The 59150-nt window shown below is 42.1% G+C and overlaps 3 protein-coding genes across 5 annotated transcripts in view; 1 reads left to right on the top strand and 2 right to left on the bottom strand.

The window, feature by feature from the left end:
- Positions 1-20901, bottom strand: part of TMCO4 (transmembrane and coiled-coil domains 4) — a 67658-nt gene extending 46757 nt beyond the window's left edge. The window contains exons 1-5 of one of the 2 annotated variants that reach the window (XM_019541501.1): positions 20816-20901; positions 14800-14984; positions 12650-12824; positions 6846-6873; positions 4493-4625 (exon numbers count right to left, since the gene is read on the bottom strand). In XM_019541501.1, the coding sequence (XP_019397046.1) occupies positions 4493-4625; positions 6846-6873; positions 12650-12824; positions 14800-14978 (515 nt within the window). In that variant the 5' untranslated portion in view covers positions 14979-14984; positions 20816-20901. Of the gene's footprint in view, positions 1-4492; positions 4626-6845; positions 6874-12649; positions 12825-14799; positions 14985-15982; positions 16097-20815 lie in introns of those variants that run through there. The other variant, XM_019541500.1, reaches the window with a different exon arrangement.
- Positions 20902-27365: 6464 nt separating this feature from the next.
- On the bottom strand, positions 27366-28235 carry RNF186 (ring finger protein 186). The gene has a single exon (XM_019541727.1). The coding sequence runs from the start codon at positions 28233-28235 to the stop codon at positions 27366-27368; it is 870 nt and encodes a 289-aa protein (XP_019397272.1).
- Positions 28236-35264: 7029 nt separating this feature from the next.
- On the top strand, positions 35265-51314 carry OTUD3 (OTU deubiquitinase 3). Of its 2 annotated transcripts, none has more exons than XM_019541503.1 (8): positions 35265-35520; positions 39310-39458; positions 40182-40294; positions 43863-43985; positions 44701-44826; positions 45555-45651; positions 46417-46604; positions 47036-51314. In XM_019541503.1, the coding sequence occupies exons 1-8, from the start codon at positions 35303-35305 to the stop codon at positions 47210-47212; spliced, it is 1191 nt and encodes a 396-aa protein (XP_019397048.1). In that variant the 5' UTR covers positions 35265-35302; the 3' UTR covers positions 47213-51314. The 2 variants fall into 2 exon arrangements, with proteins under 2 accessions (XP_019397048.1, XP_019397049.1); XM_019541504.1 differs by lacking the exon at positions 35265-35520 and adding an exon at positions 38182-38482.
- The last annotated feature ends 7836 nt before the right edge of the window (positions 51315-59150 follow it).

A 59150-nucleotide genomic window follows, 5' to 3' on the forward strand; every position in this document is an offset into this window, starting at 1 on the left:
TCAGTAACACTGGGTGAAATCCAGAGTAAAACCACTGAAGTTAGGAGAATTACTCTCAAATTTATGTTGGTGTAATGGGGACCAGAAGTTTATCTTAGATCCCCCCAAAATGGTTAGAAAATCTCATAAAGGGATTATTCCATTAAAATCTGGTGCACATATAGGCAAAAATATTGGACTAGATTCTCAATCGATGGAAACTGGTGTGGTTACTCTGACTTCAGAGTTATACCAATGTACACTAACTGAAGATCTGGCCATATGTCGCTTTTATGCGATAACTGCCCTGACTTTGTAAGAAAATGAAATAAATTAAGATTTTGTAAAATTTGACAGAAGAACAAAAGCATACCCTTTCCTCGGAGGAACAAGGAAATTAAGTTAAAACAGGGGAAGACAGAAGAAAGTCAAGTCAACTTAAGAAGTTGTTTGGAACAACATAGTATAGGGTTACCAGTCATACAATCATCTCTAACCAAGAAAAAGGAAGCTTCTAACTATAAATGTGGTTATCTTCTAATTATACATCATGAGATAAGAATGTTACAAGGAAAAACAAAATCATTCCTACACTATTCTGTGTACATTTAAGCTGATCTATAACATCATGCTCATAAACGGGCAAATAAACCTATAAAGAGAAAATGTCAGTTGGCAGACAACATTCATTAGTTCTCAACCCAGCCTTTGTTTATTAGCTTAACAGGAAATACTGAATGGTAATTACGAACACGAGCCGTCATACTGGATTCCATCTTATCCAGTTTCCTGTGGTCAACACTGGCAGCTTCAGAAGAAAGTCCAAGAACCACAACAGGAAAATTACAGAATAACCTGCTGACAGAGGACATTTCTTTTTAACTTGCTTAGCAGTAGCTGGCCAAAGCCCTGAAATTTTAGTGAATATCCCTTCCAACCTGGGAACACTTTCACCAATCCTAAAATAAGTGTAGATTTTCATTATCCAGTGAAATGTTAAAGGTATTTTGGAATCCTGTTAGGTTCTCTGTATTTTTGACATGGACAACTTTGGGGGTAGCTGCAAACTCACACATTACACAGTTTTGCAAAACAAGGTAAGTGGAGAATGGAACGGGAGAGGAGGGGGGGCAGCACTGTGCCACTTAAGTAAATGGTGCCAAGATCACACCCAATTTATCCATTCTCATTTTGCACACCCTGCAATAGAGACTATAACTGGAAATTGAGAACAAGAGTTGCCCTTGGTGTCCGTGTGAAAAACTCAATTACCCTGATTCCATGGGTCAGCAGACAGTTAACACACCTTACCTTCTTCTAGGAGTTTATGACCTTTGCTCCTGGTTTTCCCCTGGGGGGCTTTGGCTGGCCTAGCCTCTGATGCTTTCCCCTTACTAGTCTTCTGTATTCAATTTATGCACCCAACTGCTAGTATTCTTTTGCACACAGATCTATTCATCTATCTTCTGAAGATATTGCTCCAGGAATCCCTTAAACAAATGCTGATGAAGTCTCATTGCTCCTGCATGGCTTGCCAGTATTTAGTATCCTGCTATTCTGCATCACAGCTCCTGTCCCTCAGCTTTCTGTCACCTCAGCCTTAGAATACCACAAAGGTGACAAACACTTGGGTTTCCCAGTGATCACTGATGCTTCATTACAAATCGATAAGCAAAACCCAGCTGTTCAAATGTGTTATTTGTATTGTGGTAACACCTAGGAGCCCCAAACATAGACTAAAGTCATGTGCTGTAAAAAAAGATTTAAAAGGAGATACCTATCCCAAAGAGCTTGTAAGCATTCTAATGTATCAGAATTTGCACTGCAGTAACACTTATACTTTGCACTAATGAACTGTGGGATCTCAATGCTTTACAAGGGTGAGTAGCCTCAAGGATCAAGGGTCAGGATTGATAGAATATTTTTGTACTATGTCCAGTAGAAAGAGACAGTCCAAGACGGTGATGTGTGTGAATGCACGTAATGAGGGTGAAGAGTAGGTTGCCTCTTGTTTTAGAGATGGGGACACTAACGTACAGCAGTTCCCACAGTAAGTCAGCCACTAAGTCGGGAGAACAGCACAGCTCCTCACAACCACATGTCCATGAATATCAGACAATGCTGCTCTACCTCACTTAGCGGATTTGACAGTCATCCAATGAACCTCCTACCAAACTGCTGCCTTTTGGGTGCAGTTGACCAAACCAAAAAATTGAAAATAAAGTTCTGCTGCAGAGAAGATGGAAGCCCCAAATACAATTTTGTTTGGGGTTTCCATCTTCTCCCTAGCTGAACTTTTATGCTTTATTGCAGTCTGGTTTAAACTGGCATCAACTGCCTTTGAAACTCTATAGTTCTGGTGTCAGACCCTGCCTTTCAAGTAGTGTAGACTCTTACGTTTATGGCTTTATGAGGTGGTTTTGTTTTCACTAGGGTAATTAACTGACTATTTTCCTTCTATATCCTTAGCAACTATACTTTGTATTTATTTTCTTTGAACCGTAAACTGTGTTCAGGCAGATTTTATAGGCAAAATTATAGTTTGTTCTCCAACGAGGAAAAGAAAGACCAGTTGATTTTCGCAGGCAGTTGATGTAGCCTGTTGTATTTTCTCAAGAGGGAGTGCATACAGCTCACAGTAACTACACAGACGTTTGCCATTCAGATCCATATCACTGATAACATTATTTTACACACTGGGAATGCTGCTGCTGAAAATCTGTCCCCCTAGTAAACCAAAAGCATCTGCATCAGTACAGACAGAAGTAAATTATTTCTTCCTAATCAAACTCTACCTAAAACATGGGCAGAAATTGCCAAAATCCTACCTTGCTGGGAATGTCCCAAGATTCACTTTCTTTAAGATGCATTTTCTAGCTTTTGGGAGATGGGGAAGTTGGAAGCAAAGCTTCTAGTGCATACAGTGCATTTCTGCAGTCAATATTTTAGCACTTTTGGTGCTGAACAGCTGCAACACCCATTGGATTGGTTTATGGTTCCTCTCATAACCAAGCCCTAGTCCAAACAAGATACAAGAAGCTATTATTGTATCACCCTACTCTTCACCCTCATTACATGCATTCACACACATTGCCATCTTGGACTGAGTCCCTTTCTACCAAATACGGTACAAAAAAATTCTATCAACACTGACCCTTGCTCCCTGTTACAGTTAAAACCACGTCCTGCTTTGCCATCCACAACCTTTGATATTAGCGTGACCTTTTGTTTTTACAATAAAGTCATTAATGAGAAATAACTGCCAGGAGCAAATCAGAGAACACATGACAACATCTGAAACATGCTGTGTCAGACGGAATGATTAATGTGTTTATTAGCACTCAGTTAGATTAAACTAATCAACCATTTGTTGAGTTCACAGATAGAAGTACAATGGGGACATCCTGCAAGTCTTTGAAGAACATACTTCCTACTTCCCATACTGCTGAGCCTTCATATACTCATGGGCATGATAACAAAGTACAGTGCACTCTATTCCCAGTATTTCATGGCCCACAGCTGCTAATGGTTTGGTGGCTTCACATGGGAAGATTGTTGTTCTTAGGAAAAAAATTAAATAAGAATGAATTACATTTTCAAGGATACATGGGTGCCTCTCTGCGTCTTGAAATGCCTAAATACCCCTGAAAGTCTGGCTGTACATTTTTTGCTAAAGCAAGTTATGTTTATTCTGTGAAAGTTACCAGCTGAGGATCTGAATTTATAGTAATATAAATACTGCACAGGCATGGGGACGGGGATTAGAAGACTGAACAATCATCATTGATATGCATTTTACAGCTTGGTTCTCCCACATTTCCTTGCGCTGTTTATACCTTACTAGTGAGAAAAGTCCATCAGAAATAATCAAAGTTATTAGCAGAAGTGCTACAAAGGAGAGCAGAATCTAACTCTTTATGGTTTTCTTGAACACCGTGCTTTATCAGCATAACGCCAAATTATCTGCTTTGTGTAAATCCGGTTCAAGCCCCAACTGCTGCAAAATATCTGGACCGTAGTTAATCCTTGTAAAATTACCATCTCATTGTTTACATCCTACAGATGGGGAAACCAAAGTAGAGAAGTAAATGGATTAATCTTGTGAAGTAATGAAGAGCCTTCACCATCATGCAAGTTAAGGTCTCTAAAGATGAGACCTTCAGGGCACCTATATATGTGCCCAATGTCAAACAAGCTTTAGTTAAAGTGTCCCCGCCACCATTTTGAAGCATGGGACGCTAAACACACGTGACACTGCAGGCGCTTTAATCAGAGTGGCTCTTGGAGCACAGAGTATTCACAGTCCCTGTTTAAGTCAGCAAGAGCTATAAGGGCTTGGCACATCTGATAATCAAGTCACAAATGCCTAACAAAGGGAGGGAAATAGGGAGGGAACAAGAGTGGGAAATAGTACGAAAGTCTGGATTAGAATGAAGATGATGAATACTAAAGTTCCTATTGGTGATTTTGAACGGACAGCTCTATTACAAAGCTCTGTTACAAATGCTCTTACTCTGATTCTTCTTCTTTTTGTTCTTTTATGCTTTCAAGTAAGGACTCCTCCAAGACTTCCAGTTCCTCCAGGGGGATCCTCAGCAGCCAATTTATGTGACTGATCAACACCCGTGTTCGAGCGTCATAGTAACCTTAAACAGAAATATAAGGAATCATTATAGTCATCATACCAGATCAAATGGGGAATGCTGCTTTCTGCTCTGCCTGGTGACTGAGGTACATACTGAGAGAGCACAGTTTGTTCCTTCAGGTCATGATCAGGTATCTGTGGATTTGGGCAACCAGCTAATAAACGGAGGAATACAGTCTTATAATTATAATACTTAGTTAATTGAAGGCAATGGATCTAGATTGACTTATATTTGCTGAGGATCAGGCCCTGTGTGTACTCAATTGACCTCATAATGAAATAATCCTTTTGCACAGACACCCTCAGAAGTGACACTCCGTCTTGGACTGAGTGCCTACATAGCCAAGAAAAGATCTCCACGTCTCCTACTGCAGGAGTGCTGACAGGTCCCTACAATAGGGAAGGGGCACTGATAACTGTAGGAGGAAGGGAATCAGATCTTCACTCAGCAGGGAGCTGCAGCAGCAAGCCCAGTGCTCAAAGCAAAGTAGAACATAGAGAAAATACTGCAGCTCCAGTCAACTCAGTGACTATGTAATATGTAATACCTTGTCTAAACATATCTCCAAATACATACATAAATTTAATCCCTCTCACTGGTTACAACAAAGACACTTGAGATTAAAAATAATAAAAAAAAGTTACAGGGTAAGTTTGGTCTACATATGCTGCCGAGAGCTGTTTGTATTTATTTTTCACTGTTTGAACTGAAGGAATGGACAACATGCTCTGACAACATGCAATAAGAAAAATAATTACTCTGGGATTAGAAAGCAAAAATGCAAAAGGAAAAAAGAGACATCTGAAACGTATTAGATTGCAAACACTTTCTGGCAGGTCTGCTGCTTTTCCAGTACATCTTTCTCCAGCATCTGCCTTGTGTTGATGGAAGTCTCCTGACAGTATTCAGCATGCTCTCCAGAGTGAAAGATGGAGTTATATTTTAAGGGCTGGCATAGTATGCCAGCCTGAAATGTCTGGAAAGTGTGCTCTGAGAACTATGCTCCAGAGGGCTGATCAAGATAGACTGGTTGCCAGCTGCTTGTGAAGTGCTATCCAGATTAGGTACTTCTGGTCCTCATTACGTTAGTATCCAAGTGCTTCATGATCTTTAAAGTGTTTACCCTAACAACAACCATCCAAGATAGGGATATATTACACTGATTTCAGAGCTGAAGAAGTGAAGCACAGAGAAACCCACAGTCACACAGCAAGTTGGTTGGCAGGACAATGAAACTGAACACAGGTCTTTCATTCTCTGCTCTAGAACTAACCACTAGATCATCCACCCTCTCAGTTAACCTACATTTTGGTTTCTTCTCTCCCAATATGGATATAAATGAATATGAGAGACAATGACATAAGGATGCTCTTTTTTATTCCTGGGTAATGTGGTAAATTCCAGTGTCAGAGCTGCTGGTTTTTGAGCTTTCCATGCATATAAAACAACAGAGCCAAAGAAGGAAATCACTCTATCCTGGTGTGAAATAGGCTTAATGGTAGCCAGCTAACTGCTGTCCTGTGCAAACGTGTTGAAGACCAACCTTTGCAAAGTACAACCAACAGCTTGAAAATGGTTGCCTTCTGTAATAAAGAGTTCATGAGTTATTTCACTAATAATCTAAGACTATTTTAATCTACATCCTGGGATTTTTAAGCAAAAATGTTCACTTTAAACAAAAATAAAATCTGTATCTTATTAAGTACTGGTTTTACAGGAAACTTGAGAACTCATTTGCTGCATGTAACTCCAATTTAGCCAGGACTTAAAATAATTTGCAGAATTTGAGTATGTTATACTGAGATTTTCAAAAGACTTAAATGACTTTCAGTAGGGACTGGGTACCTAATTCCCATAAACCTCACTTAAAAAAAACCTCCAATTTAATTATTTAGTTACAGAACATTTTCACTGTCTGATGCACTGTATGTCAAGCAATGGCAAACAGATGGTTAAAGGTGAAAGAGAACTCATGCGATTACAAGGCAGGACATTCACTAAGACGTTAACTGGAGGTTATTATTACTCATTTATATTACAGAACAGAAGTTGGTCCTCTGGAACTATAAGTAGGAAAATAGCATGATGCTGATGTTAAAAGATGTAAATGTTTAATTTAATATACACAGCCTTCACAATCTTAGATATTTTTAAAGTCTGTTCTGTGAAGTAGACTACATAAAACTCATTTAAAAAGAAGAAAAATGATAAGAAACTTACCATCCTTTAGAGAGAAGGACAAAAGATCCTGAAAGCAAAAATGAAATAGAAAAGGTTTACACTATGACATTTTACTTAAGTATCTCAAATAGAATTGTGAAGCAGAAAATCTATGGATGCACAACTCACTAATCACTGGACATCATTATGGATCATTCCAGTACAGTATAGATCAGAGCCAGAAACTTCAAACACCAAATTATCCTTACCCAGCTATACCAACGGGAGCAGAAACAGTCAAGTGGGATGTGGTAGAACAGTGTACTACTGTACTGCACGTACTTGTATCATACACAATTGTACAGCTAGCAGGCTGCATCCAACAGTTATACAGGACTTCCAAGTTTAGAGATGCGAGTCCTGTCCCTACTTCTACCACAGATATGCTATGCAACGCTGGTGAACTTATTCATGTCCAGATTTTGAAGTGATTTCCGTGGCTTTGCTGCACAGCTTGAGGCACCTTGCCCTCTGTTTTCAAATGTCCTAAGCAGACAGGAATGTTAGCTGAAAGCAACAGAAAATGGCCCTGGGGTGTTTCAGACTAACACATGAAAGAAAAAATATGGGAACCTGTCTCTTTAAAGATTTTTGGACTTAAACTTCTCTGTACCTCACTTTCTCCATCTGAAAGATGGGAATGATAATATTGACCCATATAATGCATGACTTGTGAGGATTAATTCTATTAATACAGAGCTCATCCGTTATTCAGAGAGAGAGTACTAACAAAGGACAAAATACTCATATTCCTATGTTCTTCTCTTGTACAATCACTTAACAAGTAAGCACTGCATGCAGTCACCGCATACAGCATTGATTCTATCTTTATGTATTTTTCCCACATCCAAGAAAAGAATTATAAAAGTAATGCCAGACACCTGCATATTATGGAGAAATCCTGATCTTTTCTGAAAATGAAGAGAACAGCCAAAGAACCAGGATGCTGCCAGGGAGCTTATGATTATTAGTCCCCTAATTCCTAAACATAATTTTATCCTAGAAAATCATCCAGTGTTTTTTTTTGTGATGGAATCTGGGAAATCCGGAGTGAGGAATGAGCTGCTTTTAGCCGACTGGTAATGCAGGAGGAGAAAAATATAGATGCTTTCCGTAATTCCCTGGACTCTGCAGCATCATTTGAAGACTAGCTGGCGTTGTTCTGTTATACAGATGTGTGAATTAGTTACACAGAGCTGTGTCCAAGAAGGGACCCCAGTGCTTTACATCAGGAATCTCTACAACATTCAGATCCTTAAAACTTCCATCCTGCTGTTGCATAACACAGGAGGCAGCTACGGTTCATTGGCACCTATGTTTTAACCTGTAAAGTTCTTCAGGCATCTTAAAATCTGCTTCTGGGCATGTCTATAGCTACCTAAATCCTGACAGCACTGAGTGGCTAGATGCCCAGCTCTTGTTTAAACTGTCTTGATTGAGAAACTAGTCATTTCTCCACCTCACCCATGGGACCATAGCTAATAGGCATTTACAGAGCATGCTGACCGACTGGACTTAGGACTTTTTTGTGGATCTAACCCAGTAGGGGCCATTCTTTTTGGCAGGCATGCCATAAATTAAGCCCTGTTCCCCTAAGTGCCACCCCAAACTGCTTTCTCTACCCTGCTTTGCTTTCTGCTCCCCTTCCTGATCTGCTATGTCCCACACACAATTGCTGTCTATGTCACCTGTGGCACACGTGCTGTAGGTTGGCCACCCATGATCTAGCCCATAATCTCTACACAGGAAGAAACGGATCTGGAAAAAAAGGTTTTTTTCAGGAAGAACAAGCCAGCACCTTTAGACCTACTTTTATGTCTTTACAGGTAATTTAAGTGAATGACCATCATTGTTATCCATCACCATTTCTAAGCAGAAGTAACTGCCCCAGAAAAGAGAAGCACTTGGGCAGCACCTGTGGCTAGCCATTGCTTGGGACATAACAATCTCTAACATGTTTGCCTTGGATAGGAAGATGATTAAGTTGGCAAAAGTGCTTTTAATGGGACAGGTGGGGGACTCAACTTTGTTTGAGTCAATCCATTTCTATATGTTGACTTGGAGCCTTACTTCAGGCACTCCTTATTCTTTAGATGAGTTAAGTGTATTTCAACAGTGAGAAAAGTAGGTGAAAAATCTTCTGAATGACAGAGTGACAAACTACAGCTAATGTCTGTTTATACCAGATATTATAAGGGTGCGCAAATGTGCCTAACCTGTAATCTAGGCTTTGAACTACATTCTTCTGTGTTGTCACCTAGAACAAAACCAATTTTGATTAGTTGAGATCACAAATAACAGTCTATTCTCTCTCCCTCCCTCTCGTCTCAGCAGCAGTTTGGTTAAGGTGACCTACAAAAGACAATTGTTTTCGTGCCATTCTTTGCTTCTTTATGATGTATGAAGTGGGCACAAAACATAGTTAAAAAAAAGAATGCTTCTTTTTTACAACCATTTGTTTTTCACTTTAGAAAGTCAGGTCCTCTTTTTTCTGAAAACTTTATGGACAAAATACTAGCTCTTTAGTTCTGATAGCATCACATATACAATACTGTAAAACCCGACTCTGAAGGAGAAATGATTTTTTTTCAGGCTCTTTGTATTCTGCTTATTTTCTGTTGAGATGTATAACCCACAACTCCAAAAGCAATTGCGAGAGAAGCTGTTTTGATATAAATTCATCAACCCACTTTCAACTTGCATGTCAAGGTCCTCCAAGGAAGCCTCTTGCAAAACAGGGAAAACAGACTTTCTAGATACTTCTAAACCAAAAAAGCTCCAAAAAACCAATTACCTTTCAGCCTTTCTTTATACACTAATAAGAAAAAATGGAGGGCATAAGCCCAATTTTTCCCTTTTCCAGGGTGCCTTTAATAATTTGCTCCCTGAAACAAATACAACCCTTAAGCCTACAAAATCCTCTCCAAGTGAAAGGTTATTAATTTTCACTGAACATCTATTTAAACTGAGCTTTGGTACAGATGGAAATCAATGCCATTTCATACCATCTCTGTTGCCTTTTTGCTGTACCTAACTGCAAGTAAAGGATTTAGTTTACCAAAATGCACTGGCATCAGTTGTCTGAAAATGTAAAACACCCATAATCCTTGTGTCTAGGATCAATCAACACATTCTTAAGACACACCAGGAACATGGGGAGAATGACCAACTGGTAACAATCAGCCTCTTTCCTTTCAGATTCATGGAATGGAGGGAAGATATGAGAGGACTGGGAATCTCAACTCAGAAATATATGATAATTAGACTGAGTAGAGGAACCCAGTGTTCAGAAGCAGTAACAGAGGATGGTCTTTAATATATACTATGCCTAAGAACCTGAAGTTGCAAAGATACAAAATATGACTGTCTTCTGCTGTTGCGAAGTGCACTCCATAACATGGGAAAGGGAATGGCAGCTTCAGGCCAATAGTAGACAGCACCTCATGTGCAGTAAAAAGGTAATAAAAGCACTCTGTGTCCCCCACTAGACTCCCTTCAGCTACCCGACTCCATCAGGCAATTTCCCTTCGGCGTCTTTGCAAAGGGACAGGCAAAGCACTTTTTAAATAACATTCAAACATGCCGGAGTACTACTGACATGGGCTTGTCATTACAGGCAGCGAAAAATAAAAGTGTGTGGATACAAGAGCTCAATCAAACAAACTATAAAGCTGGAGTGAGTACTGGCACAATACCTAGAGGTAAGCAAATCACCAACGGACTGGATAAGCAGTCAAAGCTGTCTCCCAGGCTGTTTACCTACAGATGACAAAGACTAGCTTATCCAATGAAGTTCTCCACCCACCAATAAAATTTGCATATAACATTTTGCAAGCCTCACGTAGTTACTTTGCAATGACCTTTTCCTACACAACGCCTTTGTGCAACTCAATACACCGGCTTGTGACTCTGAAGACGTCGTAGTCACAAAGTAAGAAACAATTCCTTTGACCTTTACTTTGAAATAGCCAAATAATCAGCCATTCAAGTTCCTGTATTCCACGAACCTTGACAGACCACCTCACCTGAGAACTAAGGGCAGTAAGACTAGGCTTTTATGAATATTCTCGGGTTTCAATTGCTAGCTAGTTAAGAAAACTTAGAAAGAATGGGTCTATCTTAATCGAAGTCTGCTGTACATTCCCACCTTTCTCTCCCTACAGAAAACTCCTCCTTGAGCATCCTGGAAACCTAAAATACTGAAGGCTCCCGCTGATAGAGAAATGTCATTCTAAAAAGCTCACATATCCTTTGAGCGGCACAAACCCAGAGCAAGCTAATGTTAATGTTTCAGCAAGAAATCCAGCAGCAAAACAGGCCCATTTAAATGGGAGTCTTTCATGGATAAGACTGTAGTTAAGCAAGAGCATTTACACTTATTTGGAGCATTAAGGGGCTTCAGTACTTTACAAGAAACCCCAAAAAACTTTCAGGCACATTCCTTCTCAGAGAAGCTAGAGCAAGTACACCACAACTAATCAGGAAAGTGTCTCTTGCTCCCAAAAAGGCCTTTTGTCCAAATTGACTATCTTTAATGGTACCATCTATACATGTATCATGCCAAAACTATGATGAAAGTTTTATAACTACTGCTCAATATGGAAGTTTCCCTTCCCTTCTGCCTAGCAGAGATTTCTTGCCACTTTTTCTCAGTTGGATTTACAGCAAGTGTGTGATAATCAGTGGTCATGTTAGCTACTCTACCATTGAGGACTTTCAGGGGCTAGGTACAAACATTCAAAAAGTCCGAGGTAGAATCAATCTAAGTTACGTGGTTTTCTGTGAGCAGTGTAGTTTAGATCGGTAGTGAACAGAACACACGTTTGCCCTTGGACGGGGGGGCGGGGAATGGGGGGAATCTTAGACTCCATGGTCTCTGCTGTTTTTAAATGAGTCCAATTGTGCTGAACTTCTGTTGTGTTCTGGGTACAGACCGGTTTTGTGTGCTGAGCTTCCATTTTGTTCCAGGTATAAACTGGTAAAAGTGTAATGTCTTTCTTTACCTGGCCTCGAGGAATGCTACCTGATATGACGCAAAAACAGATTAAGAGATTTATCTTTGATTGCTGAGGCTTGGCAACACAGGTGACTCTTACCTCAAACCCTGCTGTTTCTTTTACCTTTGCTTCTGGCCTACAACACAGAACATTCTAGACTAGGTTAGTCTTACTACTATTTTGTTCCAACTTTTATAACAAATGAAATTAAATTCAGGAACACTCAAGCTCACAGACTATTTGCTTCTGGCCAAGACCAGCTGATGGAGAGGATCATAACTGGATTCTTTTGCTTTAAAAGACAGTTCCGCTTTCTGTACTAATACATTCACTGGGCCTGATTTCCATTTATATTAAAATTCTTTACACTGCTAGAGTGGTGCAAGAGGGCCTTAGTGAAAATCAGACTCGCCCGTAATACGTTGCTGTTTCTTGGAATCTATTGTAATATGGATGAGGGGTAATAGCACAACAGTGGTGTGGTACGAGTGAAAAAAAGGTAACTAGTTCTCACTGCTCGTGGGTTGTACAGACAGTATTCTGCAGCACAGAAGATAAAGGGGTCCGTGCATTACCTGTTCAATGGAGTCTACCTGGGTAGGACTCTCTCACTCACGTATGTTGGGGAAAGATGGAAGGATGGATCAGTAGTCACCTGCATTTCTGTACAGAATGTAACCTGATATTTTCACTGCATATTATAAATCCCACTTCTATTCCCCATTCCACAGAAACAGAAATTAAACAACATGTCTGACAAGTCCTTTAGGGAGAAACCAGCTAGAAGAGAGGAAGGGATTAACTTACTTGGGTAATGATGACTGGATTGTTTTTCAGGACAGGATCCTTCAGTAAAATCTCAGCAAATGTTTCTGTCCCCTCGCCTCCCAAACCACTGGCAAATGCTGTCATGGCAGGCAGTACAGTTTCTGACAACTCAAGCCATTTCACCAAGCCCTCCACAAGCTGCTTTCTAAAGGAGCTGCAGGAGAACACAAGCAAAACGATACACACACCTGTAATCTCCTTTTCCTTAAGTCGCCTTCACTTAAGAAGGCAGGAGCTGAAACACTAATTAAAAGGTATTCAAGGAATGCTCTCAACTTCGGCTTCTTGCTTCAGTTACTATAAGAATGCAGAAAGAAATATATCTAGCAGTGTAAAAAGTGTCTTGGGTATGTTAAGTGATATAGATTCAAATCACTGTTTACAGGTGATCAGAGTTCTGGAAGTCAGCACTCTTGCTCTTTTATTGCCTGACCATGTCGCTTATGATGCTACTTAAGATGCAGTTTCTGTGCCTCAGTTTCCCCAGTCAAACTAGGGAATCAATGCTTAGATGCTTCACAAGGGAATGATGAGGTTTAAGGTTTAGTTTAAGGTATGTAATCTCTTCATTGTTTTTCTTTCTTGGCCTTCCCTTTGATGATCAACTGTTATTCACACAAGAGTGAAATGACAGAAACTCAGCAAAATGTGGGATTTCTTCCAGCCTCACATGTAGGCAACACAACAGTTTGGAAGGGCCGGCATGTAGTCTGACATCTGGAGTGCTAAGGGACTTGATTTCAACTGAAGCAGAAGGAAATTTTAGATCTAAAATAAAGTCAGTGCAGTTAAGAAAACCCCCACAAGGAAAATACCAAACACTAGTCTCTTAGTCTGTGCATCCCTCTGATGCTCCAAAGGACTACAGAAGCACAAGGCTGATAAGAATAATACCACTGCATTTCAAAACAGATTCTAACTGTGAAAAATCACACAGGAAATCACAGAGGCTTAAAAAAGCTGAAAATATAGGTCAACAGCCTTATTTTCTCTCCTGATAGAACTGGATGTTGTCTACGCATTTAATTTAGAGAAATGCCTCAGTCTTGCAGGCTCTACATTAATGTTTTAGGATGCATTCTCGCCTCGTGTCTACATTTTCCATTAATACTAATGGGAGTTAGTTGGCATATTCAGAGGGTAAATATCCACTCTCTTCTTTCTTTATCAGCAGAATGCAATCTCCACTCTTCTGATCCAGGATCTAAGGGAGCCACTGAAGAACCCTGACAGTTGAGAGACAAAAGAAAGATCTGTTTCCATGTTTATTCAGTGTTATATAAGTTATATTTGAGGCAGTAAAAAGGAAGGGTAAAATTTTACAAAGTGCCTGGGCGACTGAGAGACTTAAGTCCCTTTTCAAAGGGGATTTCTGTACTTGGGCATTTAAGCGTAATTAAGTACAGCAAGGATTACTATACCGGTATAATCATACCACAAAAGTTTTAGAGCTACAAGCATACAAGAATCACTCCCTAGGTGGATTCCAAAATAAAAGTGTCCAGGATTGCAGTTATTTTGTTATAACCGGAGTGGTATCATTGTGAATAGCTGAGCTTTAAATTTCCTCATATAAACAAGCTCGGAGTTACTTCTGAAAAAATGGGATCTAAGTCACTTAGGCACTTTTAAAAATCGTGCCTACAGTATCATCCAGATAAAATATATTTTCTTTGTTTCCAAAATGTCCACGGGCATTTTGCAGGACCAAGGTAAAGTACAGGCCCAAATCATCTTAGGCAGTGCAAATTCTCCTAAGATTTCACTGAGGAAAGCTCACAAGAAAATTTTTCGAAGGGATCAGAGGGGCTGAAGGTTGGGACCTTTCCATATTCAGGTATACATTTAAAAAAGAACCCGATCCTGTTAAGGCTCTCAGCTACCATTAACTTGAGTACATGGAAGGATGAGACCCCAAACCTATGATTATGTCATAATCTATGGACTATGTCATAAACTATGGACTTTCTACGTGGCTGTTAGGAACAGAGCCTCTGGCAGCCGGTAGTACCTACTTAGCACTCTTTTTCTATCTAATCTAATCTACCCTGTGCACAGCTTTCATCTGACGACAGAATCTCTGAGCTACTGCCTCCATCATCTTTCTTTCTGTTACAAAATAGATTTACCTTTGCTCTTTTTCAGGAAACAAGTAAGCCAGGGATACCCCGCAGAGGGCTGCATATGCAAACCTTCCTGGTTCCCCCAACTGTTTGCCCACAAGATCACATGGCTCTTTGTCAGCTCCCTGTTCTGCTGCACCATTTTCTTTCCAAGCCCATCTGCTCCGCTTCTGTTCTGCAGCCATTCTCACCTGTGATTTCAAATAAAGAAAAGCCATTGGAAATGCGTGAGAAAAGTGACATGTGGATTTTCTTTCTTGGTGATCACACTTCCTAGCTGTAGACTTGATTGAGTGTGTGGAGGTCAGCCTTGTGTGCTTGAGGTTGTGATTAAAACATATACTAAGAGCCGGTATCAAGCTTACCTTGTCTTCACTGTCAACAGTTCTCAAGCATTCCCATAATATGATAATTATTGACACTTTACACAGCAAATGAGAAATGCACTTCAAGCTGCAAAGATTTGGGGCTCATTTTAAGCTAAAGCAGCATATGTTTCACACATATTTACCATGAAATTAAGATGCTGCACAGAAGCCCTGCCACCTGTCACAGTGGCTAGTTTACTGCATTCTGCAAAATGTCCCCTTCAACTTCAAAATCAAATCACCCCTTTGCTTGTGCTGCTAACAGCATTTGAAGACAAATTCAGCTCAGAAGCAGCCTCTGATTAAAAGTATTTCTTATATCCTGCTTCCTCTGCTCTGCTCACAGCTCCTGTCATCGCTACCATTGCATTCCCTGTCCACTCCCTGAAGCACTTTCTTTTATATCACTGGGCACATCTACACAAGACGCTAACACTGCAGTAGAGTAATTCTATTGCGCATTAGTGCAACTGGCAAAAGCCGTGCTAATGCGCAGTAGAATTCATCTGCGCTTATGTACATTACGGTGCATTAAGTACTAAACAATGCACCATAATTATGGTAGGCAAGGTTCTTTGGGTAGACTGCAACTGAATAGGGTCCAGAGACAAAACCCTAGTGGAAATCCCATCACTTTGCCCACTGCAGCAGCTGAGGGGAGAGGATGGTTGTTGCTCATCTTTGCTTGTGCTTTTCTTCACATTCCTACCTGGTGATATATAGAAGCCCGGCTAACTGAATGTATAAAGCAGGGACGCACATGCATTCACTGGGAGCAAACGAATGATCCTCCCAGAAGAGATTCAATGCATCATACATACTATTTCACCCACTTCTGGGAGAGAGATGGAGACTTTTTTTTCTGGATGTTTCTTCTGGTTTTGTTTGTTTTCTCTTTTTTTACAACCGGTGATACTCATGTGTCAATGATGCAGTCTAATCTTTATTTGTTGCTATTGGAAACAATATAAGCAAGGGTAGGAATGAAACCACAACAAATGTCTTTTATGTAACTTTATTCAATAAAATTCAACAAACACATCATGAAAGGTGCCGTTCTGATTCTTGTACCACGTACCTAGCCTTAGGTTAGAAGATTTTAAGGTTCTAAGAAGCCCTGAGCTCCCTTCTGAAAACCTGAGCTTTGCAGTATTATAGCCCATACTCTCTAACATGGGTCCCTAAATTTGGGTGCCTAAGTCTATACAGAGAGCTAGAAAAACGGGTTGGATTTTCATTGATACCGTACCACAAATATTAAAATCTGGTTTAGTCAAATTCCATATATCAGCTTAGCAGACAGAGGGGCCTACCCTGCTGCTTACTGAGGGGGAATTAAGCACAGTACCTCTAAAAATCATCTGCCAAGTCTGAAACTTCTCAACCAGAGCACCTTCCCACCGACTCCAATGAGAATAAATCAGTCCTACAGATAGGGTGTTATTTTTGTCTGGCTACACAAGAATTCATGTTCCTGTCTCCAGCAATGGGACCTAGCAGTCTAATAATGTATTTCCATAATCTGAACTGACACTTGAAAGAATTTTTTATCACCTCTAGTTCTTATTTTTTCATACAAAGCCCTTTGTAGTGCTGGAAGGTGATATATTTTATACAGCAATTTCAGCAAGCCTATTTAAAAGGCCTGTCTTTCATTATAGCTCCACAGCTGTATAATACAAGAATGCTTTCTTCAGGTGGCAGAACAACTGTAAGCATAATGACATTATATTTGCCCTGATGTAGGATATAAATGCTCAGAACCATGAAGCAGCCAAGTTGGTTAAATCTTTGCAAACCTCAACTGCACCTGAGCCATCTTGCTGACTTCGGCTGGATTGCTGCGCTGATGTAAATAAAGGCATTGTGTAGCCTTTATTTTGAGAAAAGAGACTCAAAAACTAAGAGAAGCAACTGACTGAGAAAATGGACAGTCTTGTATCTTTCCAAAGGGCTCAGTACTATCTCTCAATCAGTATTGTTGCAAGCTGAGAACCTTCTTATACCTGTACAAATCATGGAAGACATGGGGTTTGTTCCCTAAAGCATATTTTTAAAGTGGATTGTATGTTGCCACAACTAATTTCAAAGCAACACAGAATCCTGTTAGAGTGCTGTGCATTCAATGTGAAGCAAGGGTTGAGAATCCTTCTGTCTGTGTCATTTGGAAATACAGAGCGGTTAAAAAAACAAAAAAGTCATCTAATTTTTGCAAGAGTTACTAGATGTATTCAGTTTAATCCTAAAGTTTTATTATGCAGAAATCAAAGTTTTGGGGAGAAGCATCATAAGTAGAAAGGAGATGCATAATTAAACTATGGAGGAGGGAATGTGTCCATTCATCATCATCATAAGGGATTGGCCAGGTTTGCTTGTAGTCCATTAGAAGGATGAGTGCTGCTAACACCAATTGATTGTTTCATGATATTATGAGTTCTTCTTAAAGACCCAGCAGCAGAAACTTAGAAACTGCATAAGAACCCCACCTTTCATTTAAAAGGGGGAAAAAAAGTTTCTAGGCTTTAAGGCTGTGGAGATAAGGCCTTTTATTCTTTCACAGTAAGAAAGGGCCAGCGTAGGACTAATGTGCTGCTCAAAATAAGGATCAAGTGGGATTTCGGATCAAGGGGGATTTCAGTGCCATTTTAAGCAAGATTTTATCGTTGTGACAGGGACCCTAATCATCTCCTCTGCTATATGAAAGGCCAGATAACCCTACCTGTAAATCCTGCATCAAGCCTCTAATGCCGTGTTTGAGCTAGAGCTAATATTTTAGAAAGGCACCCTTGATTTAAATACTTCTGGTGATACAGAAGTCATCACATCCCTTGGTAAACTGCTTCCGAGATTAAAAGCCCATTTCAATGTCTCTAGCTTCATCTCTGAGCACACCCTTCTCTGCTCATGAGCGAATGTCACTTTTGAAGCCACATTCAAGAAAACCGGCTTCTATATCTAAGTGCAACACAATTTAATTTACTCATGGGCTATGCTGTTTATAACAGCATTTTCCAGGTAGCTCTGACTAAGCTTTGTGAATCACCCAAATGTAAATGTTGATTTAGATATCCTGTTTGTTAATACTAACTATTTTAAAGAGAAGCAAACCTAGGACAGAGCTTCTTTGGCTTGGAAACAGGTGACATACATAACCCAGCTCAGAAAAGCTGCAAACCCAGTGCCTTCCATGATGGGTAGAGCAGTAAGGAAGGCTCTGGACTTGCAACCAATAATAACTGTCCGAGAGAAGTTAATCTGAGGAGGGACTTACAAAGGAGAGGGGATGCCCAGTGGTTTATGATAGCTTATCTATCAACTTTGGTTCATTTGAAGCTCTTGCTACACATCACGTATATTAAGCACTTGACTAGTTAGTCATGCAATACATTATACACCAGCCACACGTGCCAAGTGAGAATGGCCACACATGCAAGGTAAGTGTCACACAATTATCTGGCTAAGCATGCTGTAAGTTTAGACAGGCCACACATTCAAAAGTAAGACCAGCCACACATGCAAATTAACAAGTAACTGGTTAAGTGTGTTGTAAATGTAGACTGGCCACACATGCAAGCATCATGCAACATAAACTGGTTAATCATCAATACATTTAGATGGGCCACACGTGCAAAAAAAGACCAGTCACATGCACAAACTAGGACACAAGTAACTGGTTAAGCATGCAATACATTTAGGTGGCCCATGTATGCAAAGACTGGCTGTACATGTAAAGTAAGCCTCACACAATTAACCAGTCAAACACACAATAAATGTAGAGAGGCTACATGTGCAAAGTAAGACCTGCCAGACTGGCAAAATAAGTATCTTACAATTAACTGTTCAATACATTTTGAAAGGCCACACGTTCCAGGTCTCAAGCCACTAACTAGTCAAGGCCACAAGAAATTTAGACCAGCACAGGGGCAAAGTAAGTCTCTCTCCATTAACCGACTAAGTATACAAAACATTTGCACATGCCACACATGCAAAGGACAGGACAAGGAGCAATGGTCTCAAGTTGCAGCAAGGGAAGTTGAGGTTAGATATTAGGAAGAATTTTCTGACTGGGAGGGTAGTAAAACACTGGAACAGGCTGCCCAGGGAGGTGGTGCAGTCTCCATCCTTGGAGGTTTTCAAGACCCAGCTAGACAAAGCCTTGTCTAGGATGACCTAGTTGGGGATGATCCTGCTTTGAGCAGGGGGTTGGACTAGATACAGTGATACCAACCCTCATGACTTTTGGCATTATTCTTAAAGTCTGTGCTTCAGGAATGTGAAAAACAGCTTTTTTTATATATATATATAATTTTTCTTTTATATGTTTTCCAAGGCAATGAAAAACTTAGCTCTTTCTTTCATATATCTATCTATACACAGCAGTCCTTGACTTACGTTTCACCCTTCGTAAATTGACAACCTGCTGTAACTTTCTGACATCAGTTTCGACTTTACAACGCTTTATCTGACACCATGTCACGCCAGCAAACAAGTTCACTGCATCGCCCATCTCCCTGGAGAACATCTGTCCAAACTTCCTCGGACACTTTTTATTTAAGAAACCAGACAAGACTCCAGAAGAACCTGCCACTGAGACTCCTGAGAAGACTCCAGCTGAGAGCCCTTCAAAAGGTCCAAAGTCACCTCAAAGAGGTCCTTCTAAATCAATAAGATTGCTATTTACAATATGAATACATCAATGTAGCTATATTGCTCATCTATAATTGACTGAGTACAAAATTCCAGGTTATTTTTGGTGAAAATAGGGCACCAGGCTTGGCTCAGGAACCAACCCTCCATTTATAACATTGTTTCCTATGGGAAAATTGGTTCCAAGTGATGATGTTTCGACTGAAGATGCAGCTGTCAGGAACCAGTTGTGTTGTACACCCGAGGACATGGCTGTCTGGAGCCAATTGCATCGTACATCTGACATTAAATTTAATTAAAATTAAATCTCTTACTCCAGAAATTAAACCTTTTATTCCAGAGGCCTACGTGCACTTCGTAGCAATATAAAGATGAAGGGCTGTTCAGCAAATGCTTCGCTCGAGTCAATGTGGCAACAACACATAAACCATGAAGTAAAGGTGACGATGACAAAAGATTATAACCGTTTAAAAAAAAAAAATCAAATTGATCTTCCACAGCGAAACCCAGGTTCGCTAGTCTATCTATCGATCTATGTCTATAGATATGTTGAGATAGATCGATAGATAGACAGACTAGTGAACCTGTGTTTCGCTGCAGAAGATATCTATAGATACAGATCTATATAGTTACATAGACTGATATAAAATAAAGAGCTACGTTTTTCAAGTCCCGAAAGCAGTGCAGCGTTCAAGAACACCCCAAAACCGTGGCGCCGTAGATGCGACCTCCAACTCCCGTTTTCCATGATGTCCACGGCAGTAAACGCCAGCCCCAGCCCGAAAGGAGCCGACCAGCTCCACAGTGAGTGCTAGGACAGGCCCGGGGAGCTGTTCCCTGCCCCGCGCGGGGGTGCAGGCCGCAGGCGGCGGCAGTGCCTGGAGCGGGGAGGAGGGACCCGACACCCGGCGCTTCCCCCGCGGGGCTCCCCACCCGGAGGCGGAAACCTCGTGGCTGTTGGAACCCGCGCCTCAGCCCTCCCCCCGGCCCAAGCCTCCCCGTCCTACCGTGCCCGCCGCCCGCTCGACGCAGTGCGAGACTCCGAGGCGCCGACCAGGCCCGAGTTGCGCAAAGCCCGTACCGAGCGCTATGCCCGAACGGGAGATGCGGCGCGGAGAGTGCAGGGGCTGCGCCAAGAGCGTAGGGGCCGCCGGGCAGCACCCTCACTTACTGCGGATGCTTCGGAAGGAGCCAGGGGCGAGCCCTGGCTCCCTTCAGAGATTTTAAGGAGCCTAAATCCCGTGCAGTAATTGAGCTGTCATGCCTGCATGGTGCCCAGACACATGCCCCCGAGCCAGAGCCGAGCTTTGGTCCCGCTACACCTCATGTCTACAGTGCAATGAACAGGTGCATGGCACGATACATTTAGACCGGGCGCCCAGACAATCCCACTGCAAAAAGGACTCTCCAGCTATAAAATAAAAGAGTTATAGAGTTAGTGCTTGAGAATGTGGAATTATAACTATAGCGAACTATAGTTAGTGCTTGAGAACTATAACTATATAACTATAAGCTATAAAGTTAATGCTTGAGAACTATAACTATATAACAAACTAAAAAGTTAGTGCTTGAGAACAATAACTAACTATAACTATATAACTAACTATAAAGTTAGTGCTTGAGAACACGGAACGACTCCAGAGCTGGTTTCTATCCAGCTTTTGTTCGTTTTCGTTCAAATTCATTCTTTTTGGTTTTTTATGTAATTGGTATCCAAGGCCAAATTGAATTCCAAATCCAAGAGTGCAGAACCATAAGAGGCCCTACTACTCACAAAGATCCTCCACCTGCACCTGGGACTGCAGATGTTTCCAAAACCTTTGGCGGGCATCTTACTTACAGGCCCAAGCCCAGAGACTTGGGGTTCAGATGCCCCTGGGGTTCGCTTGCCCCCAGCCATAAAGCCCTCAGAGCAAGCAAGGGAAGAGACTCCCATTTCCATAAACTGGGCTTAAAGCTGCTGTGCCTTGGTGCGTACTGAACCACACCAGAAGAGCAGTTCCCCTGCCTTCTTGGACACAGATACTTGGTATTTCCCCTGCCAGGTTAAGAAGCCACTACGGTTGTCCTGAGCCTTCAAGAGGCTGCATTCATTCATTTTCTATCCAGATTTCCTGCCTAGTGCAGGGGGCTGCACCCAGTGATCTTGCAAGGTCCCTTCCAGCCCCTATTTATCTGTGAATGTGTAGCAAGACCCTTTGAGAGGGACACCCAAAGAGAATCCACCATGCCACTAGATAAGTTGGTCCAATGATTTGCTCAGAAATAAGCCTCTTGGATGTAGTCAGAATTTATTTCTGCTTTCAGCTTTTACCAGTCGGGTTTCATTAGATCTTTTTTCTGTCACTATCTGCAGAATCACTTGCACTACGTATTAGTTCCATTTCAGAATCAGATTGAGGCAAATCTGATTCACAGCTACTTGAACCATGTTCTCTTTCACTAAAGGGTGGTTTTACCAAGGAGTCTATCTGCAAGGGCAACTTATCACACTGCATCTTCTTTACTAATTGTGCTACTGACTGATTCTCCAGAAGCAAGAAATTTTGAGAAATAAAAATGAACTTAGTGGTGCATTCATTTGGTTTTGATTTGACCTGCAAGCCCATTAGGTGAATTCCTAACTTGATTTTCGGTTTGGATTATTATGCGAGTGTATTTACCCTCCTGTTTACAAATCAGTCAAACATACATGTACTCTCTCACACACTTTTTAGGGATAATCACCTGAGAAGCATTAATTGCAGCTTTGAAACTGCCAAGCTTGCCTAATATTGTATGGGCATCCATTCATTGTTACTAATTAATTTTATTAAACAATGGATATTTAGAAATGGACAATTTGCCACAGAAAAATAAAGCACTGGAAAATTTTCCGTTTTGGAATATTTTCTGCCCCACCTCTCTGTTTACCACACCTGCAAGTCCCTTATAGCGCACTCCGGTACAGACTTCCTTATTTTATATGGGAACTGTTGTCCTTGTTTCTAGATTTGTGACTTTATATTTGGCTTTGCTAAAACTCGTGTTGCCTAAATGGGCCCACCCTACCAAGCAGTCCAGATTGTGTAACTGTCTTCATGCTTCAAACATGGTAATTTCAAAAAGCAATTTTGATCAGTTGGATAAATGATTTTGCCATGAATCTTCCTTGCTAACATCAGAGCACTTGAGCTTTACTTGTACAGCTATAGGGAACAAACAGATTTTAAGCCTGAATGGACAGATATTCCTTAAAAGTGATATTTATGTTAGATTTTAAAATTCAGAATTTGCACCATGTTGGGTAGTTATCCAACTCATCCAGTCAACTAACAGAAAGCACGTGAATGACTCTGGTTTATGTAATTACCCAATACGACACAAATTGCAAGTTGCAGGTGAGCACAATAAACTGGGTATCATCTGTAGCTCAAGAAATATTCCTTGAAGAAGTCAGTAAATACATTTTAGAACTTAAAGATCTGTTGGTAGAAAATTTGAGAGCAGGGGGGAAAACACATTACTTTCTACAATTTAGTTGTTCCATTTGATTTATAGTTGTGCGTGATGCTAAAGCTATGGTATGAGCAAGCAAGAGCTCTCTCAGTCAGCTGGAAGGATTGTTGTGACTGTTTTATCTGATGTTATATATAGGAATGTTATAACAATATAAGTGTTAAAATGTGGCTGTGTTGTAATAAAAGAAAATCCACATAGTTACGGTGTGCGTAAAGTTCTATAAAGAAAACAAAGCTCCTATATTCATCTGTGCTTGAGAGGTCTGGTTTTAGATGGTTACAGAAGATGTCATGTTGTCTTACCCTACAGTAAGTCCTGTGCCGATGGCTTTGGTCAGGTACACATGCAGTCTGTGAAAGCCAGCAATCACTGTTCATATGAACCAGACCACTGCAGTCTAGAGAGGGAAATATTTGTGTGCGATTATTAGCTTTAGGAATAGAGATCCCAGATCCAATTGTTGCTGATGAAAGTTAGTGGGTGTGAAATGGATAGTTACTGAGACTGAACACGAAAGCAACAGCTTGATTTATTACAACAGAAAAACGACTGCACTGTGAAATATCCAAATCCAGAGTGGAAACTCATTGATCATTTCCAGGAATGAAACCAGTTGTCTTAATCAATTCATTAGAACAAAGTGCCAAATCTTTAACTGAAATAAATGGCATTTTGTGGATTTACCATTCAAAGATCTAGCCCAAAGGTGTCTGCAGTGTGTTTGATTTCATTTGGTGAGATTCGAAGAACAGATGCTGCAGTGACTGAGGATGCTCCAGCCTCCAGAAGTAGTTAAGAATAGAGCAGAAGGGGAAGGAATGAAAAGTAGAGAAAGAAGTAAAGTAGTGGCTATAGAAAGGAATGGAAAGAGGGGTAGGAGGGAGACAGTATAAGAAAGAGGAGAGAAGAAGGAAAAGAAGAGAGATGAATGAAAGTGAAGAGATCAAAGGATGGAGGTAGAGAACTGATGGTGGGGGTTGGAGTAGGAGGAATTTGAATTCATAGGCTCACAATTCTGTGGCTTACACAAATTACTTATACATCACTGTCAAGTCTTACTATTTCCTTAGACCCTTTTTGATGGGCTTCTAGCTTCATAAATCAGTTAGAAGATATTTATTCTGTATGTAATTTACACTTTATTATTACCACCTCAACACTTCTCTCATTAATAACCTCTCTGTCTATCAGGCTAAAGTCTGTCGCCTAATCACTATGCTAATTCAGAAGCCATATAGATGGGACAAGCAAGGAGTTCTTAGGCATTCTAATTAGGAAGAGCTGAACTTTTCCTAGAAGGAGAAGAATTGATAAAACATATGCAGGAGAATCCCTTTATCATATATAGTGTGAAGAGATTAAATGATTCTATATGTTCCCTAAAAACTTATTCACTGTTGCAAAGGTTCATATTGGGGCTTATCTCTCTGTTAAATGAAAATCATCAGCTGTTATAAGATGAGTCTAATTTCTAGGACCTACTACAACTCTCATTGAAATTAGTGGAAAGACTCCCATTGATTTCAGTGGGCTTTCAACAGGCTTATTTGGCAGTCTTTTCAAGGACTGGAGAGATATTGTAACCAAACTACTTTCTTACTCCACAGTCAGACTTGAAGTGGACTGACAAGCCAGCGGTAGGAAAGATTGCATTGTCATTGCCTATGAACATGTTCTGTGGATTGATCCAGAATATCATTCTTTATGCCTACGAGCTAGATACCATTCAGTCTCCCATCACTCTCAGTGCACTCCTCCAAGTAGGCTAAAATATTTCTATCCTAGTATCCAGTCCATCTCTGAACTGTGCATGGAGACCATCTCTGTGTGCTTGTAGCCCATACAATTCATTTCCTCACCTTTATTACATGCTATCTCAACACCACATTGCTGGATACTCTATCACCCTTGTGACGGCAAGGGAAGTCTGGTAAGCCAGACTTTATTTCCCTGGGAGATATTACCTGATGGTACATGTCTGGCATGATCCCCGTGTGCCCACACCTGTCTTTTCTGTGGTGAGAAGGAGGCCCTGACACTTGTCCACCTCTAGTTCTCCAGGTGGTAGTCCCTCTTTCTGGTACCAGCCAACATGGCCATGCACTTGTCCAGGAAGAAGCAACTCTACATGAGGATCTATGTGACTATAAGGCCCACTCATGATCCCATACACAGTTCCTCTGGGTGGCGTCTCATGAGTCTACGTACTCCTTCGCAAAGAGTAGGCGCTGCCTAGAGTTTTCTTTTCAGTGTCCCAACCTTCATTTGAAACCTCATACTCCCATTCTTGTTTTCTCATTTCTTGTTCCCCATGTTTAGGTGACTCCTGGCTCTGTGATCCTTCCCATTAGATGAGGCAGACATTAGTGTGATCTGCTCACCCTTCCAGGATTTTAAATAAATTCATAGGTATGAAAAATTCTATGGCTAACTTTTGTGAGAACAGGCAGATTGCCCTGCTATATACGATACTGGGAGCTTGTATTTTGCAAAGACTTTATATTCCGAGTAAAAAAAAACATTCATTTCTTAACCCTAAAAATAGTCCTTGCAAGAATGCAGCCTTTACAAGGTCAATATCTACTCAAGAGAGCAAGACCGTCTACGTTCATCAACTTAAGTTTCAGTTCTTATCAGTATTTTGACTTGAACAAATACAAATATTTAACCATGGGTCTGATGGAAAGCCTGTTGAAATCACTAGTAGTTGTTCAAAAGAAAATATAACTGGTTAGTGAAATATTTAGTTTCCTCAGTTTCATACTGATCAATAGTTTTAGCTGGGCTATATTTTCTTATCAGAACAATTATCATTAACTCCAGACCAACCAAGTCCTCTCAGCTTTAATTACTGATTCTAGTTCACTGTCTCCTTCAAGTGCTTTATCAGCTACAGTTCCTGTCAGTAGGGAAGCTCTGACATGTTTTGACAGCTAATGTCAGTATAAAACTCAATGAGACAAAAAAGTCAAAGAGCAATTAATGTTATTAAACTTTAATGGGCATATTGCACAAAGAAATACCGTGTGGTATTTTTTAGTGATTAACAAGTCCCTTCTCTTTTATCCCTGTGTAACTAACTGTGGATAGCTTAGGGAGAAGTGTCATATTCTAGGCTTCCTGTGAAGAGGGCAAGAACACAGAAAAGGGAAAGAGGCAATGCATAAGAATAACCAGGGAGAGAATTTCATATTGTGGTTATTGTTCAAGTGAGTGAATCAGTTGGTAAAGTACACAGGAGTGTTCACGAACTAGAAGGAGCCTCTTATGTTGTAACCAAGTCTTTTGAGAAGATTGCAGGTCGAGGGGTTTCAACTTTTTAACAAGTAGCAGATCCTTTCACTTCAAAAACAACAGTTTCAATTCAGCCCAATTCCTTTGTGGTCGATTGCTTTTTGGTGAGTTATATGAAAAAATGTTGATTTCAATCTGGTTAGACATCCAGCTCACAAAAACCACTGTTTGGAACCTCTCTCAGAAGATGACCAAAGAGTAAAAGGGCAGGCAGATGAAATCACCTTCTCTACCCCAGAGGCACAAATTGTACCCAACAGATGCAATTAGTTAAAAACCAGGCTCAGCATCAAAAGCATTGCATTTCTGGCTGGTTTGGGCTTTGTATTAAGGCAAACAAATACGCACAAGCTAAGGAGAGGCTCAAACACGGGGGCAGACGTTGGCCAGGTTTGCCCAGGATGCCAGCTGGCTAATATTGCAGGTAATAAACATTCTGAATTATTGGTCAAAAACCAATGTGAACTTGAACAAACACAGAGCAATACAACAAAACGAGCACTTGGGTATAAGTCTTAAGAAAAAGCTTTACTCCTTTTTTTCCCCCCTCACATATAAAATACAAATATACAGATAACAACATTTAGCAATACTGTATTGTTGTTATTTGTTACCCCTTCCTGAAGTACAAAACTTTAGCCAGGAGTTTGGAATTTACTACAAGAGCAATGGTTCCCAAAGTTTCTATATGCTTATGACTGCCCAACGTTTTCCATTTGGACATCTGCAGCTAATACCAGTCCACTGCATATGCCAGTCCTTTCAGGCAATAGAAATGATGTGGCTCTCTTTCTTATGGCACAAAGAGAGTGAACCTCTGTCGCAGCTGCAGCTGAAGCTAGGGTTACAGCAAAGTATCAAACTCATGATCAGCCCTAAAGTAAGCACAAAGCAGAGGACCCATTTCACCAGTCCAGCATACGTAAAGGGAAGAACGATTATAATAAGGATCACCACAAGCAGCAAAAGCAGCACAAGTCTCTGGATAGCCAATCTGTTGCTACTAGCAATATGTTCATCAGTATGGAGAGCGGCATGGCTAGACTGGGTCCCACTAATGTTGTCCAACTCTTTGGGAGAGAGCTGCATCTCAGTGTTTGTATCAGGGCTTTCCAAACGGCTTAGAATGTCTTCTTTATCACGGAGGGTGCAGATAAGCCCTCCAAATACCACAGTGACTTTTCGGCACAGAGGGCAAGTAATTATCCAGGTTCTGTCTTCACTCCTAACAATGAGCTTGAGGCATACGGCACAGAAGGCATGCTGGCAAGCCAGGAGCTTGGGTACCCGGTAAATATTGTACCTATTGCAGCAGATTAGACAGTCCATGTCTGCAATCGATGCTTTGGATGAACGACGATAGTCTGCATTTGACACTAAGAATTTAGAGGTGTCTGGAGTATCCATTGCTGTGGCTGGAGGTTTAATAGAGGATGGACAGTCCATTTCTGCTTCTGGCGATTCAGTGGCATGTGGACTGTCTAGTTTTGTGTCTGACGGTGAAAAGGACCCTAGTCCTTCCATTTCAGCAGCATGTTCTTCAGTGGGTGCCAGTCTGCCCACTTCTGCAAGCATGGGTCCAAGAGAGTTTGATTCAGTTTCAAAGTGTAGCTTGTTAGTTGGTCCCTCCATGGAGAGAGATCTTGATGCAATTTTGCTTTGCTCAGTTAAAGAGTTTGCTGATTCTCCGGCTCCTTTTATATGGTGCTTTATTCCTGTTACAGATGTGATTGACTGGTGACAGTTGGCTTAAGCACAATGTACTCTGTGACAGTAATGACGTTTTTCGGAGACAAGTTACTGATTAACACAGATCTTTAACAACTAAGATAGTTTATAATTCTCGATAACATCAGTGAGCAATCCACCCCAGAAGCAACTCTTATGGCCTTAGCAAATTGAAACTACAAGTCCAGCTCTGGTAGTCAGACTGGGATAATAGCACTATCATCATCACAACGTTAGCACATAGTTTGAGGACAGCTTCAGCTAATCCCCAAATATGACTGTGCTGGAACAAGACAGAGATGAAGCATTTTTGTGTTGACTGATGGCATTGTTAGTGACAACAGACATGGAAGTTTTGAGGACAAAGCCTGAGATTGGAAGTCAAGAAAATTAGGTGCTAATTCCACCTCTTACAGTAACAGGCTGTGTGGCCATAGTAAGTTGCTTGGCTTCTCTATACCTTAGTTTCTCCATCTGCAAAATTGAGGTAAAGACCACTTATTAAACATACCTCTCTAAAGGTCTCTGAGGCCCTCATATGAATGCTATCATACAACTGAAAAATGTTATGGTTAGGACATATGTCATCAGAGGAAAAGTATCTTTTTCACCCTCTGTGAGTTCATAAAGCTACAAGGCAGAGTCCCCTCCCTCCACTTACGAAAACAATTGCATTTGCACAGCAGTCCATCATAGCTAGCTGTGAGCTCTCTGGGAAGAGACTGGTGTTTCTTTGGCATTGCTCAGCTAGTGGAAAACTCAGGACATGAATACATGAACAAGTTCCCTTGCAATAAGGGAAGGGAGTGAAATCTGCAGTATTTTAGCTCTTCTATGATAACTGCCCATATATATGTTCTTATGCTAGGGTAAGGGAAAGCTGATCCCTGATAGCTTAGCCCTCAATGAAGGTTATCTTTCATTTTTAGTGAGGTAACAGCTGGCACACCAGCAGTTGTGGTTGGAGTAGCTGGTGCACTGTAAACTCCTACCCTAGATTAGCTTGGGTGACTGGTTCAGATGCCCATACTCTCTGTGTACAACTATAGATCAGCATAACGAATGAGATTCACTACTAAGCCACAGTGAAAAATACCCAACATTGATTTCCCATCTTTTTATATGGGCTCCATCAGTCTAAAACCTCTCTAGTATTTAACAAATTTCCTGGTACTATCCATGGGAGGCAAGGAGATCTTTTGAAGTTCTCCTTTTCACAGATGGGGAAAACAGTGCACAGGGAGATGAAATGCTGACCAAGGTTCATACAAGGAGTCTAGCATAGCTTGGAAATAAGCCCACTAACTGACTCCTTGATCCATGTCTTAACCAAGAGACCATACTCCCTCTTTCTTGGGGGTCAGCAGAAACAGCTTGTACTCACAAGTGTATCCTTCTCTTGGGCTATTGACGCAGCTCTCCCCATACATAAGTCTCTTGAACTGAAACATTCTTCCTCTGAAATTCTTTCTGCATGCTTTTGGTAAAATACAGAAAACTCAGGAAGAAGCTGGGAAAAAGTGAGGAAGGAAGGGAAGGTTCAGTAACCCTGGGAGACCAAATGAGGTCAGAATTACATATAGAAAACACACTGTACAAAGCCTGTATCCTTAAGTGTACCCAAGTGTTCTGACTCCCCAGCTACTGTGTTTCAACACCTCCCTCCTACAGAGAAGCAGTAGGGAGCAAAGAGGAGCATCTGAAACTGGAATGAGGTAAGACAGTTTCCGGCAGGGAGCCAAGGCAGGTGAGTGAGGGTGAGTTGAGGTTGGTGTCCTTTGCTGAGGAAGAGTAGGAGTTTTCCTGTAAGCTGGTAGGCTACAGAATTGCATCTTGGAGAACCTTTTCTGCTCCTGTGGTCAAAGGGTTCAGTAATTCTCATTTGCACGTAAAAGTAGAGGCTTGTTTCTCCACCTGTGTAAGTCAGGAGCAACTCCATTTAGCTGGAGGAGTGATTTTGTTGTAGAGCTGGTTTCTGAATCTGCATGGTCTCAGAGAACAGAGGAAATAAGTCCTCTGAGTCACAGTGGAAAACACCAGACTCCTGACATCTGCCAGGAACTGGGGACAGAAAAGTGATACAGAAAAGAAACTACATCCCACCACTGGGACATTTTAATACATCAAGGTCATCCAGAGGCAAGTAGCCTGCTAAACTTGGATTATCCTTTAGCTCACTGTTCCCAGTTGAGTTCACAGGGAGAAACAAAGAAATGAAGTGAAAGCCCAGACCTGTGATTATTTAAAAAACAGAAACTCTGAAGTGGGATGGGTTGCCCATCCATGTCCTATTTTGAAACACACGCTGGGAAAAAAAGAAACCCTACCCAAAATCCTTCCTCCCAAGCAAATCCAGCATGCCAACTACTCTTCTCTTACCATTTGTTAGCTTTTGGCAGTGTGTGGTTTACTATACTGTTCCCTCAGCTTTCCAGAGCCATGCAGTGCCTATATATCTTGGTGGCAAAAACCCACCTTTTCTATAAAACCTTGGGTAAATTAATTACTGCTACAGTAAGTGGGTGCCTGTTTCTGATTCACTAATATTCCTTTTCCACTGGACACACTCTAAAACAGAAAAATTAGTGAGTTCTCCATGCTCCATACTTACACTCTGATGCAGACTCCATGTACGGGCAAGGGAGGTACAAGACTCCTTAAGCTCTCCGAAGGGCTAACAAGATCCTGACTCCTGGTGTACAAGAAGGCACAGCATGTCTACTAACTCCCCACTCCAGGACTAACCAGCTGGCAGTGGACTGGAAGCGTGAAGCATTGGTTCTACTTCCCAAGCACATCAACTGAGATGGAAGAGGAGCTTCATACTTCACTGATGACACAGACCAGCAGCAAGTTATAACTTTCTGGAACAAGACAGAAGCAGGGAGGACATTACGATTCAGAAGGGATCAATGCTTCCGTCAGGGGTGCAGAGCTACCGCTGGCTCATGGCTATGTCTAATGTACTAATTCCAATGTGCCGAATCCCAAAGAGCACCTTGTCTTGGTTCTTATTATGACTGGGCTTTGAAAGCCCAGGAATTTGTTACACTGACAGGGAAGAAAAGAGTGCTGATGATAGAACTCAGAACAGAAATAAGGTCACAAGCTGTCAGACTCCTATTAAACATGTCCTTGTAACAGATATTCCCAAAATTTCTTTGGCCTGCTAAATAGGAGCTGAAAATCCATAAAGACACAATCACAAGTGGCAACCTTATTTTGCTGCTATTCCTGCACTGCGCTGGGAATGGAAGACTGCACTTTTGAGGTGCAAATGCTAGCTCGTTTCAAGGGAACTCTTAATTCCCCCACTTCAATTGCCTCTTCCCAACTTCGAGTGTTTTCTTAGGGTCCATCAGACAACTCCAACTTATGTTAGACAAAGAGAACCAGAAATCAATCAGGTGCAGACTCAGCTGGAAGGCATCAGTCCAGAAAATCTCAGACAACTCCTGCTAAAGTCCACATAGGTCTAATATGAAAACAAGGCAATAAATAAAGTACAGAGTTCAAGGGTGATAAATAGATGGAATGATTGAATTATTAATTTGGGAACAGCACTGACTTGCACAAGTCGTGGATAGCCAGATGCTGTTTGAATCGATAGCCTCCAGGTTTGAAAGCAGGAGAAAAGCTGATCGCTACAGTTTCTGATCATGCTTTGTTGGGATACCAAGCAGATGATGGATGAAGGTCCCTCCTTTATATATTATACCTCTATACTTCTACATACATGTAGATAGGGAGACACGCACATGCTCTTTGTCTACAGCTCCTCCCACCTGTTATAACCCAAAGACCATATCAATACCATTTTGCTTCCATAGGAGGAAGCCTAAAATACAGGTCATGAACTACCAATCCGTCTTTGGCACCAGCCTAAAATGTTGCACCCTGAATCCACTATCCAGCCTTGTTTAAGGTGGAGCTATTGGTAATGGTAGTGGTCTAGCAAGTAGTGGCCACTGACAGGCCAAAGGATTATGCTTTCAAATCCCATATCACTATTCTCCATATTGTGCACTAGTGTACATAACAACATCAAACTCTGCAGTAGCCTTAATATAATCTATACTATAATGGGGCTATTCAACAGATTTCTATCATATGTCTTTGTAATATAATGCTTGGTCTCCAGGATCAGGAATTAAAGTGCAGAAAGTCTGTCTACTGGATAAGAAAATGGTCAATCCATTTTCAGCTATGAAAAGCATAAAGGAACCAGAAACACTAAGCCTGCCATTTAATTATTCCTGAGATAGAAAAAGTAAAAAGGGGAAAAGAAACAAAGCAGAAGGGAGAAAGAAGGGGACAGAAGAATCAAACAGGTATCTGGGGATCTGACCTTCATGCCACTGAAAACAATCTTTCCTTTAACTTCAGCTGAGTCCCATGGAGAACATGGAGTTAAGCAGAGGATTATTTGGAGAGATGAAAAGTAAGTTAATGGGCCAAATACAGAGGAAGGAGGAGAAAGAGCTAGAAAAGAAGGGGAAAGCAAGAAAGCATGAAAAAGAGATTCAGCTGAAGTGCTTTATATGAAAGAAAGTCCCTCCAGAACTAAACAGAAAAAATAGCAACATTTTTGTGACCTCCCCAGCCAATGCATTTTGGGGACTGGACTCAGACAGATTCAGCCGCCCGTTCTGTTCTTGTGTTTTTCTCATTCTCTGTGTGCAGCACTAAAGGCTGCACAGCAGCCATAAATGCTTCCTGGGGAATTCTGCTGAGAATGGCACAGCATGGTAGGGAAGACTGTCTATCAAAATTATACCTTTATCGCCCACAGTTCTTAACATGGATTATAAAAGCTCTGGGCACACCATAAAAAAAAGATTGATACATTCTCCGCTTTGTGGTTTGAATGACTGTACAGTTAAAGGTAACCTGCAGAGAGCTTGATGTCAAACTGCAGAAAGCCTTTTTTTAAAATCAAACCCCCTTCCTACAGGAGGTGGCTTCCTGGAGTGATGTCTTTCTGGGGAAGCAAAAGACAGCCATCCACTGTGACCTTTGGGATTCTTGCCCAGTTCCTCATTATGGGAGAAAGTTTTAGCACATAGATGGTGCTTATGGAAATGATCCGTTTCCCTGAAAAGGATCACAATAGCAAATGGCCCACCGTTAAATGCAGCCTCTCATCTTTTATTATCAAGGCTCTTACTGATGCACCCTCTTCATGAGCTTTCCTGAAAGGGTAGCATTTTCAGAGATAGCCCTACCTATCTGTAACCCTCAAAGTGAGAAAATGTATACGGACTCAGGCAAGTGACAAATGTTTGTAGAGAAGGGGAAAAGCACAGCTTGACACTTGGGTAGGAGAATGGGGTGCTGCTTAGGTAGTCTATGAGGGGAAGAATACCAGCTAGCTGAGATAGCTTCCTTTACAGGGAAGCTTAACAGGGATAAGACCACAGCATCAAAACAAAGTAGTTTGCTGGGAAGCAAGTCTCCTTGAGAGCCCTTCCAAATGAATGTGTGCGGCGGAGTTTAACATTAAAACAAAAATTGCCCAGAGCCAGCAATACATAGCAGGAGAAGAGGCAGAACATCAACTGGTTTGCTAGAAAAGGGAAGCAGTTCTCTTTTTTACAACTGCTCTGACTTGTTTTCCCAGACTCAATTACACAAATTTAAAAAAAATGAACTAGATAAAATTAATTCCAACAAGGCAACAAAGCCAGGTAAATTTTGGGCTGAACATTTAGGCTTTGTATTTCATGGCATCAAACTCTAGCACTGACTCTGTATATTGCAACTAGACTGTACAGAAGACTTCCAGCTACACTTTTTTTTAACGGGGATGGGCCAGTATACATAGAAATATTTATGCCGCAAAAAGGATGCCACTGTGGGAATAATATATACTTAGACCTGTTCAGGTTTTGTGGCCCTTACTCAACATTTTTTAAACATGAGGAACAATTTCTAAAGGTGCAGTTTTGTACATATCCAATTTGTAAAATTCAAGAAATACTTTAAACACTTGCTTAACTGCTGCGCTCCATTTCTATTAACTAAAGAAGTGATACTAAGTTAAGGGCCTGATTTACAACCCAGTAAAATCAAGCAACAGAACAAAATCACAACCAAGACAGCATTTTGTTGGTAGAAATCAAATCTCCTGTTCTGAGTTTGCTCCTCAAACCTCCAAGAAAAACCCGCAAACACAAATGATCCACAATTCCAACTCTGCTTATAACTGCAATTACTTTATCTTCTCAGCACGGGTATCATGGCATCACATCAAAAACTATATTATGATGCTGCCATCTCATGGACAGTTTCATCTGAAATCTTCCTCTCATTTGAGCATTGTGAATCTGTTATTCTATCAAACTATTCTTTGTACCAATCTCACAATGGTAAAGCACACGATGACCGGCCCCTGAACTGGTTCACAGCTGCAAAGCAAGTTCTAAAGGGGAAGAGCTGCAACATCCCCCCTAAGAATAGGTATCAGGGGACGTGGGCAGAGGGAGCCACAATTTTGCATTACAAATCTTTCGTTAAATCCTGGCCAAGCAAAGAGACTCTTATGGACAGAGGCCCTTTTACACTCCAGAAGCCAAGAGTGATACAAGGAGACAGTAAAGTGGAATATATATATAAGGGAAAAAATATTTTAGGAATAAAGATGAGAACTGGCACCTTCCTCTGCCAACTCCCCTCAACATCAACTCATCCCACCTTCTCCCTCCTCTACTCATGCCTCCCAGGCCCAGTGTCTTCTATCCCATCCCCCTTCTTCCCCCTCCTCCCTCACATCTCCCTACCTGCCTCCCCCTCCTCTCCTCGCTGCAGCCTTCTCATCCCCCCACCCCTCCATGGGCATGGCTGACCGACGGCCGCTCTTGCCCCTCTTGGGCATCTCTATGGTCGCGCCGGTCACATGATACACACAGCGGGGGGGGGGAGGAGGCGCTGCGGCGCATGCGCAGTGCGACGGACGGGTCAGGGCCGGGGTTATGTCGCGCAAGCAGGCGGTGCGGGCCCGGCCGGGCGGCGGCAAGAAGGCGGAGATGGAGCGCAGGCGGGACGAGCGGGCGGCGCGGCGGGCGTTGGCCAAGGAGCGCCGCAACCGGGCCCCCACCGAGGGCGGCGCGGCAGCGGCCCAGGAGTTCGTCAGCTTCACCAACCAGCTGCAGGCGCTGGGCCTACGGCTGCGCGAGGTGCCGGGCGACGGGTGAGCGCCGGTGCCCCTCCCCCCCGGAGGTACCCCTCCCCCCACTAGGTAGCCTCCCCCCGTGCAGTGCCATGTCCTGGCCCCTTGCCCCCACCTCAGTGTTGCCAGTTGTACAATAATTATTGTATGCGTACAGTCATTTCAACACTTGGAGAATGTACGATTGGTAATAGCAGAAGTGCTCAAAACCTACGATGTGGCGTATACAAAACCCAGGTCACTCTCGGAGAGGCTGACCTGACTTTGGGGTTTCCTGCCAGCACTGTGTGAGGATGGCAGGCCTCAAAATAAAGATGTGCTTCAACTTGGAGAACCCAGTTCTCATCCGTTCACTGGCGTCTTACAGCGACTGATAGAAAGTACAGGCAATCCTCAAATTACGACATCTCGAGTTACGATGTTTCGCACATACGACGTCTATAAATGGACACCCTGTTTCAACTTTCTGACGTGTTTCGACTTTACAACGCTTGATCCGATGTGACGCCACGACAGAGAACAAGTTGCTGTCACCCATCTCCCTGGAGAACGTCTGTCCAAACTTCCTTGGACACGTTATTTAAGAAAGCCGACAAGACTCCAGAAAAACCTGCAGCCGAGACTCCTGAGAAGACTCCAGCCGAGAACCCTTCAAAAAGTCCAGCAAAGTCACCTCAAAGAAGTCTTTCCAAATCAATATGATTGTTATTTACGCTATAAATACACTAATGTTACTCATCTATAATTGACTGAGTACAAAGTTCTTGGTTATTTTTGGTGAAAACAGGGTATCGGGCCTTGGTTCAGGAACCAATTTATAACATTGTTTCCTAGAGGAAGATGGGTTCCGAGTTACAGCGTTTCAACTTAGGACACCATTTTCAGGAACCAATTGTGTCGTAAATCCGAGGACTGCCTGTAAAGAAGAGGACTTATTTACATATTTTTTCCATGTAGGTTTCAACAAATGGAATAATTTTGAGCTTCAAATATGATAATTTCATATTTAAGACCTGGCAACCCATCACAGCCTCCCTGTGCTGCCCAGCAGTGTGTGCATCCCCACTGCAGGTGTGGGCCAGGGTGCAGCCTGCCTTTGCCCCTCCTGGGTACCCCGAGTGCAGTGCCAGCCCAGTGTTGCCAGGTCTTAAATATTAAATTATCATATTGGGAGCTCAAAAATGATTGTCTTTGCTGAAAAACTATTGTACCCTGAAAAAAAATGGAAATAAGTCTGCAAATAAGTTGTTGTTTTCTTTACTTTCTATTGGTTGCTGTAAGATACCAGTGAGTGAGTGAGAAGTGGGTCATCAAAGCTGAGGCGTTTCTTTATTTTGATGCCAGCTGTCCTGAGAAAGTGTGGCAGCAAACCCCCAAGTCAATTCAGACTCTCTGAGAGTGACTTGGGTTTTGCATATGCTATATGAATGAGCTACCTTCATACTTTTTGAACACTTTTACTATTATGGATCGTACAGGGGTTGAAATTATCATACAAATATGGTAATTATCATCCACCTGGCAACACTGTGCCAGACCTGCCTCCTTCCTGCTTCTGTGCCCAGTGCCTCTGCAGTGCACCTGCCCTGCCTGTAGCACATGCTCTGTCTTGACTCGTGCTCCCCCTTCTCTTTCTGCATCCCTGCTGCTCCCCAGAAACATGCGTGAATGTTGAGGGAAGGATTTGCTGCCCCTCAAACCATGTTTAAAAAGACACCCCCCTGCTTGCAGTTGAACAGGATGGAGGCAGAAGGGAGCCTGGGGCTTCAGGGAGCGCAGTCCCATCTCTGCCAGATGCCAAAGTGAACACACCTCACAGGAAACCTTGTGAGGGGTGACACATCCTGGATTTTCAGTGCTGATGTAATTGTGTCCCAGGCTGTGGTTTTAAACAGCCTGTGAACAGTTAGCATGTGAAGTTATGTCCCAAGGTTGCCTGAATGCAGTAAGACCAAATGTGTTCATTGTGATGTGTGAATTAGACCAAATTGGGAAGGAATCTAACAAAGTAAGGAAGAGAAGAGCAGATTAGCTAGGCTAGTTTGACATTAGGCAGAAGGCAGGGCAGTGTGGCACCTCTCTGGATGGCTGTCAAGCCACACTGTCCTGCCTTTGAAGTAAGGAAGACTGTAGCAGACTCGGTATTTCACTTCTGTTTCTGGTATGTAAAATATGAAGAGCCTTTGAATGCACTGGTTCATTTGATCCAGTATGGGTATCCCTAGGTTGACTTTGAAGAGGTTATTAGTGGGCCATGCTTTATTCCCTCCAATTATACTACAACATGATGCCATTGCAGGGTAAATTGAAAGGTGAGGTGAATCTGTGTAGCAGTGTGAAGGTGAACGTGCTAGTTTCAGTAGTACTTGGTAAATAGAGCTCTGTGTGTCGATGGAGTCGGAAAATCACTTGTCCATTGGTGAGTAGGAAGCTTTTCCTCTGTGAGCGTAAGACGTGTGGGACCTACAGCATGAGCTATTGCAATGTGAGCAATAGTCATACAAAGTGAAGCACTGGTAAGTTTAGTTTTGCTATTCAGAGCTAGGCTGGCAAGTGAGGAGCTGGCAAGTATTGTTCTGGTTTCAGTCTGAGGTTGCAAGTTGCTAAGCTGATTTAAAAGCAGGAAGAGACTAAATAAGTCCATGCATAGTGGAGGGCAGGGGAGCAGAGACCCCTCTGGAGTGATCAGAAACTCTGGACTAGAGGTGGAAAGTATGTTCCTTCTTCCTTCCAAAAGATACTTGGGGGAGATGCCAGAAGATGCCTGGGAGGAGAAACAGCCTTCAGTTCTGCCAGACTTACTGTCTAGAGACAAATATAGAAGAGGGGACCTCTGAACAGGGTCCTAGAACAGCACAGCTTTGCGAATCGGAGTCATATTTTCTGTTCCAGCAGCTGGAGTAGAGGCTGTGATGGGTGCCCTCACCCTCCTGTTTTGTGTTGGCCTCTGGTTGTCACGTGTCTGTCTGGCTTTTAGTATCTGGTGTGTTCCCACCCATTATACTTGCTTTTTGCATTTTGAATAATACTGAATACGTAGAAGGATATGAAATATTCTAACTTTTGTAACACATACTAGAGCTAATAGTACAGCTACCATTCTTATTTAAGACCAAATGATGTCTATAGACTGAATTGAGTTGAGAAAGTTCATATTTTTGTAAAAGAGGAGTGAATCATTTAGTCTCCTTGAATGTTCTAGAGAGATTGTCACAGTAATTACTTGCTTAAGGTGGGGCAGGTTGAGTGACCTAATTCCTAGAAGAGATTAAGTCATATTAGAGAATTTCTGATCCATCCTAAGCAAAATTCCAGCTGTGAGCACCCTAGTCCCTCCCTGAAGCACTAATCAAACTGCTGACCTGGAAGAGTAGGAGATGGGGCCTATGAAGGGAGTTAGAAGAATGGCATTAACAAGCTTTTGATGATGATCATTTAGGCTCTCACTCATTGTTGCACCCTTGTTTTACTGGCATTTCCAACGGGGTGGTGTCCAAATCCCATTCACTTTGGGGTGGTTTTCTGGCCCCGTACAAGGGAGTGTGGTGTGTGCAGATTTGCTTTTTGTCTGCCCAGAGTTTTCTATTTTATCAACAGAAATGCAGTTTTTACTGCTGCTTGCAATTCAGTAGAGAGGCTTTGCATTGAGTGGAAACGAACTCATTCCCGTATTGCTACAGGTCTGAGGTGCAGGGGAGATTACACTGTAGTGTTTCTGTTGGTAAATTGAGGATGCCGGTATTAATCTGGTACTTCTCCTAGTGTTAAATACACTTGAAACAGGCTAACTGGAAATCTTATCTTTTGTAGCAATTGTTTGTTTCGAGCACTTGGTGACCAGCTGGAGGGACATTCCCGGAACCACCTCAAACACCGCCAGGAAACAGTGGATTACATGATAAAACAGCGGGAAGATTTTGAACCTTTTGTGGAAGATGACGTTCCCTTTGAGAAGCACGGTACAGTTCTGGTGGGATACTAATAGAAGAGGCTATTTTTGTGGCCCAAACCTATATTAAGAGTCTCTCTTCATTCTTTAAATGTCATTTGGTTATATCATGCCAGTTTTCTCCACCAACAAATTTCAGGGGAATAATGGGATGCTAGAGAGGTGAGCATTTGCCTGACCTTGGAGTATATTCAAATTGAGGTTAAGTGTGGAGAAGCAAAAAGCTGGGATAGTTGAATGAAGCCTAAGTAAGTTCAGTGCCTACCTCCCAAGTGGGCATTGACTGCCAAACTCCCTTGGGTTCCTCTGAAATTTTCATCCTAAAATTCTCAGCTTTAGTGTGGTATCAAAATTGAAAGGTTGATATTGGTTGCATTGAATAATGCTAACCATGGATAAAAGAAAAACAGCCCTACATAGACTTGCTATGAGAGCCTGTAGAAACCACTGAGTAACATGTGGGAAACTGTTTGGAAGATGGAGAGAAGACTGCTGTGTACTCAGACCAACAGCTGAGCTGATGACCATGCATGGTTTTAGGGGAAGCTGTTCTGCTAGAGATGGTGATCCAAGACCACTTAATCTTTTATCTTGGCCAGTTTCTAATGGGTAATGGCATGCTTGCTGGTAGGGCTTGCTTTCTGTTGTTGCTCAGGTTGTGGTTTTCAGGTGTGTTTGCAGGTGGCAGCCAAGTGCCTAACCCCTTCTATATCTGTTCTCATCTTTTCCCTAGTCTCCAATTTGGCGAAGCCTGGCACTTTTGCTGGCAATGATGCTATTGTGGCATTTGCAAGGAATAATCAGATGAATGTAGTTATTCATCAGCTCAATGCTCCACTGTGGCAGGTAAGAATCAAAGCTAAGCTTTCCTAATTTGGCCTTGCTTTTTGCTGGGTAGTCTAGATAGTGTTAAAATTTACTGTTGTTTAATTCAAGGCAAGGATTTATGCGGGTGATACCTTTTGTTGGACTGACTGCATGTTGGGAGGTTTATAGACAAGTTTTTGGGTACCAAGCTGATATTTAATGTATTTTTAAGAGGGAATCCTGAATCTTAGATATTAGTCTTGGCATAATTGTGAATGACTTCAGCATCCCACTCTTCCTTAACTATGTAAATGAGGTAAAGAACTTTAATTGGGGCAAAAACAAAGTTTAAAGTATGAAATGTGAATATGCTGGAGCAGATCCTTCTCCCTCAAGCTGACACAATTTCCTTAAAGTTGATTTATACCACTAAGTGTGAGATCTATGCATACTGGTAGCTGCTTTCAGATTAGAGTGAGGTAAGTCTGGTGGAGGCTTTCAGCGCTGTTGAGTTTTAAGTGGGATTGTTACAACAATGTAGAGAATGATGGGGATCTTGTTTGTGAAGCTTAATTAGTTCTTTATCAATTTCAGGAGAAAAAGCTAATTTCTAACCATCTGGGCAGTGAAATTTACTGAAAGTGCCTTCCAATAGGGCTAGTAAAGGCAAAAATGCAAACTGATTTTAAGATGCAGTTTGATCAGTTTGAGACATGAAGAATATCATGGTCTGTGGTAGCTTAGGACTGCATTTGGTGGCCTAGCAGGTCCCTACCATTTGTGTGTTCCTACTGGAAAAGCAGTCACTTAGAAAGTTTTCTCTGTGTGTTCAGAGGTGCAGCAAGTGAGCAGGCTACTTCAGTCAAGGATGGTTCATCTGTTATGTCTCATTGGTTATAAAGACGTTGCCTCACTTCACAGCCAGCACAATGAACGGCATAGTTTTTTTTTTTTTTGGTTTGACATCTATGTAGACATCAAAGAAGAAACATGTTGAAGGTCTTAATGATGTGTTAGCACAGGGGTGGGCAAAATTCACCCTGGGGGCCAGATGTGGCCCACCAGGCCATTCTATCAGGCCCATGCGGCCCCTAAAAAATTTAGAAAATTAACATTAATCTGCCCTGGGCTGTCTGTCGTGCAACCCTTGATGGCTTGCTGAAACTCAGTAAGTGGCCCTGTGCCCAAAATAATTGCCTGTCCCTGCCTTAGCATACTCTAGTATGCTATTGCATAGACTTCAGAACCATAAAAGAACCAGGTTAACTGTCCCTCATGGTAAAGAAAAGCTCTGTTCCATGTTAAATTTGACAATTGTGAAAACAAGTCAGTGGGAATAATGTTCAACTTCTTGACCCCACAGAGCATACAGAGGTAACTGCTCTGCCGGAATTCATAGAAATCTTACTTGCATTATTGTTTTGAACTGGATATTCAAGTTAATGTGCTCTTATCTGTACTTTGTGTGTCACCTCAGTAACCTACAGCTGTTTCCCTTGCCCACTGACCTTTTCAGTGCCATAATTACAGGGCTTATGAGAGCCCAAGTTTTGCATGCCTGAATGCAATGTTGGTGAAAGGGATTAAGTTAATAACCCTAGTGATGGAAGTCCCTAATCACAAAGCATATAAATCAGGGTAGGGGGAACACAGTCCACTCGCATCCATCATTCTGCCCCAACCTTCCTCCATAGGGGCTGCCTTTACAGATATGCACTTTCCTTGTCCTGCTTGAGTCCTTAGTGTTATAAGAATTACCCTTAAATGCAAAGCAACCAAGTGGAAAAAAAAATCTGAGTCGAGTAAGAGTTTGAGGCTTTTAACTCAGCTTAATACTTAATGCATTTGTCATCTGATCCAAAGCTTATTAACATCAGTGAGTTCTGCCTATTGCTTTCCTTGGGTTTTGGATCAGCTTTCTTGGTTTACTTTAAAAAAAGAAAGGCTTCTTGAGTTGCCTGTTGTACCTGTGGAGTTAAAGGGTTTGCTTTGTTTCCATCAGTGCTTTGGTCATTTTCCTTTGCTAATGAGAGCAAAATAAATCAGTCCATTTCCACATGAAAACTAGCATCTTAATACCTCCTTGCTGGGTAAAACTGTGATGTGGTTGCTTTCTGCACATAGTTGCATGTTCCCTGCAGCAAACCTCTGATTTACGGCTCGTGTAAGTTACTGGAGAGCTCACATGGAGGCCTTGCTAAATTAGAATTAGCGCCACAAAGAAGGAAATCAAGCAAAATGGCAAAATCTGCTTTTGGAACTGCATGCCTGTGCTCCTATAATGGCAACCACCTGTCAGGCTGATGAAGTATAAAAACTTAATCATGTTCCCATCCAACATACTGACTTCCATAAACATGAAAGGAGAGTTAAATAGAAGTTGTTGACTTGAAACTTGAAGGTGAACAAGTTTAAAAAATTTAAATAAATGGAAAGAACCTGTATTTGAGATCTCAAATGATTAGCAGGACAAATGTGTACACAAGAGTGGATATAGTTTAAAGGTGAGTGGTAAATATCTTTAGCTATAAAGACCTGGGTTCAAAGAGCTGAAAGGATTGGGAAACTGCAGAGCCTTAAACCACACAAGAACCTTAAATCATTCTTTGTGTTGCTTTGGGTGATGGGAGTCATCTGTAACTCAGGCCTCCATTCTCCAAACTCCAAGTTGACAGGTGAGTAAGACAGGTTTACAAAGACTCAGTTATGAAAACATCAGTTTAATTCTCTATATTTCATTGCAAGAGTGGAGACATTAAGCAATGTTTTATATGAATGTGTAAGTAATTTCATTTATCCAGACACCCCGATAAAGGAGTTATCCTAACATTTTGTTCCATCAGTAAATACAGATGACTCTTTGGGTAGACAATTGCTAAACTTTGAACTGACGTAGTAGATGAACATTGGGCTGTAAACAGTCCTCTGAAATTCAGTTACCTGACTTCCACAATTGACGTTTGTCTGGGTTTGCAAATCTACAGTTAACTCCAGAAAATGTCATCTCTTGTTGCAAATTTTATGAATGCCATCCTGTCAAGCCTGTGAAAGATTTTTTTAAAGCAATTCTTGTCCAAAATAGTGAGGTCTTAGCTGGCCACTCTTAACTAAATACTGCCTAACTGTATTTTACCATTTTTAAGGAAAAATGTCTTTTAAAAGGAATAGGAACTTTATTGTGATACTTTCTCTTTTCATTAAAAATTTAGGGAGGTTGCCAGGGAACTAAAGCACTCTTTGTGAGAAATTTTAGAAGATTAAAAGTGTTGCAAGTGGTTTTAATGGAAATTTAAAATAAGTTTCCTGGCCAGTGGTACTTAAAGATTAAATCTACCAGCACTACACTTCTAAAGTTGGAAGAATTGAGCGTTGATTTTGCTTCCCAGCACCACAGTTTGTATATTATGGGTGATACTATTTTTGGTATGTTTGGGGGATTTGTTAACATCACCTAATTTAACAGTGCTCATTAGCCACCTGAGAAGCTTCTCAGGGCAATGTTTGCATTGTTCTTATGCACTACTGGAAAGATCAAACGCTCTTCAGAATATGGAGCTAAAGTTGGTGCAACTTCTGTTCTCATTGAAAATATTTCTATCTTCTTTAGATCAGAGGCACAGATGAAAGCAATGTGAGGGAGCTTCACATTGCCTATCGGCATGGAGAACACTATGATAGCGTACGGAGAATCAATGACAACTCTGAAGCTCCAGCAAATCTTCAAACAGAGGTTGGTGGTGACAGAATGACCTGTGAAGTCAGCTGTGGAATTTGAAGATGTGGGCATATGATTCTTCTCACCGGTGTCTTGTTTTTAGCACTGGTAAAGAGAGAATCTCTCTCCAGAATTACAGTTTTACAGCTAAAGAGTTATTGTTGTCCACCCTAGCAGCCTGTTTCAACAGCATTCTTAGTTTACTGGACTGTGATCCAAGATTTGCTGAATTCTAGTCCTGCTTCTGATTTGAGAGGATGGCCAAGTATCTCTGAGTAAGCCCCATGTCAGCCTACTGTGTGTGCACACCTGTATACATTGAAAATCAAGAGGGGGTCAATACAGGTAACAGTCTTACACAAAAGCCTGTTCTACCTGTCATTATGAAGGGTTGGACTGAGCTGTGCAAGAATCAGTTTGCATGTAATTGCACAGTGTGCAATGATGTTAATAGTTTCAGAGAATCTAACTATTGCGTATGTTTGTGATCCTGTAGTATTAATAAGAGTTATGGGAAACAGTGTAAAGAACAGTAAAAAAATTATTCGGTTTCAAAGACCTATATTAGAAAAGGAGCTTTGAGGAAAAGGGCTGAGATTATAATAGCTAAGGTCACTTTGCTGCTGGCACTAGTTTCCTTTTGTCCATCTTAAAATGACTGTGTTTTCCTATGCTCTGGGGTCTTGTCTTGACCCGTGCCAATCCATGTGCATCTTGCTTGTTTTTGTAGATGCTTTGTAAAAACGAAACAAATAAAAAGGAGAAAATTGAGCCAAAGAAGGATGAATCTGAAGAGGAGGTGGAGGATGAAGTAGAGGATGCTATTCAAAAAGTTCGCAATGCAACTGGGTGTTCGGTCAGTATTTAGTATTTTGTGAGTAATATGCAAAATAGAGAGCACCCATTGTTACATGAAGATTGACTTGAGAATGGTTCACTGGCTGCTGCTCTTGAGCAGCTTTACTGCCACAGCCACAGATCTGGATATACTTGCTAATACAGGTAGGCTAATTACAGGCGAAGCATGGCCCTTTTATTTGTGACTAGTAATTTTGTTTCTTTATTTATGTGTTGACTTTGCCATTTCCTAGAGGAGCCAGGTTTTCAAATATTGCTGAGCTCCATTTTGTGAACCTGGGGCCCTTGTCAGAGGTCTCTGAAAGACACCCAAAATCACTAGGTAGTTTGACAAACCTGGGCCATTGTTACTAAATGGCTGTATTTAGCAGCTGCACTGCTCCTGCTAATAATGCCTTCAAGCTGACTGAGAACAGGGCCCATTGTATTTAGTCCTGTACAGATACAGGTCAGGGACTATCTGTTATTCTAAAGGGCTGTATATGTGCAGGCTTGACCTGGCTCACTGTACTGGTCTGCCATGATCTTTGGGTTTCCATGTCTCGGTGTAGCTCAGACTTATTGCTGTTGTCTCCCATCTCACAGCAAAAAAAAAATCTACAGGGATTCCAGAAACAAAACTAACTTCTAGTCAGAATGGTGTAGCTAACTGTACAAGTGTCCTCACTAACAGTGGTTCAGAATCTTTCCAATACATGTGCATCTTTCTCTCTCTCTTGTGGATAGGATCTTCATTTAATAAGTCAGATTCTAGAAGTGGAGAACTACGATATTGATTCTGCAATATTTGCCATTCTCCAAGTGAATGAAGTGAAAAGAATCAGTAAGTAAGCAGATCTGTTACCTTTATCCTTTTGAAAAATGCCCCATAGACCACATTAGAGACATTCCTTAAACACGAGACTCATATAGCAGAACACATTTTTCTCTTGGCTGTCTTAATAGTGTGTGTAAGCCATGGCTCAGAAGGATAACCTCTTATAGGATGAGGGTGAACTTCCACTTCCAGTTATTTTTTGGTGACTCTGCTGACGCTTTCAGTATGATGACAGTTGTGAAGCTGGTTTTAGCGACTCTGCTATGAACTGGAGTAAAACAAACAATTATTTTCACAAAAAAACACTTAACACATGTTACTGCAACCAATCTGGGATGGATTTGTGGTGATAGTACAGAGTTTAAAGAGTTCAAGTTACCAATCCCTTGAGGCATTCAGCCCCTGAAATAAATGGATTTCCAATGCTTATTCACTCATCTCCCCACTGAACCTAATCCATCCTGAGCCTGCTGTTGGGATGCTGGTCTCTCTTCTGCCACCTATCACTCTTCATATCTTTTTCACAAAACTATTACAAAGACATTTGGATAGAAATCAGGTTGAAACTACGAAGAGGAAAAAAGACCCGTTGTGTGCAGGGTCCTTCTTTTTACTTTGCAGTGGGTTGTGCTTCATGGATGGGTTACTGACGTTTTTACAAAGAAACCCTACATATAATCATGGCTGACGGCCTACAATAAATCTGGTAACACTTTGGCATGATCCACTCTTGCTTAGAGCATCTCTGACCGAAATCTCTTGTATCGGTAGATGCAGAGGAGCAGTGTGGTTCCCAGGCCAAAGGTCAGAAGCCGCGTAGCTCAGCCCTGTGGGAGGAGAATGGGAGTGGCAGTAGAATCTTTGGAAATCAGGGTTTACCTCCAGGTGGAACAGAAAACAACAAGGCACAGGTTAGACCTGTTGAAGAGACTCGAGCCAGCAAAAACCATTTCCCAAAGGTATGGAAAGTGTATGGAAGAGTGTGGAGGTGGGGTGGGAAATGGGGGTGAGAGGTCACAGATCCCTTTGGGGTGAGTGGAGTACCAGTATATGGGGGAAGCCCTGGCTGAATTTCATCTCTCAAACATTACTTAAAGTATTGCTGCAAGAAAGCAAGTTCCTGAATTTATTGCTAAGTAATGGGCATGTTAGAATAACATGGCCTTTTTTCCCCCCAAAGGGGTAGATTTTATTTCTTTTTTCCCTCAAAGAGATAGATTTTATTTCTACGTAAAGGGCTTGGATCACAAGTTTTGAGACCACGGCATTGTACCAGTGGTTCTTTAGTATCAGCTTGTTTGCCTGTCTCTGATAAAGGAAGACAGTACTTTCCCTGGTGAGCATGGCATGTAGGTCCTTTGAACTGTATTTATTGTTCGACTCTTTGCAGGTATCTAATAAACAAAGGAAGGAGCTGCAGCGGCTGGAGAAGAAGAGGCGACAAGAAGAAAGGCACCGTCAGAAAGCCTCGACTAACAAGAGTAACAATGCAAATAACAACCGGAATGAGACAGACTCAAACACGCAGGTCACTCTAGTGAAGGCCCTTGCGGCTGTGAATATTTGACTGTGACCGTGTTTAGGCCTCCTTGCAAATGGGAAACAGAATCGAGGAGGAAGAGTACTGACACTTGAGAGAAGGCCATACTTTTCAAAACAAACTTGTGGGCATCCACTCAAAGTTTCTGCGTGATAAGTCTTTTTTGGCTTTCTACAGCTGCAGGAAGAGCATCTTGGGGACATTAGAGAACATTTGCCAGTGAGTGAGGGATGGTCAAAGCTTAGTGAAGTGAAAATGTGGAGGTGGTTCAGTGAACGTTGAGCCATCTCCCTATATACCTGACATGAGATTTGCTTTCAAGCGTGGAAGAATACTTGTTTTAAGTTACTGTAAAGGGAAGTGTTAACTGTTTTCAGCTGAGGAATACACTTTCCCATTTTCTCTCTCTCTCTCTTTCTCTTTAAAGTGACTGGAACAAACTTTTGGAATCCTTTCCGAAACCGAAACTATCAGCCAAATACTATAGCAAAATATGTAAGATTTGTCATCCCTTATGCCCCACACCATAACTGAATGGCAAGTTGTAGTTTGGATAGAGCTGCTCTTGCTTTTGTTCCACTAAGCCATTTGCTAAATGCTGCTGACTGTTTTAGAGGTGATTTGTACCTGGAGGTGAATTGGGCTGGCTGGATCTGTGATATTTTTGGCACCAAGTGAGTGTAGAAGAAATCTGTGGGCACCCTGATCTGCTAGCAATGAAGCCCCTCTTCTCTGACAATATTACTTGCATAAAATGATGGGGAGACTAGTATACTCTTTGACTGCAGAGTTGATTTACCCAATCTAGTATAGTCTAATGAGGTAGTACTCGATGCAGCAGACATGAGATTTCTATTAAGTGCTAACAAAAATGTGCTGGTGTTTAGACATCTGGAATTTCATCCTCTGCCTCATGCATTGAGGGCTGGAGTCCAAATAGGGAACTTGACTGTCTTCAGACTCCAAATTAAATTCTTTTAGCCAATGGCTCAGAAGTCCTGGGGACAAGCTTCCAAGTAGCACTGATTGCTGGGAAATTTGCCCAATTCACTCCTCATAAATCAAGCTTTTTCCAGCATAGGATTTTGTAGCTTAAATTCCTCTTAGATAAGATCACCAAACACCATGAAGTATAATTGATCACTAGAGTCTGATCTTGTGGTATTTTCCTCTATATGAGTGGGAGTTTGGCCTAAAGTAAAGGTTGTGGGATTTGGTCCATGATACATGATGGCTTATAGTATCAAACATCAATCAAGTTCCTGGACTTGCATGAAGAACTAAGTTAAAAAAAAAAAAGAGAGAGACTGAGAGAGGAGACACCCTATTACTCAAAGTAAAGCTTAATGAAAACTTCCATGTGAGGGAGGATTCTTTTAAGGTGAACATATGTGCCTTGAAAAGCCCATATCAGTACTGGAATATGTGTGGACTTAATACTTTAAAAATGACCCTTTTGACTGAACTGCCAAGACCTGAGTTAGCAGTTCTTGGTTTCCTCTGCTACTGTGTAGCATTTGAAACAATCAAAGAAATGGACCTGGCCTATAAGTATGAGCAATATTGAATAGGGCTGGAGAAAAACAAAATAGCCCTGTGGGCTTGGAAGCTAAAATGTCTTTGGGTTCCTCTCTAAAGAGCTGGCAGTAGTGTATACAATAGCAAACAGCCCAGCTGCTCAGAGATGCATCTGACATGTCAAAAAGTCCATTATTTTCAAATCAGTCTTAAATGCTAGTGCCAGCCATCATAAAAATTTCCTTTGGCAAGAAACCTATGACCAGTATTTGTTAGCTGTAAACAATATGAATAGGCCCTGAATTCACAGTACCATTGAAGTATAACAAGGTTTGTACAAAGCTTTTGAGGGGTTATAGCGGGAAATTTGGTCTCCTGAGTGGATCTGTTCTCATGGATACTGATTTTGGGAGTAGAGGAAAAGGTATTAAAATATGTGGGGAACAAAACCTCTTTGGACTTGGTCCATCTTGGATGGTGCACTTTTAAAACTGAAAACATGGATAATAGGTGGTCCTATAATTCTAGCTGAATGGACCAGTTGTTGCATAAAGAGAGGGTGCTATGTTTAGGACTCTGGGGCTTTGCTATTTACTGACCCGTCCAAAGATTAGAAGTCATTGTTTACTTGTCTACAGGCTTCACAAACTCCAGAAGTGGTTGTGAATATCCATCAGCATTGTGCCTGGATGTACTACTTTCCTATCCTAATGCCTAGTGAGTTGGATGCTCAGAGGTTGGGGAAAGCTTGTAGTTAAGTGGATGTCACCAGTGTTGTGACATTGACATAAATACAATGAAGAAAATAGCTTAGCAAGATGCTACTTCCAGTTGCATAGTAGGGGATAGTACCAGTTAGTTTTGTGCCACCCTGTTTTCATATTGAGATGGGAGACTGGTCCTGTAAATGACTAGATAAATAATATAGGCCTAAGCAACAGTGCTAGTTTGCTTGTTGGCCAGTTAGGCATTGGATGTTCGGGCATCTTCTATGAATCGCATTGCTTTTCTTGAGCCAAAGCTGATAAAAGGATTACCTGTTCCACCAGCTTGGGGTGGGGTGAGGTGGGGGGGTTGTGGAGATAATTGTGCTCAAAGGAGATATATTCACTGGGTGACAAAGTTCCTATCATAAACACACAAGTTGCCTTCACAACCAATTCTGCAAAGCCCAGCTCTGTTCTGGAAGTTACTGCCTTCTGTGTAGTGGTGTCAGGTCTTTGCTAGAGGTGGAGAGAGAATCACACCCTTGTTTGCTTGTTTAGGGTATCTGAAACTGAATATGCAATTGAAAGTGCTCTAATCTGACGTGTAAATGGATTAAACGAGCTCTTATTGTACTGGGCTGATATTCCTGTTAGAGTAGCCACATTCGCTTCTTGAGTCCATGCCAAGGAAAATAGCCTTGCCCTGTGTGAGAGACCCAAAGCTTTGTGCTGGCTGTGGTTCAGGCTCCTGGTCTGCCTGACCTTTCTGATTTGTATCTTTTGGGGGGGATCCCTGTGCATAGTTTCTCTGGGAACTCCTTTTCATGAATGGAAATTTGGGATGATAAACTATGTTCTTTTATTATGGTGCTTGAGTTTCAGTTCCCAGGTAGGCACTAGATACCACTTCCATCCTGAATAGCCTGCTACTTGGGCATCTTCGGGTTTGTCAAGGTGGCTACCTTTGTATAAAATGCAATAAGACTTGATATTAGCTGGGGGCTAGATAGTTCAAGATTTCGTGATGACATACAGAGACTTTCAGTTCTCAGGCTTTGAATACAGGGCCAGTTTTATCAAGCAGGTGGCTCTTTAGTGGCAGACTGGAAGGAGTAGGTTTGGAAGCCTGCTAGGCAGGTAAGGTTGCTGCTGGCACTTGAAAGCTGGAGGCTGAGTTGTTATCCTTGGACCCTGATGTTCTCCTTCCCAAACTATCAGAAGCTCATACTATTTGTTTATGCTATTCCTGTTTTTATGTACAGAAACGCTTCAGTGGTGGAGGTCTGCATAACTCCCTGCATCAGTGGAGCTGCTGCCTAACTTTGCCAGTTGAGAATCTGTCCCGTTTTCTCCAGTGCAACACCCATCTAAATAGAAAATATCTCTGAAGCGAAGAGTTAATTCAAAGTAAAGCACCTTGGTCACATTCTGACAAGTTAGGGGAGTTGCACAGATGCAACTAAGCTCTTCAGGGTTTGCTGTGTGAAGGAAGGTGCTCCCCCTATTTCTTGCACTGCCTATTCTTGTGTTTCTGACAATACCGTAATTCTCTGCAGAGGACTGTCCATTCATCTGTTGACTTCTCAACAGCCTTATCTCATATACAGTGCCTGACTATCAGAAATTTCATGTGATCTACAATGTTTGCATCCATAGCAGTGCTCCAGATGCATCTCATTTTCCCCTTGGATAAGCTGAATGACAATTTTTCTCTTCCTTCCCAGCTCAGAGCACTCTGCAGGGATCATGCCTCAATCATCAAACCAAATGCCAAATACCTGTTTTGTTTTTTAAATACTTAGTGCAATAGAAGCTGCAAAGATGTGTCATTTGAATTGAGAAGAGAGTTTTGTATGTTGGATGGACTATAGATTAAAGATTAAACTTTGATTATTTTACTAAGAGACTTGGCTCATTCATTTTGTTGATTTGAGTGATGTGTGTGTGTTGGTGACTGCAACCTGAATCTCTCACCATTATTAACATCCCTATTGCAGCTCCCAGTTCCCTCACAGTCTTCACTGTCTCAAACCAACACTCCTGTGATGTTAGGGAAATGCTAGATTCCCTGTTTTAGATATGAAGGGACTGAGGCCTGAAGAGATGAAGACCCAGATTTAGGGGCAGAACTTGGGCACCTAAGCCCTAAATTTAGGGACTGTAGTTGGATCTCCCGCTCAGTTGCTGCCTAACATTGGAGGCGTTTGAAATCTTTGTAAATGCCTAGTTGTTCAACATCTGAAGTTCCTCAGCTGCCTAAACTTCTGCCGCTCAGCGTGTCCAGCAATGTTTCAGACTTAACAGCAGCTCAGTGCCTGTTTAAAGGTTGCGGGTTCAATCTCTGTAAACTAGTAGTTCATCCTGCTATCTTGCCTGAGTGGACCAACTCTGATAAGCAATCTCAGGGCATGTTTATTAGGTCAGGCTCTCTGCGAAATAAAGGGGCACTGTAAGTGGAGGTGACAATACTCCTTTTTTCTCCAGTAGCTGAAACACCACTACAGAACGTGGGAATTTTGGGTTTAATTCTCTTGTATGCCTGAGGGAGAGAACAAGAATAAGCATGCATGAGTCAGGTTGCAGTTTAAGGTGCTCATGTGGTGTTTCCATCCCAGAGCCAAGGACTGTAGTTCCTTGCTCCCAGGTGAATACCTCTAAGCAGTATTAGAAATGGAAAGCTTAGTCTAAGTCTATCCCCACCATGCAGTTGGTCCAATAAAAAGTAACACGCACAAAAATCCTTGCCTCTTAACACTAATCCCTTTTCAAACTGTTCTGTATGGGAAATGACAAGCCTTGTAAGTGAATCCCAGTGTTTTTTCTGTAGTTGCCCCTAGGACAGCCCTACCTCTCCCAACAAGCTGTTGAACACAAAGGAAATGGAGAAATATGTCTCTCGCCTGTTGTCCTTTTGAGTCGCATGTTTACACATACTTTTTATTGGCCCTTTTGAACCAAATGAGAGAGTGTCATAGATGAGGGAGTCTACCAATGTTGTTTTGCATCGAAGTTCATATCCTGTATTGGCCACGTCAACAGTAATGTCATGCTCAAAGGAGGAAGGGCCCCCAAAAGCTTATCCAACAGCTCTCCGAACTACGCAAAAAGCGTTACGCCTCATGGCTCAAAAAAATAAAAATCATGAGGCTTAATATATCTTTTTGGTTCTTGGCATTTTGCCCTCCTGTTTGTTGTTAGGAAGGCACTCAAATCATGTATGCAATGTTTTTTAATGTTGGAACCAAGGTAGAAAATAATTATCTTTTTAACTGCAAGAGCTGGAGCTTAAGAACACTACTGCCAGATCTGGCAACACTACTTACATACATGCTTTATCTGCTTATAAAGTTGGGGGGACTCGGGCATGTGCTTAAGTACAGTTTTTATAGGGGCATCAACATGGCTCATTTGGCTTGCTTTGATTTGCACTGTTTAACTCAGTTGCTGTGCTATTACCTGAAGTGAGAGGACTGGAGTCTTGCCTCACTTAAGAAAGAACATAAGAATTGTCATTTCCTGGGTCAGACTCAGACCAGAGGTTCATCTTGCCCAGTATCCTATCTCACAACAGCAGAAAGTGGGTGCTGGAAGGGAGAGTGAAGTGCATATAACCAGGGTTTTTTTCACTGTTCTTCTCATTTGGAGCCTCCAGCATTTAAGGTTTAGGAAGTTCTGACTCGGAGGCTGCTTTCCTAACTCCCGTGCTCGGTAGGTACCGCTGAGGTCCTTTTCCTCTGCTTGTCAAACACTAGAGGGCAGTTCAGGATTACTCTGCTCTAGCAACAGCATTGTCTGTTTTTCCCCTCCTGAATAAAATTGTTTTGCAGCCCTGGCTAAGAGGAGACCTAAGTAATGATGAGATAACCAGAGGAGTCTCTGTCTCTAAATTACAACAGGAAGGGAAAACCCTTCATTGGTGCTAGCCGGGTCATTTTGAATAATTGCTAATGGGATTGTTTTGAAGAGTTAGTAAATGTTGCATTCAGCCAAGAGGAAGGATTGGTTTGCAGCCCTTCTTTTCGCTACTTAAAGGGAATGCGCAGTCCCATTACCACTACCATGAAATGGAAAGTGCCTACATTTCAGCCAGAGTGTAGCTTCACAGTCATTGATTTAAAATAGAGATGAGCGAAGCCACCTCTGCTCCATGTGAATGGGGCTCTGCTAAATGGTCTTGCTAGTGCAAAGCATCCCTACAGCATGTTTTAGTGCCCCACAGGCAGCTTTGCAGCACTTGCCATCCTGTTCTAGCACCCATGGGCTGCTCACCTCTGAGATGCTCACGAGGCAACTTGGCCTCAGCAGACGCAGAGCCAGAGCCAGGGATTTTGGCATCCTGGGAAACGCTACCAACCACTGTCCTCCTTGCCTGGGGAGTGCTGCTCAGTGTAAATCGGAGTGAGCCAGGGGCCTGTGCCTCCATGCTGCTGCTGGTTTGTATGAGATTTTAGGATTACAACAGACATAGATTAATATCTAAATCTGATAACCATTTGACTGCTTCAGGGGTAGCTGCATGGATTGATGATCAACCTGCTGCAGAAATACTTCATCAATGACCCTATAATCACCCAGGCAGGATTTGACCTACCAAGATAGATTTGGTGCTCCCTGAATCGCATCCGGATGCTTCATGGAAAATATGGACACCTACTCCCTAAATGGAGAGTCCGAGTTGTGATTGCGGTGTGATTTTTTTCAGGCGGTGCAACACATTGTGAACGATTGCACGATTAGATCATTTAATGGTGACTTGATGATTTTTGTCGGACTTGATGATCTGCTCAGGTCCCTTCCAACCCTTCCAACTATGAATCCATGCCTCCATGCTGCTGCTTAATGACTGGCAGCAAATCCAAGTCCTCCCACCCGCCTCCATGGCCCCAGTGCCATCGCTTCCAAAAATTGTCTTTTCTATTGCTGCTTTTCTACAATCTGCTCTGTGCTTTGCCCTGTGGAAGGGGCAAAGTAACCACTTCTCCCATGTGTGTGTCTTCTGTTCATATTTCCCCAAAGTGCTGGTTCTTTGACCAGTCCTGTATGAAAAACTGCTCCTCTTTTACCTTTCAGAGATCAAAGGAATTCATGTGGCCATGGAGAACCTGCCAAGTCTTGTCAAACGCTGCTTTTTCCGAGGTGGTTTTACACCAGCCATGCTCACGGCTTCTGCTAACCCAAATGATGTCAGCCTCTCAGGAGCTCTCTCAAACACTTGCAGAGGGGTCGCTGCTGTTCATCCTGATCCGTGTAACACCGAGATTGCATCACATCCATGAGATGAAAACAGGTTTATTATTCAGAAGGGATTAACTTGCCAGTGTTTTGAGGCATGAGTACAAAGGCCCAGTGTCTTCTAAGCCTATACTTATTATTGACATCCCTGTAGTGCTTAGACACTTGGCTGTGCTCTGCTTCCTGTGCAAACAGAGCAGAAGACAATCTCTGCCCTGCAGAGTTCACAGTCTGAACAGACAGGCACCAGAAGCAGTGCTTGGAGCTCTTCAGTCCCAGTTTTGTGCCCTTTCACCACTGGATTAATCCTTCTGTCCTGTCTGACATAGTGGAGAGTTTAGATCCCCTTTCATTAAGCTGTAAGCACACCCAAAACTTTGTGTAACTATTGACATTGTGGAAAGTCAATATAAAATGCTGCTAAGTCCAAGTAGTAGCATTTTAGAGGCACTTGACACCAAAGGGACCTCCAGTGTTGTCAAGCCTAGTTTTCTGTTACCACAGGCAACTATGCCACATCATAACTTCCTTATATATTTACCAAGCTCCATTTCATCTAGGTGCACCATGCTTACAAGACCCTGCAGATGATTCCCTGTCTCACCCAAGATTTAGCAGGCCTTGGACTTGAGGGGACTTCCTGGGTCACTGAGTCCAATCACCTGCTCCTGTAGGCAGCAACACTGTGTAGTCCCCCCCTCATATACTGCTTGAGCTCTGTCTTACCTGTTTTGCTCCACTACTACCATTTAAAGGCAGTTCTAGAACTTTACTCTTCTGATAGATAGAAACCATCTTATTTCCAGCCTAAATGTATTTGTGGGCAGTTTATTCCCATTTTCTCTCGTGCCAACATTGTCCTTTAGTGTCTGCACAGTCCACATGGCCTATCTCCCCAACTCTGTTAACTACAGCCTGATCTATAACATGCTGACTTGCTGCTAATAAAGGGCTGCAATACTGCTGTTTTGTTAGATTATTAAGCAACTAGCCAACAGCATCTTCACAATGTGCCTTAGCAGTTTGTGTTGACGTTCAGCATTGTGAACCTAGGAGGTAGACTTTGTATTCAAATTGGCAATGCAACTCTTCCGTAAGTCTATATGCAGAGGTTACACAAACAAGAGGGGAGGGATTAGGTTAGCCATGCAATCACCTGGTTACTAAAGGACTCTCCCAGGCTTCATGCTATGTTGTGTTCCCACTAGATTTATATTCCTAGTTTTGCTTGCCTTGTTCTCATCAGATAAGCATTACTAATAGCAGTTTGTGCATATGACACCGGGGAGATGGGGAGCAGAGTGCCAGTTATGATTTCTGGTCTGATTCTGTGCCTTTTAAAGTCAGGTGGAGCTTTGACATTGATTGCAGTAGGTTCATGGCATTTGCAAGCATCATGCTTTTAAAAGTGGTGTAGCTCAATCAGGTTAGCGTCAGAACAGGAAACTGGGTGAGACAACTTGTGTGATAGGTCTACGTACCACTTGTGAGTTCGGGCTGATATCAAGTTGTTATAGTGAAATGATTGTGAAAGTGTTGGGTCGTATACTGCCCCTGTGGATGTGGCATTAATTCTTTGCTATGAGGACTGCTTCACCAGCTGTTTGCTAAGCCGTAGTGGTTGCCTTGTGAACACTGTACCGAGTTTGCTGAACTGGGAGCAGCTAGTTCTTTCAACTTCTCTGCAGGAGGTGGAGAGCAGAAAATCCTCTACCAGTAGGGCTCTGGCTTACCTCCAGGACCAGCCAAGGTCAGAGCAAGCTGTCTTGAAGAGAAGCAAGCGACTCTGGCTTATTAGATTTGAGAGTTATCGTTGCTTTACCATCTTAACTTAAGGACCCTTAAATATCACCTTCCAAGTGACTAATCAATGCTGACTTGTTTTGAAAAGGCTCACTGTGTTGCTGCTAATGCATCCTGGTGGCACTGCTCCCTACAGTCTTGGGAGAGGGTGAGTCTGAAGTCATGTGGACCTCTTGGAGAGCTGAGGATGAGACACAGAGAGGTGAAGCTGGAGCACCCAGTTTTGGAAAAGAGTCTGGTCAGGCTAGGCCACAATACTATACAATAAAACCAGCCAATGCAAACATAATGGGCTAAAGTGTGTCCAGATGGGCATGAAGGGAGGTTCCCAACCATATTAAGCTAACTCAGCTGAGCTTATTGGATTTTACAGCCCTTTTCTCATGATGTAGGTGGAAAGATTCCTCCAGAACATAGTTAATCTCCTCAGCCCATTCTTATGCCCAATCATTGTACTTTGGGCTCAATCTGTCAAGATCAGTCAAGCTGTTTTCTTCAATTCACTTTGGATCAGAGCCCTGAAACAACCTGATAGTCCACTTCTGCATGGACTTTTCTCACTTTATAGTGGCAAACTCACAGACCTACCCACAGTTTCTATGAATAATCTTTCCCAGATGGTCTGAAACGAGAGTTGGCACGGAAAGCAAACCTCCTTTCAAACATACAACCAGACAGGTTGGATGTCTTCCCTTTGGGAAAGCGGGACACTTTGTTCAGTGAGGTAAGAAAGGACAAAAGCTTGAAATCACATTAAAGTTTGTTTCCAATAATTCACCAGCAGTTAAGTGACAAGGTGTGGCACGTTCATGTCCATTCAAAGGTTGCTTGTCAGCAACTGAAAGTTTTGTGGTTACTGTTTAGAAGCTGTTCTAATAGTAGGAACAGGTTATGCCTGTGGTTACAAGTTCAATACCCATTCAGGAAAGTCCAGCCCCCTTCACTGGGCTGTGGGTCAGAACAATTGAGAGGAAAGCCACTGGGGGGGGGGTCTTAGCAGGAGGGAGTTTCTCCCTTGCATATAAAATCTGGGTAATGGTTATATTTTGTGTTGTAGGTCTTGGCAGCCTTTTGGAAACATGCTGCAGCAGTTTTGTCACACTCACAGATCATCTTCTCACAGCTTTTCCAGGCTGAAAAGTAAAACAGCAGGGAGTCAAGAGAGCAGTATAGGAGAGCCAAGAGGAAATAGAAAAAGATATGTCCAGTCTCTCCATAGGCTCCAGTGGATTATGGATCAACCCTGGCCTGGCAGTGGAACTGGTAGTTGATGAAAGTGGCCATGATGATCTCTTGGGGTGCCAACAGGAGGGATCACAACCCCACAGCTAGTCCCAGGGCTTCTGCAGGTGACTTTCTGTCTGCTACTGTTGAGAAGACTGGAGTGAGAGAGGTGCTCTTCTTTGCACTAGCTGAGACCCATGCAAGAGCTCAAACCAGCTAGGTCTCATACCTCCTCCCTGCAGAGAGGAGATTTTCACCCTGAGCACGCTATCTGAGCCAGTGTAAACATGGGCCTGTCATTTCGATTCTTTTTGCTGCCCTGGACTGCTGTGTATGCAGCACCGTCCAAATGGCCTAGGTGAGCCCTAGACAAAAGAAGCTGAGCATCAAGCCAGAGATCACTGTGCTGCACAGCAAGGTAGATCCCATGTGTTAATAAGCATTCCTGCTGGATGGCTTTAGAGTCATGCTAGAAGCATTTCCTGGAGCACCACCAAGGCAGTCTGACCTGAGGTTTGGGGAAAATTCAGCTCAGTGCACTGAGCAAGCTTATATCCTATTAAGTTTTTAAAACTACGTGTGTGTGGTGTGTGGTCCTTTATGTGGTCCCCTGGGATCCATTTCACCCTTTGGGAGTCTGGTTTCTCTTTAACCTTCAGCCTAAAATCACAGTCAGGGCTTGAGCTGCCAATGTCCTGTATCCAGCGCCATCTGGTTATTAACCAACGAGTTAATGTTTTCCAGCTTGCTGGCCCAAGAGATGCCTAAGAAAACCCCTCACATGGTCTCTGTGGATGGTGATGCCATTCAGTTAGTGAACTTAACTTCACACTCTTACTTACTGCAGGTGATGTCCTCCTTGATGGAATAAAAATAGATCTCCAGTTTTAAATTACAGCCAATCTTAGATGCCTTTGTATAGCAGCAGTCATGGGCATGGCAGCACCTTATGTGAAAAAAGCTGGCATTAGTGTAGTGCTGAGTGGTGGCAGGGAGGATTATTACCATCTGCTATTCTTTTTCCCCTCTTCTACTTTCTGACTGAAATCAGAACCTCTCTGTGCTTGGAGCTGTACACGTAGGATCAGATCCTATTCCAACTATTAAACGCCTAAGCTAATCCTCTTCCACCTTCCTTGAGTCCCTGAAAACCATTAATTTATCAAGGTCACAAAAAGCAGCAAAGAGGAGAAGCAACCAACCTTCATTTGCTTTAGCAGTTGTACAGGAGCTTGAGTAGGATGAAAGGAGATTGCAGTTAGATACTTAAGTCCACGGAGGCACCTAAAAGGACTAGATTATGCCCCAGTGACCTTTCAGACCAGAGGACATCTTCCTCACTGAATAGTTGAGTGATTTCCAATCATGACTAGTAGTGAGACTGCAGTTCCTATACCGCATTACCTTTCTTGTTCTGCAGAACTATAGAAAAGGGAGAAATTAGATATGACTCCCAACCAGGGAGAAGAGCTTGACCAGGA

The sequence above is a fragment of the Crocodylus porosus genome, unplaced genomic scaffold (genome assembly GCF_001723895.1).
Source record: "Crocodylus porosus isolate Cpor-Errol unplaced genomic scaffold, CroPor_comp1, whole genome shotgun sequence".
Classification (NCBI taxonomy): Eukaryota; Metazoa; Chordata; order Crocodylia; family Crocodylidae; genus Crocodylus; species Crocodylus porosus.

Excerpts from the sequence above, each read along its gene's own strand:
- OTUD3 (XM_019541503.1), top strand. The coding sequence starts at position 35,303 with ATGTCGCGCAAGCAGGCGGTGCGGGCCCGGCCGGGCGGCGGCAAGAAG. Across the intron at positions 40,295-43,862 it reads TCAATGCTCCACTGTGGCAG|ATCAGAGGCACAGATGAAAG; the intron begins GTAAGAATCAAA and ends TATCTTCTTTAG. Across the intron at positions 46,605-47,035 it reads GCAAAAACCATTTCCCAAAG|GTATCTAATAAACAAAGGAA; the intron begins GTATGGAAAGTG and ends GACTCTTTGCAG.
- RNF186 (XM_019541727.1), bottom strand. The coding sequence starts at position 28,235 with ATGGAGGGACCAACTAACAAGCTACACTTTGAAACTGAATCAAACTCT.